We start from the raw sequence: 72,089 nt of genomic DNA on the forward strand, positions 1-72,089 counted from the left end.
AAGAGATTTTAAAATGTAAACAATGTGTAATTGTTCTTACATTACTTTGACATAAGTCATTTCTAATGGCGTTCATCTGGTTTCACTGGGCATTACAAACAAGCTTAGAGACACTGAGACAGGGTTCTGAGCATGTCCAAAAGAGCAGCTTCATTCAGACCTGACCCAGACCCAGAACCAACAACTAGACGGAAATATAGAAAACAATCAAATGTATTACAGATGAAGAGAGAGAAATAGTCAAAACAAAGCCCACAGACGAACACACAGAATCGCACCCCCTACACACACACACCCCCCAAACACACACACACACACACACACACCCTACACACACACACCCCCCCACACACACACACACACACACCCCCTACACACACACACACACCCCCCAAACACACACACACACACCCCCTACACACACACACCCCCCAAACACACACACACACACACACACACACGTCTTCATAACAAAAGGAAAACTTTCCAGGCCAAGTCTCAATCAATGTTGTAGCATAGAGAGAGAGACAGTAAGAAAGAGAGAGAGAGAGACAGAAAGAAAGAGAGAGAGACAGAAAGAAAGAGAGAGAGAGAGAGAAAAATAGATATATAGAGAGAGAAAGCCACATGTTTTTGATCAGCCTCTAGTTAACTGAGAGAAGAAGTGAGGTAACGGTGATGTCATGTTTGTCTTTTGGACAGGTTCAACTAAAAGGACTTGATGCTTCTAAATGGTTTAATGCTCCCTCTCTCTCTCCCAAACCAAATGCACACACATACAGGCAAGCATGAACGAACACACCAACAACACGTAAAAGTAACACGCCCACCCATCCACCACCAAACACACATACATTTACAGGCATAGTTCCACACACACGCACCAAGTTGATTGTGCATGTTACAACGAGCCCTAGCTGCTCTTTTATATAGAGCTGAGCCTATCGAGAAGCTATGTATTCACCAAAACAAACACCAACTCTTTCAAGCCTTCCTCAGTACACAGACGTATTTCAGGTTTGATTTCATACAACACAACGCTGCTAACAGTTGAACAAGGCTTAGTGTACTAGTGGGACAGACATCTGTCACTACAAATACAGTGTTCTGCACTGATTGTAGCTACTTAGCCGTCACTGAGGGTGTGTATTGTTGGAGCCGCCTGCAAAAGTCCAAATGGTTAATAGGCCTTATTCCTGTACGTGTACTCACTAGGTAAAATGGACCATGGTGGACACTGTACTTCCTGCCTACTTAGAGAGACCTTAGTATTGGCTGGCCAGCTAGCGCCTTGGGGTGATTGTGAAGCCATTCATTTGGAAAGGGAAAATAAACAGAGGCAAGGAGAGAGAGAGAGAAAGAGAGAAAGAGAGAGAAAGCGAGGAGGGAGAGAAAGAGAGCAAGAGAAAGAGCGGACAAACCATTAGGTTGGAGTGATAGAGGAAGTGAGGCTACTGTGCCAAAAGCAAGCAAGCACTAGCAGTATACTGTTCCTTGGGATAGGGTGAAGGCCTAGCCTGGATTTGGATTTCAGGTCCATCTGCTGAACAGAACACACACACCAAAACGACTGTGTTGAAAAACCAAGCATCTCAGATTCAGAGTTACACCCTTTCAGAACCGATCATCATATTTATCTTGGCTGGCCCTTTTCATTCCAGGAAGTCTGCTCTCTGGTCCTGGTGTTGAAATGGATATCCTTAGAGGGTGATTATAAGTTGAGAAATATCAGTGCTGAGGTGATCTGGGTAGGTCGGTGAGATGTGTGTGTGTATGTACCCGTCTCCCTTCTTTCTTTGATCTATCCAGACATAGTAGACTACAGGGGAGAGAGGTTGGAAACCACAAGGCCTTCAAGGGGTCTGGAAGATACGAGTGATTCAGCACTGAACACCATACTGTAGGTTAAAACCAACTCTGTAACAATCTATGATTGAACACACATTTATCTTGTCTAGTCATACCACTGGGGTGTGTGTGTGGTCTGCATATGGGTTCCTTTTTGATACTGTAGTAGCTCACTGTCTGGATTATGTTTCAAATTAGTTACCAGTGTAGTTTGAGTGTAATTACATACAATTACACCAAGACATTTACATTCCATATAGAGAGAGTGACAGTGATTGCACCAAGTTGATAAAGGACTGGAACTGTACAGTGTCAGCTGATATCAAAGGGTTTTATCTCCCAGCCAGACTCTCAGTTGGGGATACAGAGAGATATGAAGACAGAGGGGATACTGCAGACCATTCTTTTCTGTCTGGGAGATAATCAAGGGAGCTCAGACAACTGTGACATGGAAGAATGAACGCTATATGATATAATTAAATTGAGCCTTTTCAATACTACAAAATCAATGAAGGAGCAAAGCACTGATCATCACACTGTCTCGCACCACATGCCGCGTTGAAAACGGGGAACTCGGAAATCTCTGGACTTCCGACTTCAGTGCGTTCAAGACCACTGGGAACTCGGAAAACAAACGAGCCCCCGAAAAAAAAAAAAAACATTTTTAACAGTCGTCCAACTCGGAATTCCAAGTCGGAAACTCGGGCATGTTTCTAGAGCCTTTCCGACCTGAAGATCACTAACGTTATGATCTGACCTGGTTCTTTTCCGAGTTCCCAGTTGTCTTGAAAGCACCAATATTCTCCTCTTCACCACGAGTGTTTTTGCATGCTGCATGCATACCAGACAACGTTCACGCTTTCCGTAAACAAAAGGTAGTTTCATGCAATAACATGCCAACATATTTAGCATTTTTGAAGAGTAGCACTTATTTTACTTTCCCTAGTCAAACTACAGTAGGCTAACCTACCTTGATTGGCTGGTTGCCATGATTACATACTGTAGCCACCACCACGCGAAGACGTTTACAAAACACATTATATCATACACACTCATTAACGGAGGATACAATTCCCATTGTTGCACCACGTTGCATAGGCAACTTCAAATGCATGCCACCACGGTCTGCCAGATAATAGGCTGCTTCTGTCTGACGCGCGGTGAACGTTCATCAAAATCACACACACGTTAACATTCTTACTAGATGTAAACGAATATGCTACAACTATTAATATACATAACCGAGTTAACATTTTAAAGTGCATTTACCTGACAAACTCGTGGAAGCTGGATAAATTGACAATAAATTAATTTCATTCAGGACCACAGCACGCCGCTCCGCAAAGTGCTCTGATCTTTGATTCAAGCGTTTTGAATTAAAGCAATGGACCACACGAAGAGCACGCCTCCGTCACTGACGACAAACTAAAGTGATATGCCTAAACTGATCCCAACGCGTATTCAAAACCAAGCCAGATGGTGTAGAGATTTAAAATATATGAATGCGGAACCACAGAGTCACTATTTGGCAGGAAGTCGTTTCTGACTTTCCTCTGCTTTACGTGAATGTGCATACATTTGGCAAACCTCACCTCCAGTAGACCTATAACTAATGTTATTATAAGTTATAGGCCTACTGTAAATAATTAGGCGATACATTTACGCACGGCAAAACAAAATGGCAAACTGTCAAGTCTTTATCACAATCAGAATAGATGGACCATGAATCATACGACTAGGCCTATATCTAACTCACAAAAACAACATAGGCACTTTTTCGTTAATAAAACATGTATAAAAATGACTATGGCAGAATATTATGCCTATATAGGTCAGTTGTTCTGACTAGGGGACTAGGATTGATTGTGCTTCCCATTGACCTGACTGTAATCAGAGCCTGCTGTGGCGTTCAGTCAGTAGTCTAGTCAAGTGGACTAGAAGAAACAACGCCCACATGCGTTCTGCATCGGCCTATATAATTTCACCAGTTTATCCCATGCAAAACTCAACTCTATGTTCTATACCTACGACTAGACATGCATGCCATAGATATATGTAGGCTACTCACCACAGTCGCACTTTGAATTATCCTGCAGCAGAATTCCCTACAACCTATTGTGCTCTTACCGGCTCCGTGCAACCTTCATGGAATTTACCGGACAGCGCCTCTGTCTGCTACAGGGTAGCGCATTCCTGCAAACGAGACCATTCCGAAAATGTATCATTATAGAAGTAGGAGCTTGCATCCTACAGCCATATACAATTATGCATCTGTTTGATCATTTTTTTACACAAAATGCTAACATCAGTTACTTTAAAATATTATGGATTACAACTTTACACAAAATGTAGGGCGGGTCCACTCTGTCCGATTGGGGTCAGTTGACAAATTCTTATATTCCATCTTTAACAACACTCTCAACTGTATGTTCCTCAAAAACGTCAGAAAGATCACAATTTCCTTACACTAATTGTCCTGAACAGACGTATCACCTGCCCAGATGCTGCTGGTGATGGAGACTCTCCAGCTATTTCCATGTTACACCAAGGCCACCTAGTGGCCATTCTCACTGTGCCGTAGAAGTGCTGAGGCTACTGAGAAGTGAAGCAGACCGTCTGCATATAAATCAGATTTGTAGCAGGTAGTACATACAAACTAGATGTCTAAACATGACCAAGGTGAGTGTACTCGTGCTTATAGAATGAGGAGAAAAGAAAGCCCCGCACACGGCTCTTGCTCCTATGATATCACTTTAGTTTACGTTTTGACCCGCATGCCTAAAGGCTTCGTCAGTGCTTGACGACCTGTGCTCAGTGTGAGGGTCTTCATTTTTTTTCTAAGATGTTAGATATCAGAGAATTATTCCCACGCAGCTGCAACAAGAAAACTCTGATGTGCCAGTGCTTTTACTCTTTTATATAATTCATAAAAAAGGATGTCTGGTGGCATAACACAGCCTACATCAGTTCAGAAAGATGTGTTTATGATTGTAGGATTTCTATGGTAAACCACATACTGACCAGGTATGGTAGGCCCGCTTAACACTGGTGGTGTGGGCCAGGGTTTCCCAAACATCAGTCCCTAACGCTATACAGCGGATTCAAATCGTCAACGTTTTATGATGAGTTGGTGATTTGAATCAGCTGTGTAGTGCAGGGCAAAAACCAAAACATGCACCCAGGGAGGGCTCCAGGACCGAGTTTGGGAAACCCTGGTGTAGGCTATGTATAGCTTTGAGTTTAACTGTAGGCCTACTAGAATAAAATGGTAGCATAAAATGGTAGGCCTGATTTTGTATATGCCAGATTTCTTCACAAATTACAAAAACAAGAACTTTGGCCATTTGTCTTCAAACCAAGTTATGCAAGTTAGCCAGTCTTACTTTTCTCAAGAATAGAATTTCTATTTTTCATAGCCTGATTTTTGTACAACCGCCATGAGTGCTCCTGGAAACAATACATGTCACACTATAATAGAAGCCTTGACTAAATATGTTTTTGTTACGGGAAAACATCTTTAGAAGGTATGCTAATACTGTTAAACTCCGAGCTGAAGATACAATTGTAAGGAACAGAACTCGTCCCCCCCTTTGTACCCTTAGGGGCAATCTGTGATTGCTGCATACGCTTGTGGACTTTTAGACACTCAAAACACAGTTAAAATTGTAATTGTAAAATTGTACTTGCATCCAGAGCTCTGTCTTTGAATTTGAAAGTGGTTACATTTCTCCAGCCCCATCCCTCAGCTATTTACCAAATCAGTGGCGGGGTAACCGCTTTGTTATTGTTTGATTTGTAGATTGCCCCTTTAATCAAAGATGAAACAAATCTATTCACTTGCACAGCACGCTGTTAATAACCAGGAAGTGGAAAAACAAAGCTAGAGAAAATAAACATTTGTTTTTACATAAAGAAGCAAATGAATTTGTATAACTCATAAATTAAATAAACCAATTGCTCCAGGGGCGATGGACAATGGTGACCCTCGTCGTGACCCCACTCCTTGCAGCAGGTATCTCAGGTGGAGTTGGAATATGCAAGAAACACGTTTCCATTATATACTTGTTAAAGGACAAATATAAGCACCCCCCAAATTATTATAATAAAATCCAATAAAAGAAAAGGAGCACGAGAAGTGTGTTTACAAATGTTCTGGTGAGGCAGAACCTCATCATTAGTTTGATAGTGTTGGTTTGTTGCCGCAGATGGTTTGTTTACATAGCAGGTAAGGATAAATAATGTGTCAGGTTAGGTGAATTAACGTAGCAGGTTAGGTGAATTAACGTAGCAGGTTAGGTGAATTAACGTAGCAGGTTAGGTGAATTAACGTAGCAGGTTAGGTGAATTAACGTAGCAGGTTAGGTGAATTAACGTAGCAGGTTAGGTGAATTAACGTAGCAGGTTAGGTGAATTAACGTAGCAGGTTAGGTGAATTAACGTAGCAGGTTAGGTGAATTAACGTAGCAGGTTAGGTGAATTAACGCAGCAGGTTAGGTGAATTAACGTAGCAGGTTAGGTGAATTAACGCAGCAGGTTAGGTGAATTAACGTAGCAGGTTAGGTGAATTAACGTAGCAGGTTAGGTGAATTAACGTAGCAGGTTAGGTGAATTAACGCAGCAGGTTAGGTGAATTAACGTAGCAGGTTAGGTGAATTAACGTAGCAGGTTAGGTGAATTAACGTAGCAGGTTAGGTGAATTAACGTAGCAGGTTAGGTGAATTAACGTAGCAGGTTAGGTGAATTAACGTAGCAGGTTAGGTGAATTAACGTAGCAGGTTAGGTGAATTAACGTAGCAGGTTAGGTGAATTAACGCAGCAGGTTAGGTGAATTAACGTAGCAGGTTAGGTGAATTAACGCAGCAGGTTAGGTGAATTAACGCAGCAGGTTAGGTGAATTAACGTAGCAGGTTAGGTGAATTAACGTAGCAGGTTAGGTGAATTAACGCAGCAGGTTAGGTGAATTAACGTAGCAGGTTAGGTGAATTAACGTAGCAGGTTAGGTGAATTAACGTAGCAGGTTAGGTGAATTAACGCAGCAGGTTAGGTGAATTAACGTAGCAGGTTAGGAGAATGAGGATAAAGGTTAGGAAAAACATTAGGAAAAGGGTTAGGAAAGGGCTTTACGGTTGCAATGCTACAGTTGTCAACAACTGTTATCCCCAACACGACCATTAGATGGCGCTGTATGCCTACTCTCGTCACAACGGGAGAAACGTTATCAAACCATACATAGCGACAAATCATCAGCGTCATAACAGCGACAAACGTGTGGCGAGCAGGCATTTTCCACAGCACTTTTCAATTAGGTGGGGCAGCGCCCCAACACTTTTGATTTGGTTCAATAAAAATGTTGACGCAAAAAGCGTTGAAAACAGGAACAAAGTAGACCTACTGTAAATAAGTGGTGACGCTCACACATCAGGACTCACCCAGTGAGTGACTGACTATACGTTCCTCCCCTTACCATGGAACAGCGTACATCCCCATCACAAGTTTACCTCCCACTACAATCAAGGGCCAAAATAGGACCAGTGAAGTACCTTCTCCACCTTGAGGGCCCTCTGAAATGTGTAAATGACCTATAAATAACTCACACTGGAGTGTGTGTGTGTGTGTGTGTGTGTGTGTGTGTGTGTGTGTGTGGGTGTGTGTGTGTGTGTGTGTGTGTGTGTGCGACACCTACCAAAAACAACACTCTGATCTGATGGTCCTTTATGACAGCTATTTCTAGCTAGGAGTGAATAGCCTATTCTGCTCAACCCCTTCACGAGGGGAAATGACCATGATGGTCAACAGAGGAATGGGGAATGAGTGATATGGAAAAAGAGATGAGTCTAAATATGTCCATGTTCACTGTTTGTGTCAGTGAGCAATGAAAAATGTGTTGGTGTATCAGATCAAACGTGTTTAAATATCTTTCATTTGCGTCTTCATTTCTGGTGCTGCTCCTTTTTTCTTGTGAACTTGCACGCCTCAACCTTGACCTCATGGTTGTGTCTCAATTTGGGACACATCACATGATGTAGTGATACATCACCTTAATTAAAGTACAGTCAGATTACCCTGGTAGTCAGATTCATGTTCCTGAGAATCCAACCCAACCCAATGGATACACGGGTACTCCTTCCGTCCAATACCAATCCACACCCATAGACGTTCACTCATGAATAGAAAATAGTTTTCATCTAGGCTATCTATTTCTAATGCATCTATTCTTTATGCATCTATGATTTGCCTGTCAGATTAATGGTATGGCCACACAGAAACACATGGATTAAATGTGCATCATTGTGCGTCATTAAACGTAAAGTGTCATTATGCGCGTAACGCTGGTGACAGGTGTGTGCCCAAACGAGCAGCCTGGTATCAACACCAAATATCAATGCGCCTGGCCCACATAGCTTCCACCTAAGCCAGATGTTTCCACCTAAATCAACTTCTCCCAATGGCATCAGTGGAAGTTACGGTTCTCTCTGGATAGAAAAAGAGATGTAGATCCATGCTGTCATCTATTCTATGTACAGTATCTATATCTATGCAGCAATTAATCCACACTTTATGCTATCGTCACAACAGCCACATAGTGTCTGGGGCGTAGAACTATTAACATTGTCATCAATGCTCTTTGTATCTGCTGTGATCTATGCAGTATCTATATTTATGCATCTACAGTATACTCTGATTCTGCTATCACCACAACCACATAGTGTGTGGGGACATAGAACTATAGAACTACAGTAACATAGTAACATTCCAGAGTGTAGTGTGTGGGGACATAAAACTATAGTAACACAGTAACAGTCCAGAGTGTAGTGTGTGGGGACATAAAACTATAGTAACACAGTAACAGTCCAGAGTGTAGTGTGTGGGGACATAAAACTATAGTAACACAGTAGCATTCCAGAGTGTAGTGACTGTGATGATTGTTTAAACTACAATCCCACTCGGCCCTTAAACTAATACTCAATCAAATCTGCCTATCCCAAGAACAGTCGATGATTCCTTTTCTCAGTTCAAGTGGGACTGAAAAAGGCTGATGTACCTCATAAAGTAGGCTGGACACAGCTTGGGGATGTTATCTAAGCCCAAGTGATAAAGATGTACCGTTTAGCGGGCATCCTTAGAGCCTAGCACCTGACTCTTTTTCCAACTGTCTATGTTAGGCAAGAGCTTCCACAGTGAATGCTATAAAGATAATCTCTCTTGGCTGGCTAAACCTCAGATTAAATCATTTTTCGACTCCTACTAATGTTATATACTGAACAAAAATATATACGCAACATGTAAAGTGCTGGTCCCATGTTTCATGAGCTGAAAAAAAAAATCCCAGACATTTTCCATATGCACACAAAGCTTATTTCTCAAAAATGTTGTCCATACATTTGTTTACATTCCTGTTAGTCAGCATTTCATCTTTGCCAAGATAATCCATCCACCTGACAGGTGTGGTGTATCAAGAAGCTGATTAAACAGCATGATCATTACACAGGTGCACATTGTGCTGGGGACAATAAAAGGCCACTTTAAAATGTGCAGTTTTGTCACACAACACAATTCCACAGATGTTTGGCGTGCTGACTGCAGGAATGTCCACCAGAGCTGTTGCCAGATAATTTTATGTTAATTTCTCTACCATTTTAGAGAGTTTGGCAGTACATCCAACCTGCCTCACAACCGCAGACCACATTAACCACGCCAGCTCAGGACCTACACATCCGGCTTCTTCACCAGCGGAATCGTCTGAGACCAGCCACCCACACAGCTGATGAAACTGTAGGTTTGCACAACAGAAGAATTTCTGCACAAACTGTCAGAAACCATCTCAGGGAAGCTCATCTATGTGCTCGTTGTCCTCACCAGGGTCTTGACTTGACTGCAATTCGGCGTTGTAACCGACTTTAGTGGGCAAATGCTCATCTTCGATGGCCACTAGCACGCTGGAAAAGTGCTCTTTACGGATTAATCTCGGTTTCAATTGTACCGGGCAGATGGCAGACAACATGTATGGCATCGTGTGTGTGAACGGTTGGCTGATGCCAAAGTTGTGAACAGGGTGCCCCATGGGGGCAGTGGGGTCATGGTATAGGCAGGCATAAGCTACAGACAATGAGCACAATTGCATTTTATCAATTACAATTGCATTGTCGTGCCATTCATCCGCCGCCATCACCTCATGTTTCAGCATGATAATGCACGGCCCCATGTCGCAAGCATCTGTATACAATTCCTGGAAGCTGAAAATGTCCCAGTTCTTCCGTGTTCTGCATACTCACCAGACATGTCACCCATTAAGCATGTTTGGAATGCTCTGGATCAACGTGTACGACAGCGTGTTCCAGTTCCCGCCAATATCCAGCAACTTCGCACAGCCATTGAAGAGGAGTGGGACAACAATCCACAGGCCACAATCAACAGCCTGATCAACTCTATGCGAAGGAGATGTGTCGCGCTGCATGAGGCAAATGGTGGTCACACCAGATACTGACTGGTTTTCTGACAAGATGCTAAAATCCCCAATCAATTAAACCAATTAAGAACCTTAAGTAAAATAACATGCACTGATGACATAGCGTCCGGAACAACAAAACTGAGTTTCATTCAAGATTCCAGACCGGCATAAAATACTCAAGCATGATAAATGTAGATATGTAAGATATTTTTGCGCCCTTAACTCAGTATATAGGACTAGCAATACACAGTTTTTGCTTAGTACAATTATATGAGAAGCACAATGTTTTAATAACAAGAAAAAAGGTCTCGCCTTCTAAAACTACAGTACAGTATATTTCTTTCCCCCTCAAGGTGAAATGGTTCATAGAGTAAAAGGTAAACTTAAAAATGACTTTAAAATACTATCAATGAAGAGATCCTACACTCTTAGAAACAAGGTGCTTTCTAAAACCTTAGGAGAACCCTTTTAAATAACTATTTTTGGTTGCAGGTAGAACCCTTTTGGTTCCAGGTAGAACCCTTTTGGGTTCCATGTGGAGCCCTTTCTACAGAGGGTTCTACACGGAACCCAACACGGTTCTACTTAGAAGCAAAAGGGTTTCTCCTATGGGTTAAAAACTATAATCACACTTTTATCAGCCAGTCAGTCAGTCATTCAGCCAACCAGCCAGCCAGCCAGCCAGTCAGTAAGTCAGTCATTCAGCTAACCAGCCAGTCAGTCAGTCATTCAGCCAACCAGCCAAGTCAGTCAGTCATTCAGCTAACCAGCCAGTCAGTCATTCAGCCAACCAGCCAGCCAGCCAGCCAGCCAGCCAGCCAGCCAGCCAGCCAGCCAGCCAGCCAGTCAGTGATTCAGCCAACCAACCAGTCAGCCAACCAGTCATTCAACTAGACAGTCAGCCAGCCAATCAGTCATTCAGCCAACCAGTCAGCTAATCAGGCAGTCACTCAGTCAATCAGCCAACCAGCCAGCCAGCCAGCCAGCCAGCCAGCCAGCCAGCCAGCCAGCCAGCCAGCCAGCCAGCCAGCCCCTCCTTTCCTATGCTCCATAGAATAGATACAGTGGTTTTGGCTGGACCAATCGGCTGCTTAAACAGCAGGGGTTGATGCTGGGAGAGAGAGAGAGGCACAGAGAGGGAGGCTGCACACAAATCTCTCACACACACACACACGGTCGTTCCTTCTGAGACCAAACACACACACTCGCTCACACACAGACACACACTCTGGATCTCTTTCACTCATATAGTTTTATTATACACTTTTGATTTGGATTTTGCATGTACATTTTGAATTGGTTTTCTTTTTTGCATGTTTTCATACAATTAGTACAATACACACATTTGCCAATATGTGCCTTGTTCCAGTTGTCATGCTGTTGGCTTTTCTGGGTAAGTACGTCAATGGTTTTTTAAGTACTTTTGCAATACTTAAGCCTGGTTGGTTTGCAGTTCTTTTGTATACGAAGTGCTGTTTACTTGGTTACTGTAGAGGGTATGGGAAAATGTCACATAACATTTACACCTTGAACTCCACTTGCTTAGATAATAATTGATTGTTAACTATTACTATTAACTATCCCTAAAAAGAGGTTATGATCAATACAGTTTCTTTCTAAATACTTTGTTTTATTCAATCAATCAAACCAATCTATCAAACTAATCTATCAAACTAATCTATCAAGTATCAAACTAATATATCAAGTATCAAACTAATGTATCAAACTAATCAATCAAACTAATCTATCAAACTAATCTATCAAGTATCAAACTAATGTATCAAATTTGATGGCAAAAATAACAGTGATGTTCCAATGGAGTTGTCTTCTGCATGGTTGACTTCACAGGTTCAGAACACACCTGTGGTGTATATTCACATATTACTCTATGTTAGAACTTTTTCACCCGTAGATACATACACTCCTCCCATAGCAGCTATGAATGTCATTTGATACTGTAGCATTTCTCAGGGCTACCCAGGCTAATTGATAGAATTACATGCGCTGAGAGACAATGTCTGCTTCCCAAATAGCACCCTATTCCCTACATAGTGCACTACTTTTGATTAAAGCCCTATAGTTTCAGACAATGTTATTGGCCCACTGGGTAGCAAGGGTTATAGCCATTTCATTCATCCTTAATACATGGCTCACGCAGCAGTCTTTGGCTCCAGTAGCCTATTCTCTATGGCTGAGTTGAGCTCTTGTATGCAATCCATTCATGTGTTACATGAGACCAGTGTAATTTCAATGTGTGTCACTAGCTTAGATGAGGTGAGCAGTATACTCCTGGTAAGGGGGCATATCGGTTAAGTGAGAGGTGGAGAGAGGTGGAGTCCAATAGCCCACATTCATAGGTGCTTTGTTTACTTCCTCCAGATATCCTAATATTGATGTTTACTGCATACCTTACATTCATAACAGTCCTGAGTCATAGGCTATCATTCGGCTAGAATATGAAGGCATATTAACTGGTAGGCGTATCTGTTTTATAGGCTACTACATGCATGTTGATTACTTAATATTACTAATTCGCTGCAGCTATCTGTCATCATCTCATGTTAAATATACTTGCTATTGAAATGACAGTGATGATGAAATGTACTAGTTATTAACATTCAGTGGTGTAAAGTACTTAAGTAAAACTACTTTAAAGTACTACTTAAGTAGTTGTTTTGGGTATCTGTACTTTATTTTACAATTTATATTTTTGACAACTTTTACTTTTACTTCACTACATTCTTAAAGACAATGATGTACTTTTTACTCCATACATTTTCCCTGACACCCAAAAGTACTGTTGATTACATTTTGAATGCTTAGCAGGACAGGAAAATTGTCTAATTCACACACTCATCCCTACTGCCTCTGATCTGGTGGACTCACTAAACACACATGCTTTGTTTGTAAATGATTTCTGAGTGTTGAATTGTGGCTATCCGTAAAAAAACAAACAAGAAAATGGTGTCGCCTGGTTTGGTTAATATAAGGAATTTGAAATGATTTATACTTTTGATACTTAAGTATATTTTAGCAATTACATGTACTTTTGATACTTAAGTATATTTACAACCAAATACTTTTAGATGTTTACTCAAGTAGGATTTTACTGGGTGACTTTTACTTGAGTCATTTTCTATTAAGGTATCTTTCCTTTTACTCAAGTATGACATTTGGGTACTTGTTCCACCACTATTGACATTGCAGTGATGATGAAATATACTAGCTATTGACATTACAGTGATGATGAAATATACTAGCTATTGACATTACTGTGATGATTAAACATACTAGCTATTGACATTACAGTAATGATGAAAATATACTAGCTATTGACATTACAGTGATGATGAACTATACTAGCTATTGACATTACAGTGATGATGAACTATACTAGATATTGACATTACAGTGATGAGGAAGTTACTGTAATAATGGGGAAACTCTTTCTACATGCCTTGGAACATATGTTAGTTTAACCACTGCTACTGTATAGTCGTCAATACTTAAGCTTGAAGAAATATAATAAACCACTTTAAGATTATCCTAAAAGGCCTAGTGAAGTCAAAAACATGAATTCCTGCGTTTTATATATACTGCTCAAAAAAAGGGAACACTTAAACAACACATCCTAGATCTGAATGAAAGAAATAATCTTATTAAATACTTTTTTCTTTACATAGTTGAATGTGCTGACAACAAAATCACACAAAAATAATCAATGGAAATCCATTTTATCAACCCATGGAGGTCTGGATTTGGAGTCACACTCAAAATTAAAGTGGAAAACCACACTACAGGCTGATCCAACTTTGATGTAATGTCCTTAAAACAAGTCAGAATGAGGCTCAGTAGTGTGTGTGGCCTCCACGTGCCTGTATGACCTCCCTACAACGCTTGGGCATGCTCCTGATGAGGTGGCGGATGGTCTCCTGAGGGATCTCCTCCCGGACCTGGACTAAAGTATCCGCCAACTCCTGGACAGTCTGTGGTGCAACGTGGCGTTGGTGGATGGAGCGAGACATGATGTCCCAGATGTGCTCAATTGGATTCAGGTCTGGGGAACGGGCGAGGCAGTCCATAGCATCAATGCCTTCCTCTTGCAGGAACTGCTGACACACTCCAGCCACATGAGGTCTAGCATTGTCTCACATTAGGAGGAACCCAGGGCCAACCGCACCAGCATATGGTCTCACAAGGGGTCGGAGGATCTCATCTCGGTACCTAAGGGCAGTCAGGCTACCTCTGGCGAGCACATGGAGGGCTGTGCGGCCCCCCAAAGAAATGCCACCCCACACCATGACTGACCCACCGCCAAACCGGTCATGCTGGAGGATGTTGCAGGCAGCAGAACGTTCTCCACGGTGTCTCCAGACTCTGTCACGTCTGTCACGTGCTCAGTATGAACCTGCTTTCATCTGTGAAGAGCACAGGGCGCCAGTGGCGAATTTGTCAATCTTGGTGTTCTCTGGCAAATGCCAAACGTCCTGCACGGTGTTGGTCTGTAAGCACAACCCCCACCTGTGGACGTCGGGCCCTCATACCACCCTCATGGAGTCTGTTTCTGACCGTTTGAGCAGACACATGCACATTTGTGGCCTGCTGGAGGTCATTTTGCAGGGCTCTGGCAGTGCTTCTCCTGCTCCTCCTTGCACAAAGGCAGAGGTAGCGGTCCTGCTGCTGGGTTGTTGCCCTCCTACGGCCTCCTCCACGTCTCCTGATGTACTGGCCTGTCTCCTGGTAGCGCCTCCATGCTCTGGACACTACGCTGACAGACACAGCAAACCTTCTTGCCACAGCTTGCATTGATGTGCCATCCTGGATGAGCTGCAGTACCTGAGCCACTTGTGTGGGTTGTAGACTCCGTCTCATGCTACCACTAGAGTGAAAGCACCGCCAGCATTCAAAAGTGACCAAAACATCAGCCAGGAAGCATAGGAACTGAGAAGTGGTCTGTGGTCCCCACCTGCAGAACCACTCCTTTATTGGGGGTGTCTTGCTAATTGCCTATAATTTCCACCTGTTGTCTATTCCATTTGCACAACAGCATGTGACATTTATTGTCAATCAGTGTTGCTTCCTAAGTGGACAGTTTGATTTCACAGAAGTGTGATTGACTTGGAGTTACATTGTGTTGTTTAAGTGTTCCCTTTATTTTTTTGAGCAGTGTATATTTCCACACTATGGCCCCCATGTGGTTGAAATAATACTGTGAAATTGTGAAGATTATAACAATGACCTTTTAGTGTAAGAGCTGTTTGAAAAGACCGTCAGAAATTTCAGCCTGTTTTGGTGGGATGGAGCTTTGGCCTGCCTGGTAATTAGTTAATAGACCAATAAGAAAGAGAGTTCCAAACGTCTCTGCCAATAACAGCTAGTTTTCAGTTTTCTTCTCCCAACTCAGACCACTCCAAGACAGTCCTAGCAAAATTCTTGCTTGAGAAATTGCCCTTTACCAAGAAGCTATTTTGGTTTATTTTCGACCATTTTAATTGAGAACGATCACAGTAAGGTACTTATTTGTTACCCAGAAATGATATTTAGATAAAAACGGCTGCATTGGACCTTTAAGAACTTCCTTGAGAAATGAGAAAGATCAATATCAATTACTAAACCTGTCAGTTATTACGTCCATAATGGCAAAGCATGTGAACACTCCAAAACAATTCAGATGTAACACAATAAGGACGTACTTCCTTGTGCACTTATTTACTTCCACGTTTGTCTGTCTGTATGTCTCTCTGTCTGTTCGGCTGTGTTTTTCAGGTTCCAGTTCCTGCAACCAGTTTCAGGCCAACCTAAACATGGGGGGAGTCACGGGATGGGTGCGGTTTGACTCCACTAATCAGACGGCGACCGTAAACGTCACTGGTACCGGAACCTGTGATTCGTCGCTCAACTTCTCCCTGAGTGTGTTCCCTGTGATGTTCGGCCATTTTGCTCAGCCTTGCCTTGAAGCCAACGTAGGAGCGAGCATCTTCACGTTCACCATTGATCCATTCTCATCCAACACCACTGTTAATATGTCCAGTCTATTTAAGCAGAGGTCAAATCTGGATGACCTTTCGTTGACCTTGGAGACGTGCAACGGCACCAAGGCTTGTACAGTCATAAGCGGTCAAACCACAGTTCAGACGTGGCAGGCCAGGTTCTTCAGCTCGGTCGCCGGTGACATTTACATCAGGCAGAACGTCAGACAGACACACGCCAGGGTACTCACAAACTTGGCAACGATTGGTCAGGTCGGTGCTACGGCAACCAACATCACCATTTTGACATCGCAGAGTTCTGCTAGAGACTGTAAGGCTCTTCTGGATAGTCTGGAACCTTCATCTCTCACCCAGCTTGGGGAACTGAAAGTAGGCAGCCCTCTTACACCCGTCAAGTCTCGTTTGGACCTCGCTAGCTTCAGCTCCAACACCCGCTTCGCTCTCCTCAAACTGGGGTCTTCGAGTTATATGTGCACCGAGATCAGAACAATGGACAGGAAGGAGGTGAGCGCCCTGGTGAACATGAGAGAGGTCAAGGGTTACTTCCTCTTCAGGCAGGACTCGCCGTTCGAAGTCACAAAACTGAGAGTGAATCTGACCAATCTGGGGAGCCGGGTCGGACCCTATCACATCCACCACTTCCCCACACCTCCTATGAGGTCACCTCCGCAGACGACCTGCTCCAACGGCAACGTTGGAGGCCATTGGAACCCGTTCGGGATGGACACTAAAGATCCCACCTACCCCTCTGGACCTGGGTCGACCCATGACCGGTATGAAGTAGGGGACCTCAGCGCCAGGCATGGGTCACTAGAGGGTAAATCTGTGATGGATGCAGTTTTCACAGATTTCAACCTCCCTCTGTTCGGACAGAACAGCATCGTGGGTCGGTCTGTGGTAATCCACCGTCCGGATGGAACTAGGTTCCTGTGCGCCTACATAGGCTACCCAGGAGAGGTGCATGTAGCCAGGGCTACATTCCGTCACCCTGTGGTGGGTATGGTCCAGTTCGTCCAACTCAAGAGCAACCCGTTGTCTGATGTCACAGTCTTCATGGATCTGTCCTATGGGAGACCCTCCGAGACCGCTACGCGTAACCACCACTGGCACATCCACATGTATCCTATCAGCTCGGAGACAGACGCGGACAAGGGGAGGTGTGGGACCACGGGGGACCACTGGAACCCCTTCAACGTGGACACAAGGGATTTGAGCTACGCCCTCCACTGCGGTCCCTCCAGCCCCTTTTCCTGTGAGGTGGGGGACCTCTCCAGAAAGCACAGCACCCTCGACCTGGGGACCCGAGTGGGTCGGGCGTCGGCCAAACACTTCTTCACGGATACCACTTCCTGGTTGTCACTTCCCGCCAGGTCGGGCTCCATGATTGGTCGATCGGTGGTGATTCACAGTGCGGAGGGCGCCGCCCCCAGGATAGCCTGTGCTAACCTCACTGAGGTCCGGATGCCCGCGGCGGTCTTGGGGCCCTGGCATGGACCAGGGGCCTCCAGGGGCCAGATCCGGTTCTCCCAGGCTTTCCCTCAGGGCCCAACCATGATGGACGTCTCCCTGGCTGGACTCAGCTCCAGGGCTGGGGGCTACCACGTCCACATGCTGCCTATCAGTGCCACAGGTACTATTTCATGTTCTTTATAATGGGAGCCAGATGTCCTTGAGTGTTGTGATAGTCCTCTAGTGTTCTGAGTGTTTGTTCAGCCTTTGTGTGTATATCTGTTAATTCATTTCAAAGTTGTAACTGTTTTGTAATATGAACAGATTACTTGATCAAATCTTCATTTTTTAAAACACAAAGTATCAATCCTTTTCCCTCATTTTGTGAAAGGCGTTTATCAAATAGAACATATTATTATTAATATTACAGGAGAGCCCTGCTCGGACAACAACGTCATGGACCACTTCAACCCCTTCTCCTGGAACGTGTCTGCTTCTCCTGCTCCGGGGTCAGGGACTGTGGATGAATATGAGACTGGGGACATCAGCGGGAAGTTCGGGATGCTGACGGATCAGAACCAGACACAGACTCGGTATTTGGACGGGAATATACCGATGACAGGGCCGAACAGTATAGTGGGGAGGTCATTGGTGGTTCACTACACTAACGGATCCAGGTGAGTGTGGGGATTTTGTTTGTGTGTGTGTGAGTGAGAGAGAGAGGGAGAGGGAGGGAGAGAGAGAGAGAGAGAGAGAGAGGGAGAGAGAGAGAGAGGGAGAGAGTCCTTTGTCATGGGTCTGTATAGCCACAGTTCCCTCCAGGAGTGCTATAAACAGCCAAACCAAAAATACACAAGGGGAAAGATTGTAACAAGTGGTGTGTGATTAATTCAAGACTGCTGTAGACTTGGTTCCTCTTTGGGTCACATTTGTGATACCTTGACATTCATGAATGAAACTTCTGACAAACTTTGAATGTTTTACATTACCATTCCGTTCCTCTTTAGCTCTGTCAGTTCACGCAGAATAATTTCTGACTCAAATCAAACACTTTACTCATGTAAAATGGAGATAGCTATATTCACTTTTATTTTTTTTAAATGTAACCTTTATTTCACTAGGCAAGTCAGTTATGAACAAATTCTTATTTACAATGACAGCCTACCGGGGAACAGAGGGTTAACTGCCTTGTTCAGGGGAAGAACAACAGATTTTTACCTTGTCAGCTCAGGGATTCGATCCAGAAACCTTTTGGTTACTGGCCCAACACTCACACAGACATTTGAGTCATTTAGCAGATGCACTTATTCAGAGTGATTTACAGTAGTGTGTGCATATATTTTCATACAGTACTGATCCCCCGTGGGAATTGAACCCACAAACCTGGCATTGCAAGCACCATGCTCTACCAAATGAGCTACACTTGGCCATACAGGACACGGGACAGCTCACATTATTACCTTGAACAAAGCTTCTTTGGCACAACAAGAAGCCAAACACGTAAAGTAGGGCCTTTATAGGGTAGGATGTCTGGAATACTGTATCCTCATCTCTTGTTGTGGTGTTGACTTATAAAGTGGGTATGTCTTCTGAATCGGCATAACAGTTTATAACACATCTGAATCATGTTTGCATCCCCTAAATGTTTCATTTTTGAGTCGTTCACAATAATTGTTTTCTTTAATGGGTTCATATTTTGTCTTTTTGTGTTTGTGAATTCCAGGATGCGGTGTGCTGACGTCTTAGCTGAGAATGCAACAGATGGACACTGGGTGTTTGCCAAGGCTGTCTTCAAAAGCACGGTGACAGGGACAGTCACACTGGTAAGACCTGGATCTCACCTTTGCTCTCTACAGTATTCAGATGGCACAAAAGTACTTCAGTGGTTTGAATCCGGTCTAATGCTATTTCAGAAAATATCCAATGAAGCATTAATTGCCAAATATATACAACAACAAAAAAAGACTTCATTATTGCCTACAGGGGAAACCTATTTAGACTAATTCAGACCATGAGGAATACAACAACACGCATCTGCAGGGGTGAATGTTATCCCGTTTATGATACGTCCCAGGAGAGTAAGCTGGCGAATCCTTACAAAGCTGCCACAAAAACATGACACTGTATTTTCTGCTGCGCCAGACAGTGAATTCATTAGGGCTGTGGCAGAGTCCTGTGTGTGACGGTAGGGCGTGTGTCTGGATCTGTGTGTGTATATCTGTGAGTGTTTGTGTTTGTCTATGTGTGTCTATGGCTGTGTTTACACAGGCAGCCCATTTCTGATGTTTTTCTTTTCATTAATTGGTCTTTTGAACAATCAAATTGATCATAAGACCAATTTGTGGAAAAATATCAGAATTGGGCTCCCTGTGTAAACACAGCCATGTAGTATTGGCCTGTAGAGTCAGCCCCCAGCCCCCCCGGCAACCCCCAGGCAGACCCCGGCAACCCCCAGCAGCCCCCAGTCTAAAGCACTCAGGAGAACAGCTGTATTTGTCAGGCTCCTATACAGACCTGTGTCCTCCACAGTGTATCTCCATTAATGTTTAGGATGCTTAGAGAACCCGTCAAATATCCTTTCAAATATTATGGTCTATCAGATGCAGGATTTGCGTGCTCTTTACAGACAGTTTAGAACACCTGGTATGAGCGTCTCATAAAGCAAGTGCTAATATAGCTTTGCTGATAGGACAGCAGGTGTTCATGTTCCCAGTGACGTAAAATTTCATAACCTTAAAACACCTGGTTAAATTACATTGACTCAGTAACTAGTCTAACAGTATCCTCTACTGTCTTCAGTCCCATTGACTCAGTAACTAGTCTAACAGTATCCTCTACTGTCTTCAGTCCCATTGACTCAGTAACTAGTCTAACAGTATCCTCTACTGTCTTCAGTCCCATTGACTCAGTAACTAGTCTAACAGTATCCTCTACTGTCTTCAGTCCCATTGACTCAGTAAGTAGTCTAACAGTATCCTCTACTGTCTTCAGTCCCATTGACTCAGTAACTAGTCTAACAGTATCCTCTACTGTCTTCAGTCCCATTGACTCAGTAACTAGTCTAACAGTACCTCTATTGTCTTCAGTCCCAGCAGACTTTTCTGGATGGCAGCTACAGTGACATCACTCTGGAGGTGGACGTGCGGTCATCACAGGTGCTAGACGTAAGCATGCATGGACCTCTCGGATGTGTTCAATCTCTTTTAATAGAAACAAAAAAAACTGTCACATTCTCATGGTTATCTAATTTCTAACCTTATCACAGGTAGGTTCCATTGAAAAAGGGAGCCTGGAAAAATAGACTATTTTTGTGGAAACAAATAACTTATGTCACATAGTGGCTGTTATCAAGCCTACAGTGCAATCTCGGCATCCAGAAATCAAAGTCAATCAATCAAATGTATTTATAAAGCCGTTGTCACAAAGTGCTTTTACAGAAATCCAGCCTAAAACTCCAAAGAGCAAGCAATGAAGACGTAGAAACACAATGCAGATGTAGAAGCACAATGCAGACGTAGAAACACAATACACAAGTAGAAGCACAATGCAGACGTAGAAGCACAATGCAGATGTAGAAGCACAATGCAGATGTAGAAGCACAATGCAGATGTAGAAGCACAATGCAGATGTAGAAACACAATGCAGACGTAGAACCACAATGCAGACGTAGAACCACAATGCAGATGTAGAAACACAATGCAGATGTAGAACCACAATGCAGACGTAGAAGCACAATGCAGATGTAGAAGCACAATGCAGATGTAGAAGCACAATGCAGACGTAGAAACACAATGCAGACGTAGAAACAATGTAAGAAACAAATCAGCTGCTCTGTAACATTTTAATGTCTACCGTATAATCTTACCACAGGTTCTATTAGAAAAGGGAAGCTGTATAAAAAGAATGGTAAAACATCAGAGAAAAAAATTAGGTTTTCCCCACTGTAACCAGGTAACAGAGGTTTCCTGGATCATCACTGGTAAAGGCTCTGAGGTGAACGACAACCAGTGTACCAGTGTTGGGGACACGTTTAACCCCTTCAACATGGAAGCTGGGGTGAGTTTATTCTCTCATTTTCACTTACAATACATCATGGCCATTCTTCATGAAGTGTCTAGGATAGATCAGCATTCCTACTCTGAGACACTTTATGAATAAGGGCCCAGTACCTAGCCATCATAGGAGAATTTCCCCCACTGTGTAGTCCACTGTGTAGTCCACTGTGTAGCGCTGATCTCTGCTTTATTTCAACTTTAAAGTTCCACTTGATTCACAAGTCTTATGGAATCCAACGGAACTGTGTTTGATATTCCATCGAATCTTTGTCTTTGACAATGTCACAGTTGTTGGGTTTTGAGTTTGCAAGAAAGGCATTTCACTGTACTTATGCATGTGACATTAAAACTTGCAACTACACCACAACCATATACTTCACATTGTTCTCATAACCAGAAGTGGAAGTGTTTGTTGGAATTGGTTTCAATAGAATTAGAATGAGTAGAACAGTCATGGAACCTCTGACCCAGCCTTATTGACTTGAATGGGGACGTCCCTTCTAGTAATTCTATTTCTATGGTTGGTTCCGTCCTCTGCTCTGTTCTGTTCTCTCTCAGAACTCCACTTGTTCCCGTGACAACACTCTGAGTTGTGAGGTGGGAGACCTGACGAACAGACAGGGGACAGTCAGCCTGACACACAGGCAGCTGTACACCGACACCAGCATACAACTGGCTGGGGACTACACAGGTAACACACAAGCACGTACGCACACACACAGAGACACACAGAGACACACGCACACAGCACTGTAAGCTGGACCAGACAGAATACAGACAGCTGTACTCAGATACCAGCATACAAATGTCAGGGGAGTACACAGGTAACAGACACACATTGTCTGTTCAGAAATCTAGACTCCTTTAGGATGCACATGAAACATAATATTAATATATTATCATTGCACACTCACCGAACTGCAATCCAAAATTGTTGCATCACATTGTTTCCTAAGAGAATCAAGTTTCATGAGAAAAATGTCAACCACCTTCACCATTAGGGGATATGTCATGTGTGAAACAACAAAGTAATTTAGGTGATAATATAAAAAGTATATTTCTGACTTTGGTGCTGTTGTTGATGTTGTTGTTGTAGTGGTCCACAGGTCCCTGGTCCTGAGGAGTGGCAGCGATGTCTTCGCGTGTGCCGTCATTCTTCCAGAATCCCCCTGGGCAGAGCAGACCTTCCCCAACGTCATGTCTTTCAGCAGGTGGGTGTGATTGGGTATTAAACCGCCTGTGAACTCAAGACTGTGTTAGCCCATCAAGCTAAGACCTACAGGTGTTAGTGTTGGGAGCCAATATGTGAGACTGATCGGGTATTAAACCGTGGAACTGGAGAGGGAATGAGGAAGTGAGTGTTAAATGTAATTAGACTACTTGTTTTTAATACTTGAGTACCTGGCACTTAAATTTATGGGGAATATTTCAACCATCAAGGAAACACCAGTATTATCTCGCTCTGTGGAAAGGGTTCTACATAGAACCCAAAAGGGTTCTAACTGGAACCCAAAAGGGTTCTACAAAGGGTTCTCCTATGGGGACAGCCGAAGAACCCATTTAGGTTCTAGATAGCACCTTTTTTTCAAAGAGTGTATTCTCACCACCTCCTCAGCCAGCCACCACACGTGCCACACCTGTATAAGATGATGGAGGGTTCATTGACAACAATGTGACACATCTCATTGATCATACCTTCATAAAGGGTTTGGCCCAGTGCCAATAGTCGAACCACGAAAACAATCCAACCATATCTCAAATGCTTTACATGATAATACACCATCACTAATCCTGAATTATGGGATTACAGTACATCATCATGAATTCATATACGCTGAGAGTACAAAACATTAGGAACACCTTCTCTTTCCATGACAGACAGGTGAATCCAGATGAAATCTACAGTATGATCCCTTATTGATGTCACTTGTTAAATCCACTTCAATCAGTGTAGATGAAGGGGAGGAGACAGTTAAAGAAGGATTTTTATGCCTTGAGACATTTGAGACATGGATTGTGTGTTTCATTCAGAGGATGAATGGGCAAGACAACATATTTAAGTGCCTTTGAACAGGGTATGATAGTAGGTGCCAGGCATATCATTTTGAGTCAAGAACTGCAACGCTGCTGGGTTTTTCACACTCAACAGTTTCTCGTGTGTATCAAGTATGGTCCACCACCCAAAGGACATCCAGCCAACTTGACACAACTGTGGGAAACAATGGAATCAACATTGGCCAGCATACTGTTCTTAATGTTTTGTAAACTCAATATCACAGAGATGGGTTGTCATGTGCCTTTTACTGAGGAGTGGCTTCCATCTGGCAACTCTACCGTAAAGGCCTGATTGGTAGAGTGCTGCAGAGATGGTTGTCCTTCTGGAAGGTTCTCCCATCTCCACAGACGAACTCTGGAGCTCTGTCAGAGTGACCATCGGTTTCTTGGTTACCTCCCTGACCAATGCCCTTCTCCCCCAATTGCTCAGTTTGGTCAGGCGGCCAGCTCTAGGAAGAGTCTTGGTGGTTCCAAACTTCTTCCATTTAAGAATGATGGAGGCGACTGTGTTCTTGGGGACCTTCGATGCTGCAGAAAATGTTTGGTACCGTTCCTCAGATCTGTGCCTCAACACAATCCTGTCTCAGAGCTCTACGGACAATTCCTTCGAGCTCATGGCTTGGTTTTTGCTCTGACATACACTGTCAACTTTGGGACCTTATATAGATAGGACTGTGCCTTTACAAATCATGTCCAGTCAATTGGATTAACCACAGGTGGACTCCAATCAAGTTGTAGAAACATCTCAAGGATGATAAATGGAAACAGGATGCACCTGAGCTCAATTTTGAGTTTCATGGCAAAGGGTCTGAATACTTATGTAAATAAGGTATTTCAGTTTTCAATTTTTAATAAATTAGCAAACATTTCTAAAAACCTGTTTTCACTTTGTCATTATGGGGTATTGTGTGTAGATTGATGAGGAAATATATATTTTAATCAATTTTAGAATAAGACTGTAACATAACAAAATGTGAAAGAAGTCAAGGGGTCTGAATACTTTCTGAATACACTTTATATATCGCAGGATGTTGGTTGCACCTTAATTGGGGAGAACGGGATTGTGATAATGACTGGAGCGGAATCAGTGGAATGGTACCATATACATTAAACACATGGTTTCCAGGTGTTTGATGCCATTCCATTTGCTCTGTTCCGGCTATGCAGCCTCTGTGTATATATATATATATATATATATATATATATATATATATATACATATATATATATATATATCCTGAGGGATCTCCTCCTAGACCTGGACTAAAGCATCCGCCAACTCCTGGACAGTCTGTGGTGCAACGTGGCGTTGGTGGATGGAGCGAGACATGATGTCCCAGATGTGCTCAATTGGATTCAGGTCTGGGGAACGGGCGGGCCAGTCCATAGCATCACTGCCTTCCTCTTGCAGGAACTGCTGACACACTCCAGCCACATGAGGTCTAGCATTGTCTTGCATTAGGAGGAACCCAGGGCCAACCGCACCAGCATATGGTCTCACAAGGGGTCTGAGGATCTCATCTCGGTACCTAATGGCAGTCAGGCTACCTCTGGCGAGCACATGGAGGGCTGTGCGGCCCCCCAAAGAAATGCCACCCCACACCATGACTGACCCACCGCCAAACCGGTCATGCTGGAGGATGTTGCAGGCAGCAGAACGTTCTCCACGGCGTCTCCAGACTCTGTCACGTCTGTCACGTGCTCAGTGTGAACCTGCTTTCATCTGTGAAGAGCACAGGGCGCCAGTGGTGAATTTGTCAATCTTGGTGTTCTCTGGCAAATGCCAAACGTCCTGCACGGTGTTGGGCTCTAAGCACAACCCCCACCTGTGGACGTCGGGCCCTCATACCACCCTCATGGACAGGGGCGAAAATCTGATATCAACTTTGGAGGGGACAACTACATGAAATTTTCTCAAGAGCAATTCCTGAGGGGGACACCAAAAGTAGTGCTGTAACACATAGCCTACATTGTAATATGGTAAATGTATATTGAGGAACCAAAGAAATAAGGTGTTTGCCGTACTCCTAACTACCGGTACCCAAAACTACACAACTAATCACAACAGCAATACCATTGCCTTTAACAAATCTTAGTTCAGTCACCAGTTTAAGTTGAGAGTGGGGGTATCCATGGCATTTTACAATTATGTTCCTATTTTACAAGTAAAAAAAATGGAGAACCTTTCATGATGTTGCCAAACAAAGACTCAACAAACTTACCTGAGACTCCCTGTCTCTGCCAGTCTGTCCCTGCATATCTGTCCCCAACTCTGCTGTCTGTGTGCCATCTGTTGCCTGCTCTGCCTAATGACATCATTGTGAAACATTTCCATTAGAATTTCATTTCTTTCTTATGAACATTTTATCAACTAGTCTGAGATATTAGGCTACTAGGGTTCTTACTTTGCGTTTTGGTGTACTGAAAAATACTCTGATGTCCGTCTTTTATTTTTCTGCCATTTTTCTACCTGGCTGGCTGGCTGGCTACACACACACACAGTGTGTAGGTTATTTACAGTAGGAGATGGGCTTCTATCATCTTCTATCATTCTATTTGGGCTTCGATCTAAAAGGTAGCTAGCAAATGTGAAACGGATTAAAATGACAAGAGTTGACAGCTGTATGAGTTCACCATTTACACAACATATGCTGCAACCTTTTGTAATTTTAATAGTTTGTTTCATATTGTCTGGCTTCCAACAATAGCTGAATTTGCAAAGCTAGCGAGCACCAATTCAGTTTCAGTGGTGTTTGCTATAATCTTTGCTACCCGGGTTAAATAAAGGTGAAATAAAATAAATAAATAAAAGTTCCCTTGCGACAATTTAGCTTTTGCAACGAGACCATTAAATATACTTAAGACAATGGTAGAAGAGAGTGTAGTTCTGTTCAGTTTGGACTTGAGTTTATCGCTAACCTTATCACAGGGACTTTGAAGCACTAACTTACATCATCTGCATGCTGATCTTGGAATAAATTGACGATAGCAAAGATTCCATCTTTGACGACGCCACATAAATGGAATAGGTACTAGCTAGCTTAATAGTTCATGTTTGCGCGCTAGCTCTGCATATTCAGCTAGTGTGTGTGCGCGATTGACTGGATTAACCTTACGTCAGTTACGTTCATTGAGTGCCTTTCAGACAGTACATTTACATTTTAGTCATTTAGCAGACGCTCTTATCCAGAGTGACTTACAGTAGTGAATGCATACATTTCATACAATTTCATACATTTTTTTTTCTGTGCTGGCCCCCCGTGGGAATTGAACCCACAACCCTGGCGTTGCAAACACCATGCTCTACCAACTGAGCTACAGGGAAGGCCAGTAGACACGACCCCTCTGTTACCTTGCCAACTAAGGAACTGGCAGTGGATCAAACCATTGTGAGGCAAAGGGTGGGGGGGTCGCAATCTTTTGAAACTTAAAAACGTGCTATTAAGTGTCTATAATCAGCACAATTGCTTTCATTGCGTATTATTAATATTATTTAAATTACTTAGTTATGTTTCAGTGATATATTGGGGGGGACAAATCATATTTTTCCCAGGATGGGGGGGTCGTGTCCCCCCCGTCCCCCCGGGATTTCCGCCCCTGCTCATGGAGTCTGTTTCTGACCGTTTGAGCAGACACATGCACATTTGTGGCCTGCTGGAGGTCATTTTCCAGGGCTCTGGCAGTGCTTCTCCTGCTCCTCCTTGCACAAAGGCGGAGGTAGCGGTCCTGCTGCTGGGATGTTGCCCTCCTATTTTCTCCTCCACGTCTCCTGATGTACTGGCCTGTCTCCTGGTAGCGCCTCCATGCTCTGGACACTACGCTGACAGACACAGCAAACCTTCTTGCCACAGCTCGCATTGATGTGCCATCCTGGATGAGCTGCACTACCTGAGCCACTTGTGTGGGTTGTAGACTCCGTCTAATGCTACCACTAGAGTGAAAGCACCGCCAGCATTCAAAAGTGACCAAAACATCAGCCAGGAAGCATAGGAACTGAGAAGTGGTCTGTGGTCCCCACCTGCAGAACCACTCCTTTATTGGGGGGTGTCTTGCTAATTGCCTATAATTTCCACCTGTTGTCTATTCCATTTGCACAACAGCATGTGAAATGTATTGTCAATCAGTGTTGCTTCCTAAGTGGACAGTTTGATTTCACAGAAGTGTGATTGACTTGGAGTTACATTGTGTTGTTTAAGTGTTCCCTTTATTTTTTTGAGCAGTATATATATATGTATGTTGTCAAATTGTATATTTTCCAAACAAATTATAAAAACAATAATACAAATTGTCTATTGTTCATTTTTCTCTCCAGATATGACTTCCGCAATAGGGTGGCAGAGGTCCTAGAGGTGAACATGTCCAGGGTCACCATCCTTCCAGGGTCTCCTCTGGCCACAGTGGACGGACCATGCCAGAAAGTCAGCTTCCTTGTCTCAGGTACAGCCAATAATAGAGTGCTGTGTGTGTATGGGTACAGCACAGTGATTCACAATATTCTTTGATCAAAGAAGAAAAAATAAGAAACATTGTATGTCTCGGAATTACAGAGGCAGTGGGACTTAAGACACATTTAAAACAGTACATTGGTAATTCTTGTCTCTGCCCATGCTATTATCAGCTTCCTTATCTCAGGTACAGCTGATGACAAACAGTAGGTAGTATAATGTTTGTCTATGGTTCAGCGCAATAATGCCCAATATTCCTTTATCAAAATCTGCCTTTAAACATGTTCTCTTTGAAGTTCTATATTGTTCAAAAGTTATATTATTTCCAAATAAGACAGACAAATGTTCCAGCACAAACACTGATAATTGTGGCAAAGTCAAAACGTTACAGAATGAATTATTATCTGTGCCCATGATAATATACCAAGTCCCCTCTCCTGACCTAAAACTGAACAGGGAGTGACTTGTAAGGTGTAACAAGGAAGTGTGTGGGTTGTGCTGATGAATCAGATCAGCCTAAAACATCTGACAGTGCATGTGGGGGAATTGTTTTAACAATAATAATAAAGTGTATTGTCCTAGTGCAGTCAAAAAGTGATATTCCTGTGTTTTACAATATATATTTTTCCTCACCATGAGGTTCAAATAAAATTATGATAATGCTCTTTTAATGTAAGAGCTGTTTGAAAAGACAGCCTGAAATGTTTGCCTGTTTTAGTGGGATGGCGCTTTAGCCTGCCTGGTGACATCACCAGGTGGTAAATTAGTTAATAGACCAATAATAAAGAGAGTTCCAAATCTCTCTGCCAATAACAGCTAATTTTCAGTTTTCCCCACCCCACTCAAACCACTCCCGTACAGTCCTAACAAAATTCTAGCTTGAGAAATTGCTCTTTCCTAAGAAGCTATTTTTGTTTATTTTTGACCATTTTAAATCACAGCAAGGTGCTTAATTGTTACCCCGAAATGATTTAATATTGAGATAAAACGGCTGCATTGGAGCTTTAAGCACTTGTGAGGGAAATCCCATAGAGTTTATAGTCTATGAGCTTACAGCGACTTCAGAAAAACAATCAAGTATCTTCCTCAGTGAGTCATTGAAAGTAGTGAGAAGTTAGTCACCCATAATCAGAAGTGGTTTCAGGACAGGTTCACTGCAGAGGTGTTGAAGAGATGACAGTAATTCAAGTAAGAATGACAGCTACTGCACATTGTTGTCACTCATTTTAAGGTAAACATCAGTTCAAGTCAAATACTAACAGTGACAATACAGCGTAGGTCTATCAACAGTCTAACGTTATATTGGAAAGGTCAAATCAAATCAAATGTTATTGGTCACATACATATGGTTAGCAGATGTTATTGCGAGTGTAGCGAAATGCTTGTGCTTCTAGTTCCGACAGTGCAGCAATATCTAACAAGTAATCTTAACATTCCACAACAACTACCTAAGTAAAGGAATGGAATATATAAATATAAATATATGGATGAGCAATGACCGAGCGGCATAGGCAAGATGCAATAGATGGTATAAAATACAGTATATACACATATGAGATGAGTAATGCAAGATATGTAAACATTATTAAAGTGGCATTATTAAAGTGACTAGTGATCCATTTATTAAAGTGGCCAATGATTTCAAGTCTGTACGTAGGCAGCAGCCTTTCTGAGTTTGTGATGGCTGTTTAACAGTCTGATGGTCTTGAGATAGAAGCTATTTTTCAGTCTCTCGGTCCCAACTTTGATGCACCTGTACTGACCTCGCCTTCTGGATGGTAGCGGGGTGAACAGGCAGTGGCTCAGGTGGTTGTTGTCCTTGATGATCTATTTGGCCTTCCTGTGACATTGGCTGCTGTAGGTGTCCTGGAGGGCATGTAGTTTGCCCCTGGAGATGCGTTGTGCAGACCGCACCACCCTCTGGAGAGCCCTGCGGTGGTTGTGGGCGTTGCAGTTGCCGTACCAGGCAGTGATACAGCCCGACACGATGCTCTCAATTGTGCATCTGTAAAAGTTTGTGAGGGATTTAGGTGACAAGCCAAATTTCTTCAGCCTCCTGAAGTCCAAGATCATCTCGTTTGTTTTGTTGACGTTGGGTGAGAGGTTGTTTTCCTGACACCACACTCCGAGCGCCGGCACCTCCTCCCTATAGGCTGTCTCGTCGTTGTTGGTAATCAAGCCTACTACTGTTGTGCCGTCTGCAAACTTGATGATTGAGTTGGAGGCGTGCATGGCCACGCAGTCACGGGTGAACAGGGAGTACAGGAGGGGGCTGAGCATGCACCCTTGTGGGGCCCCAATGTTGAGGATTAGCGAAGTGGAGATGTTTGCGTCCTTCACCACCTGGGAGTGGCCCGTCAGGAAGTCCAGCAGCCAATTGCACAGGGCGGGGTTGAGACCCAGGGCCTCAAGCTTAATGATGAGCTTGGAGGGTACTATGATGTTGAATGCTGAGCTGTAGTCAATGAACAGCATTCTTACAGAGGTATTCCTCTTGTCCAGATGGGATAGGGCAGTGTGCAGTGGGATGTCGATTACATCGTCTGTGGACCTATTGGGGCGATACGCAAATTGAAGTGGGTCTAGGGTGACAGGTAAGGTGGAGGTGATATGATCCTTGACTAGTCTCTCAAAGCACTTCTTGACAGAAGTGAGTACTACGGAGCGATAGTCATTTAGTTCAGTTACCTTGCCTTCTTGGGTACAGGTACAATGGTGGCCATCTTGAAGCATGTGGGGATTGCAGACTGGGATAGGGAGAGATTGAATATGTCCGTAAACACATCAGCCAGCTGGTCTGCGCATGCTCTGAGGACGTGGCTAGGGATGCCGGCTGGGCCGGCAGCCTTGTGAGGGTTAACACAAAGGAGAGCCCACAGTCCTTGGTAGCGGGCCGCGTCTGTGGCACCGTATTATCCTCAAAGCGGGCAAAGAAGGTGTTTAGGTATGTTTGTGTGTGTGTGTTACGAATCCCTTTGGCCCTGCAGTCCCAGGGGTGATGGAAACGAGACCCGTAACATAACTCATGCAAATTATAATAGTGATAAAGAAACAGTGAGAACAAAAACCACAGACAACTGAAATGTACCGTCAAACACAACAGGTTTATTTTTAAACACACGGTAATGGGGGTGTGAGAAAAGGGGCTGAGCTGGACCCAAGCAAAGAAACAATAATCCAAAACACCCCTAAACTAGACTAGCCTACTTCAAGAACAGCTAGCTAACTGACCAAAAATACAGTGGGTGGTCCGCCCAGTTCTAACTAGGATATTTAGACAAGGGTTATCTACGGGTAGTGTATGCCCATGGGCGACTTGTCTTGGTACCCCCTTTTCCCACCAACAAACAAACAGTCAACACTTTAACAAAAAAAAGTGACATGTAGTTGCAAAAACAAAAGAGATCAATGAGAGAGAGAGAGAGAGAGAGAGAGAGAGAGAGAGAGAGAGAGGTTGAGCACAAAGATTGATCTGGGGAGAAAACAACTAAACCAAGGGAAAGGGGCTGTGATTGGGTGAGGGAAGAGGAGCAGGTGTCTTCTGTTTGGGCACTGATTGATGACTGATTGGGGGAATGATGATTGCCACCTGTGAGGGGAGAAGGAGAGAGAAAAGAAACATACACAGGATACTTGTATCCGTAACAGTGTGTGTGTGTGTGTGTGCATTTATATTTGCCAATCTATGTTGGAATCTAGTTTCTTGGAGGCCATGACACACTACATTAGTCAAAAGCATTCACCTGGAGTGTAAACCTATTATTTACATCGGAAACGTTATAATTATGTTGTCTGAGTAATTGAACATTACACCTCTTATATAGTTGTCTTTGTCATTAAAATGTCACAACTAACAGTCAGGTAGAGAGGGAACGGAGGTGCTGAAACACGAGCTGTGGGTGCTGGTGGGTGGAGGAATACCTTTTTGAAGAATGAGGAGGTAGGCTGCTCACAGACAGTTTGCAGGACACAGATTAAGCCTTGTATGATGGAGAAAAACAACACCTCATGCTACAGAGCAATTACCAGGGTTTTTGTGTGTCGTTTTCAATGAACTACCAAATCGTGGGACTCTGTGTAGATGCTATGCTAGATGTTGATTCTTCCCTCCATAAAGCTTTGTTGTTTTCTTAGCCCTTGTACCCCACTCTGAGAGATACTCAGAGATAGTTGCATTCCAAAGGCACCCTATTCCCTACATAGTCCACTACTTTTAACAAAACCCTAATGGCCCTGGTCAAAAGTAGTGCACTAAATAGCTAGCTGCTTAGGCCTCTGTGTCTGTCCAGACAATGAATAATTCTGCCCATTCAAAAGCCTTACAAAACCTAGAAAAACTGCTGGGTAACCTGATGCTGGAGTTAAGTGTCTGGCTGTTCTCTATAGTGCACTACTTTTGACCAAAGCCCTATGTACCCTGGTCAAAAGTAGTGCACTAAGTTGGGAATAGGGTGCCCTTTGGGATGCACCCGGTGTCCCCCTCCAAGTTGTCTGTCCCAGTCGGACAGAGGGGAGCAGTGTATGGAGAAGTGGTACCACAGTATAGCACAGACAGGATGGCCTTTATGACATCAGAAGAACACATCAGTGGGATGTTCTCAGTCTAGGACTGCCTCATGAAGACATTCAGAGTTGTGAATGCTAAACTTTTTTTCCTCATTTAAACACATCGTTTTATCCTTGATCTGGGTACTCAGACTAGGCTGTAGATTTATTTATTGAACCTTTCTTTTATCAGGGAGTCATACTGAGACAATAAATTACAGAAAATACACACAGGAAAATATAAATACAAAATGCAAGCATAAAGAAAAACACGGTAATAAAAAACAAAGACATTCATCAGTAATAAGGTCCTCAATCCGCTTTCTGAACGGCCCTAGAGGCACCAGAACATCACATTTAACAACATTTTGAAGATTGTTCCACAAATAAGGTGCAAGAAAACTAAAGCTGATTTACCTAACTCTGTAGAGCAAAGGAATTTACAGAGTTAGTCATCCCTGAAACCGGGTGTGGTAACTAGTATGACTGAAGTTTAGTAATGATGTTAGGAACAGTGGAACTTTTTGTAAAAGGGCTTCATAAATGAAAACATAGCAATGTATCAACCTACGTGACATCAAAGAGGGCCAACCAACTTTCTGGTAGGGAATGCGTGATATAGCATCCAAGATTTCACAGACTCCAAAACAATCTTTACACAATATTCTGAGTTTAGGGAAGCCTGATGAAGACATTACAGGGGAGAATAAAGTGGCAATAACATTGTAATAATACTATGGCAACTCACAATGCTACATACTACTGTGACGTTTAATAACCAATACCCTGTTGACTTACAGGGGAGGTGAGTACGGACAAGATTAACTCTATCAAAGACAGTGAGAAGATGGGCATCTTCAAGCAGACAGAAGGTTGCTCAAGTAAGTACACCACTGACCCACACACACACACACACCCATCCACCCACACACACACCCAATACAGTAGGTGTGATAGTGTATAACTGAACAGAAACATACAAATAAACCTTACTGTGTAGACGTATTCATGTAATACAATCTTTCATCTCAATTTTCATTTAAACAGGAAGTTCTGGACAACTGCTGGAGCCTGGGAGATATCTGGTGATGTTGACGATAGCTGCAGCCTACTTCCTACACTCTCTGATCCAGCAGTAGTTTATACTGTAGATCTAGGTTTCCATCCCAAATGGCACCCTATTCCCCATATAGTGCACTACTTCTGACCAGAGACTTTTTTACATTTTTTATTTCACCTTTTTTTAACCAGGTAGGCCAATTGAGAACAAGTTCTCATTTACAACTGCGACCTGGCCAAGATAAAGCAAAGCAGTGCGACACAAACAACAACACAGAGTTACACATGGAATAAACAAACATACACTCAATAACACAATAGAAAGAATCTATATACAGTGTGTGCAAATTAGGTAAGATTAGGGAGGTAAGGCAATAAATAGGCCGTAGTGGCGAAGTAATTACAATTTAGCAATTAAACACTGGAGTGATAGATGTGCAGAAAATTCATGTGCAAGTAGAGATACTAGGGTGCAAAGGAGCAAAAAAACAAAAAAACAATATGGGGATGAGGTAGTTGGATGGGCTATGTACAGGTGCAATGATCTGTGAGCTGCTCTGACAGCTGATGCTTAAAGTTAGTGAGGGAGATATGAGTCTCCAGCTTCAGTGATTTTTGTAATTCGTTCCAGTCATTGGCAGCAGAGAACTGGAAGGAAAGGCAGCCAAAGGAGGAATTGACTTTGGGGGTGACCAGTGAAATATACCTGCTGGAGCACGTGCTATGGGTGGGTGCTGCTATGGTGACCAGTGAGCTGAGATAAGGCGGGGCTTTACCTAGCAAAGACTTGGGTTTTGGTCAAAAGTAGTGCACTATATAGGGAATAGGGTGCCATTTTGACATAGCCATAACCCTCACTTTGAATCAACACTGGAACTGTCAAATATTCCTATTTTCTAAACTGCAATGAAGTCTATATTTTGATGATCTTTTTGTCATTGATCTGAATGGTGTGGGTTTGAATTTGCTCTTGAAGCAAGCATTTTTTTGTTTATTCGTTTTTTATCCTAGATATAAAAAAATATATACTTTAGATGCCAACTAAATGCCAACTTCCTGTATTATATTGTAAATATTCCACGTTTGGGTAAATATGACTGAGTATACTGTTTCAGCCCAATATCCAGAACATCAAAACAAACTTAATAGCGCAAAAATTTTTCATTGTCCTTCCCTGTCCAATTACTGTATCAAAAATGCAATATGAAGGAAAGAGATGCTGTAAATGTTTGCAAATGTCTCCCATTGTATGTACTGTTTTCTCATGCATTAATGTATTACACTGCCACTTTCCCATTTAAGGTGAATTTCCAAGTCTTGCATATATGTTTTTATTGAGTAACCATAAAAATAACGTGATGATGAAAAAATATATTTGGATAAATACGGATTATTGAAAACGTTAAATTCATGAAATCTCTATCGGCTTTTTACTCCAATGCAGGGGCGTAGGCTACATACTGTTTCAGACATGTTGCAGTTTACTTGAGCCGCTGTATTTTGAATTAAAGGAAGGCGAGTCTCATCTCCGTGTGGTTATTGGAAGAAGCTCGTGTCACGTGACCAGAAACGTCAACGATTCAATGGCTGCCTACTGTTTCGTAAATTAACACAAGGGACAGCTGCATAAAATAGTGTTTTAAACAACAGAATCGCATTTCTAAGGTAAATGTACAATTTAACGTTATCTTATTAAACTGACATGGTGTTAACAAACTTTCTAGCTGGGGTTCAGTTGCCCGATGCAAGAAAGCAATGAATGGAGATTATCGTGTGGTTGTAATGTGGAAGACGCTCGCGTGCTACATGCTACTCACGTAGCCCAGCTAGCAAGATGGGCAAAGCCCACGAATGTTTTTGGTAGAAAATATATGTCTAATGTTCTAACTACTACAGCTATGAACAACGTGTGACTCATACTCTAATGAAATATATACAATATTGGCTGAGAAATTCGTATTATTTTTCTCAAAGTAACTTTTCCATTGAATATCTCCCACAGCAGACTGATGAAATGCCACACCTACCCCAACTGCGACAAAATAACTGTATTGAATTGATTAACACAATTATGACATTTGGAATCATTCAATTAGTAATTTAATTAGCTAACCAGTTTCCCACCACTTGTTGCCAGCGAACTTCCTAAATAATTGTTCTGAAATGGTAAACAACATCGCATGTAGGTTTCAGCCAATCCGTGAGTTCGGCGGTGCCTTTGTTGAGGCGATTGGATAACGCCCATACTGGCATCGATGAATAAAACGTCTACATCAATAATATGGGATGATTTTATTCCTTTAACGGCCTGAAATGAAACCAGTTATATTATCCATTATACACCTTACAGTATGTCAAATATTTCAAAATCATGATCTCACAAAATGCCTTTTTGTAGATGGGTTTCTTAGACCTTGAGTGATCAAAGTATACTGTATAAAGGCAGCAATCAGGCCTGCTGGTAAATTAATAGTTTGCAATTGCAGCAAAGATAATAATCATAATCTGTTCATATTTAACCCTGGGTTTGTCTGAGTCAGCAAGGTTAAAGATCCATGTGCAGGCTAAGACTTTGAGCGCCACGTTAACAGGCTATTTGTCAGATATCTCATAGACGTCTGAAGACAGAGTCCCATTCTTGGGCTGCCTGTTCAGTTCGTCTGTTATGGCTTTACCGCCTGTATATCTCTCCTAGACGCTGCCATGTCTCCCAAGATCACGGTGGAGCTGCTGCGGCAGCTACGGCAAGCCATGAGGAACACCAAGTATATTGCTGAGCCCATCCAGGCCTACATTGTCCCCTCTGGAGACGCACACCAGGTACTGAACACACACACACAAGGTCACACACACACACACGGTTGCACGCACGCAAGAACACACATATGCACACACACACACAGAATTACTAATTAGAAATAATGAACAATAGTGTGTATAAGTCTGCCTGACCTCTAGACATGGACAATGTGACTATAGCAGGGTCCTCTCCATCTCCACATCGTTCACTCTACTCTTTCTTTCTCTCTCTTTACTCCTCTCTCTCTCTCTGGTCTTGAGTTGTGATGTCAAGAGGGGAATAATTAAGATAAAGATAATAACTGCTAGGGGACCACTTATATCTGATTACTGCTGGATCTGATCTCTCTCTCGTTACAGAGTGAAAACCTCGCACCATGTGACTGCAGACGTGAATTCATCTGTGGCTTCAATGGCTCCGCAGGTAGGGGTGTGTGTGTGTGTGTGTGTGTGTGTGTGTGTGTGTGTGTGTGTGTGTGTGTGTGTGTGTGTGTGTGTGTGTGTGTGTGTGTGTGTGTGTGTGTGTGTGTGTGTGTGTGTGTGTGTGTGTGTGTGTGTGTGTGTGTGTGTGTGTGTACTTGTGTCAGGATCTAGTTCCCTTGTTATAAAGGAGGTTGATATGGCGAGAACACCAGTGAATACACAAAGACAAACTTATCACAGCCTTTGGTCATGTCAGACCAGATGAAATCAACACTTCATACAATACCAGGAAAGTTGTATTGTCATTTCCCATAACTGCACACCTTGCAGTGAACTTGTACGCCCTAAGAAAGAACAGGACATCTATAAACAATATAGACAGACATTTGCTTGTATTGAATTGGGGTCAGAGTTTGGACACGTTGATAATAAAATGAAATCAGGCCATAGAAACAGGACAGTTCTGTAGCCCTGCTTGACAAGCTTCAAACAGTAGCATAGTGACAACTAAAGACATGGCTAAGAATCAGATATTAAGACGACGTGTCTCCAGGCACGGCCATAGTGACAGAGAACAGATATGTAGCCTTGATTGATTGATGACATGTCTCCAGGCACGGCCATAGTGACAGAGAACAGATATGTAGCCTTGATTGATTGATGACATGTCTCCAGGCACGGCCATAGTGACTGAGAACAGATATGTAGCCTTGATTGATTGATGACATGTCTCCAGGCACGGCCATAGTGACTGAGAACAGATATGTAGCCTTGATTGATTGATGACATGTCTCCAGGCACGGCCATAGTGACAGAGAACAGATATGTAGCCTTGATTGATTGATGACATGTCTCCAGGTACGGCCATAGTGACAGAGAAGCATGCGGCCATGTGGACAGACGGACGGTACTTCCTCCAGGCCAGCCAGCAGATGGACAACAACTGGACCCTCATGAAGATGGGTAAACAACAACACTCTTAGTTCTTGAATGGATATGGCATCTGAAGACACTTAGTTGAAGCTAGTATAAGTGGAAGTTGGTTTCTTCTGCATCTAAAGTTAAAACTTTAAAGCAAATGCACTTAACCACTTTAGTATAGATTGGCCGATGCTTCTCTTGATAAGACATACCACACATGGGACAGTCTACTGTGTTGTGAGATGTCAGTATTTTCTGGCTCATTGCGGGTGTTTCCTGTCACCAGGTCTGAAGGAGACACTTAGCCAGGAGGACTGGCTGATCAGTGTGCTGCCTGAGAACTCGAAAGTAGGAGTGGACCCCTGGATCATTGCTGCTGGTCCGTAGAGTTCTACATCTCTTACGTCATACACAGTAATAATGGTGTAGTACATGTTGTGTACTATACTTCCAGTGCTAAGTATCTACCATTTTGGTGCTCACTATGGTTACATGACCTGTCTGTTGTTCCATCCAGACCAGTGGAAGAACATGTCTAAGGCCCTGGCCAGTGCAGGCCACTCCCTGGTGGCTGTTCAGGACAACCTGATAGATGCCATCTGGATGGACCGTCCAACCAGACCCTCCACTCAGCTCCTCACCCTGGGCCTGGGGTTCACGGGTCGGTAGTACCGCTTGGAGCCATTATTGACCTATTCAACATTCTAGAGGTGTTATGTGTCCTATCTGGTTGAAAGGTTGTAGCTGTACATGTGTGTACAATGTTTTTGATACAGAAAGGATTTTGTTCAACAGTGACGATGGCATGATGACATCTTCCTCATCAGTGGTTCACAGTTAATCCAGGTCCTCCTCTGTTCCAGGTCTGACCTGGCAGGACAAGATGACCGCTCTGAGATCCAAGATGGCCGAGAGGAAGATCTCTTGGTTCGTTGCCACGGCGCTGGATGAGATTGCATGTATGATTCCCTTTATACTGATATAGTTACTATAACACAGCACAGAGAATTACCATATAAAATATCACCAACTCACTAACCCTGGTCATGTCGAGTTACAGGGTGCACAGGCTTTCGTTCCAACCCAGCACTAGCACACCTGATTCAACGCATTTGAATTTTTTTTATTTAACTAGGCAAGTCAGTTAAGAGCAAATTATTATTTACAATGAAACCTAATCAAATGTCTTGATTGAAGAGTAGTTGATGGATTGAATCAGGTGTGTTAGTGCTGGGCTGGAACAAAAGTCTGCCCAACCAGTAGACCTACAGGACCAGGGTTAATGCACTTTATTGAATGACCTCACCAAACAGTTACGTTGCATAACCCTGTGAGGTAGACACGACACCCCCTGATCACCATCCAAGAACCCTGAGGCTGTACGGGTGTCCCTGTAGATGCCTGTCTGAGCACCTCGTTAGCTAGCCCTAACGAGCCTATAGAGCTCTCAGAGCTGATTGGCTGGCCAGAGTGTTTGTGTTAATTAGGGAGGACAATGTTGATGTTGATTGCAGTCGTCCAGTCACTTTTAGACTAGTGTGTCTAAATGAGGGGGTTTGTCTGGGCTTCTTCCCTAGAGGGTGAGGAGGGTAACCTCATCATAATAATAATACAATTATTAATAATGATTAGGATCATATTTATAATAATGATTATGAGGCATAATAATAACACAGTGTTAGCTAATTTATTTTTAGTAGAAGACACCATTTTAAATAGCTGTTTATAAGATTCAAACTACTGTACATAAAAATCTAAATCAAATTTGATTTGTCACGTGTCGAATACAACAGGTGTAGACCTTACAATGAAATACATTACTGAAATTGTTGAAGGAGAACAGGAAAAATCGTATCCACCAAACAGGTGTAAAGTGGTAGTGTGTTTTAACTGTGTTACTCTTCCCAGGGCTGTTCAACCTCCGTGGCTCTGACATCGAGTACGACCCTGTTTTCTTTGCGTACGCCATCGTTGGAATGAACACAATCAGGTAAAAGATCCTAAAAGCACCTAAATTAATCAAAAATAAAATAAAAATAAAATAAAAAACTTTACTTTCTTTCCCGACTGTCTTTTCTCTGACACAGTATAGAATGCACTGCATACTTTGATCTCCTATGAGAAGTAGGACATGAATCTGACCTCTGACCCCACCTAGGCTCTTCGTGGACATCAAGCGTCTGGCCGTGCCGACGGTGAGGGAGCACCTTCAGCTGGACACGCCCTCCAAGGCGGAGCTTAGCGTCCAGACTGCCCCCTATGAGTCTGTGTTCACGGAGCTGCAGGCTGTGTGTGCCTCCCTGGGGCCCAAGGAGAAGGTGTGGATCAGTGACAAAGCCAGCTGCGCCCTCACGCAGGTCATCCCCAAGGTGAGAGAGTGCGACTGTGTAGTCAGGCACAAAATGACCACTGTGCATAGCTGTATCACATTGGTGGAATGAGTGGGATGGGGATGAGTTACCCCCAAACAATGTAAAGTACCTTTGTTAATAAACTCAGCAAAAATAGAAACATCCTCTCACTGTCAACTGCGTTTATTTTCAGCAAACTTAACGTGTAAATATTTGTGTGAACATAAGATTCAACAACTGAGACATAAACTGAACAAGTTCCACAGACATGTGACTAACAGAAATTGAATAATGTGTCCCTGAACAAAGGGGGGGTCAAAATCAAAAGTAACAGTCAGTATCTGGTGTGGCCACCAGCTGCATTAAGTACTGCAGTGCATCTCCTCCTCATGGACTGCACCAGATTTGCCAGTTCTTGCTGTGAGATGTTACCCCACTCTTCCACCAAGGCACCTGCAAGTTCCCAGACATTTATACGGGGAATGGCCCTAGCCTTCACCCTCCAATCCAACAGGTCCCAGATGTGCTCAATGGGATTGAGATCCAGGCTCTTCGCTGGCCATGGCAGAACACTGGCATTCCTGTCTTGCAGGAAATCACGCACAGAACGAGCAGTATGGCTGGTGGCATTGTCATGCTGGAGGGTCATGTCAGGATGAGCTTGCAGGAAGGTACCACATGAGGGAGGAGGATGTCTTCCCTGTAACGCACAGCGTTGAGATTGCCTGCAATGACAACAAGCTCAGTCCAATGATGCAGTGACACACCGCCCCAGACCATGACGGACCCTCCGCCTACAAATCGATCCCGCTCCAGAGTACAGGCCTTGGTGTAACGCTCATTCCTTCGATGATAAACGCAAATCCGACCATCACCCCTGGTGAGACAAAACCGCGACTCGTCAGTGAAGAGCACTTTTTGCCAGTCCTGTCTGGTCCAGCGATGGTAGGTTTGTGCCCATAGGTGACGTTGTTGCCGGTGGTGTCTGGTGAGGACCTGCCTTACAACAGGCCTAGAAGCCCTCAGTCCAGTCTCTCTCAGCCTATTGCGGACAGTCTGAGCACTGATGGAGGGATTGTGTGTTCCTGGTGTAACTCGGGCAGTTGTTGTTGCCATCCTGTACCTGTCCCGCAGGTGTGATGTTCGGATGTACCGATCCTGTGCAGCTGTTACATGATCAGCTGTCCGTCCTTTCTCCCTGTAGTGCTATCTTAGGCGTCTCACAGTACGGACATTTATTGCCCTGGCCACATCTGCAGTCCTCATGCCTCCTTGCAGCATGCCTAAGGCACGTTCATGCAGATGAGCAGGGACCCTGGGCATCTCTCTTTTGGTGTTTTTCAGAGTCAGTAGAAAGGCCTCTTTAGTGTCCTAGGTTTTCATAACTGTGACCTTAATTGCCTACTGTCTGTAAGCTTTAAGTGTCTTAACGACCGTTCCACAGGTACATGTTCATTAATTGTTTATGGTTCATTGAACAAGCATGGGAAACAGTGTTTAAACCCTTTACAATTAAGATCTGTGAAGTTATTTGGATTTTTACGAATTATCTTTGAAAGACCGGGTCCTGAAAAAGGGACGTTTCTTTTTTTGCTGAGTTTACATGTAGGCCTATTTAGTAAAATGATATGTGTAGCATCAGGTACCAACTAATTCATTGCTTTGTTTTTCTGTTTTATCCACAGGCCCACCGGTCTCTTATCCCCTACACTCCTCTCTGCCTCGCCAAAGCTGTCAAGAACGCCACCGAGATTCAAGGGATGAAAATGGCCCATGTAAGTTACCTTTGACATTTTGACTCTTACAATTATATAATTGGATTTCAGACATCATAAAATCACCATAATTGTATCATCAACCAGCCATTGATCATGTTTGACTTTTTCTCCTCAACCACAGATCAAGGATGCTGTCGCCCTTTGTGAGCTCTTCGCTTGGTTGGAAAAAGAGGTACTTTATATGTACTTTTAAAATGTAATTTCCAGTAGTTTTGTAGCTGAAAGTAGTATTACGGTTTTATGATTGCAGACTTTTTGGCTGTGAGTGTTACAATGACTACGTGTCATGTACTGTGTGGTTGTTGTTTTATAGATTCCAAAAGGCACAGTGACTGAGATATCCGCAGCAGATAAGGCCGAGGAGTTACGCAGGTGGGGTTCTACTTTTCACTTCAACCATAAAATAACAAAGCTATGTAATAACAACATCTGTGACGTTTTCTCTCCAACTTCACTTATTATCCTGGATCTTTAGATTGAGATTTTATAGGTTCCGTGCAGTCACTACACTGAAAAATCATTTCTGAAGCACAAGGCAATAGGACAATTGCATACTCCTCTCTCATCTCTTTCTCAAAACCCATTGGAGGAGAAGGTCAGAGGGGAGGGACCTCTGGCTTTCTCATCCAATGGGTTTTGAGAAGGAGACGAGTAGAGAGGACTCGAGGAGTATGTAATTGAGATATTCCCAGTGAGTCAGATGTTTTTGAATGAGAGGGATATTTAGCATTTTAACTCCCTCTATTGAAACAATTAGGAACTGTACGCTGAGGGGAAAAAAGTATTTGATCCCCTGCTGATTTTGTACGTTTGCCCACTGAAAAAGAAATGATTAGTCTATAATTTTAATGGTAGGTTTATTTGAACAGTGAGAGACAGAATAACAACAACAAAAATCCAGAAAAACGCATGTCAAAAATGTTATAAATTGATTTGCATTTTAATGAGGGAAATAAGTATTTGACCCCTCTGCAAAACATGACTTAGTACTTGGTGGCCAAACCCTTGTTGGCAATCAGAGGTCAGATGTTTCTTGTAGTTGGCCACCAGGTTTGCACACATCTCAGGAGGGATTTTGTCCCACTCCTCTTTGCAGATCTTCTCCAAGTCATTAAGGTTTCGAGGCTGACGTTTGGCAACTCGAACCTTTAGCTCCCTCCACAGATTTTCTATGGGATTAAGGTCTGGAGACTGGCTAGGCCACTCCAGGACCTTAATGTGCTTCTTCTTGAGCCACTCCTTTGTTGCCTTGGCCGTGTGTTTTGGGTCATTGTCATGCTGGAATACCCATCCACGACCCATTATTCCTCCCCGTTCTCATGATGAGATTTGACAGTACATGGCCCCGTCCATCGTCCCTTTGATGCGGTGAAGTTGTCCTGTCCCCTTAGCAGGAAAACACCCCCAAAGCATAATGTTTCCACCTCCATGTTTGTGGTGTTCTTGGGGTCATAGGCAGCATTCCTCCTCCTCCAAACACGGCGAGTTGAGTTGATGCCAAAGAGCTCCATTTTGGTCTCATCTGACCACAACACTTTCACCCAGTTGTCCTCTGAATCATTTAGATGTTCATTAGCAAACTTCAGACGGGCATGTATATGTGTTTTGTTGAGCAGCGGGACCTTGCGGGCGCTGCAGGATTTCAGTCCTTCACGGCATAGTGCGTTACCAATTGTTTTCTTGGCGACTATGGTCCCAGCTGCCTTGAGATCATTGACAAGATCCTCCCGTGTAGTTCTGGGCTGATTCCTCCCCGTTCTCATGATCATTGCAACTCCACGAGGTGAGATCTTGCATGGAGCCCCAGGCCGAGGGAGATTGACAGTTCTTTTGTGTTTCTTCCATTTGCGAATAATCGCACCAACTGTTGTCACCTTCTCACCAAGCTGCTTGGTGATGGTCTTGTAGCCCATTCCAGCCTTGTGTAGGTCTACAATCTTGTCCCTGACATCCTTGGAGAGCTCTTTGGTCTTGGCCATGGTGGAGAGTTTGGAATCTGATTGATTGCTTCTGTGGACAGGTGTCTTTTATACAGGTAACAAACTGAGATTAGGAGCACTCCCTTTAAGAGTGTGCTCCTAATCTCAGCTCGTTACCTGTATAAAAGACACCTGGGAGGCAGAAATCTTTCTGATTGAAAGGGGGTCAAATACTTATTTCCCTCATTAAAATGCAAATCAATTTATAACGTTTTTGACATGCGTTTTCCTGGATTTTTTGTTGTTGTTATTCTGTCTCTCACTGTTGAAATAAACCTACCATTAAAATTATAGACTGATCATTTCTTTGTCAGTGGGCAAACGTACAAAATCCGCAGGGGATCGAATACTTTTTTCCCTCACTGTATGTACCTACTTCAACTCTGCGACGCGTTGTGCCTAAGAACAGCCCACAGCCGTGGTATATTGGCCATATACCACACCCCCTCAGTCCTTATTGCTTAAATACACATAAATAAATATTCATGTATTTTATGTGTTTTCAGCCAACAGAAAGACTTTGTCGGACTCAGCTTCCCATCCATTTCCAGTGTTGGACCAAACGGAGCAATCATTCATTACAAGTACCTTTGTTTTTTGTATAACTTTATTACACTGAAATTAATGTAGAGTGGTCTATAATCATGTTTTTGATCATTTATTTTGTATTTATGTACTTATTTTTGTTGCCCTATAGACCCCTCCCTGAAACCAACAGAACTCTCTCTCTAAACGAAATCTACCTCCTTGACTCTGGAGCCCAGTATATGTAAGTAATAATGCTACACATAATCCTACATGTAATAATGCTACACATAATCCTACATGTAATAATGCTACACATAATCCTACATGTAATAATGCTACGCATAATCCCGCATGTGAAAATGCCGCGCATAGTCCCGCGTGTGATAATGCCGCGCATAGTCCCGCATGTGACAATCCCGCGCGCGCGGCAAACCCGCACATAATTCCACACGTGATAATGCTACACATTCACCAAATCACGTAATAATGTGACACATTACAAATAAAACATGTTGTTATAATAAATTCTGGTTCTGGTGTTTTCTAGTGATGGAACAACAGACGTCACCCGCACCATGCACTTTGGATCCCCCTCTGCTTATGAGAAGGTAACAGTTATCCATATGGCCTCTCCTCTCATGACCTGCTACAGCATATGACAGAGAGAAAGTCCCAGTGGTATGTTCAGTGACCTATAGATTTTCTCTCTATATCTCAGGAAACCTTCACCTATGTTCTGAAGGGACATATAGCCGTCAGCGCCGCCATTTTCCCCAACGGAACCAAAGGTGAGACCTTGTTGTTTGTGGAGTACTCAATGTTGCCAGTGTTTGTTTTTAAATGACTAATATGTGAAATGTAAACCTCCGCCCTTAGGCCACCTGCTGGACTCGTTTGCCCGCCAGGCGCTGTGGGAGTCTGGGCTGGACTACCTCCATGGTACGGGCCACGGGGTGGGATGTTTCCTCAATGTCCACGAGGGACCCTGTGGGATCTCCTACAAGACCTTCGCCGACGAGCCCCTGGAGGCAGGCATGATTGTCAGCGATGGTGGGTACGCTCACACACACATGGACGTACACACACTCACGTACATGCATGCACATACACACAGACATGCAGGCACGCATACACACACACTTACTAACTAACTATCATGCATGCATGCATACACAAACACACAGACAATTTAACTATTTCTCTCTCTCTGTCTCTGTCTCTGTCTGTTTCTCTCTCACACACACCTGAACTTGTCTCCTTCCTTTCCTCAGAACCTGGGTACTATGAGGACGGCTTGTTTGGCATTAGAATTGAAAACGTTGTTCTGGTGGTGCCAGCAAAACCCAAGGTAAGAAATTGACTGAATAAGTATCAAGTGAAGTGTGTGTATAGAGTGAAGAATGAGTATTTATGTTTATGGAGACAGATTGACTGACTACGTGTAAAATGAAGTGTGAAGACCATGTGACCTTTGTCTGTGTCCTCAGTACAACTACAGAAACAAGGGCAGTTTGACGTTTGAGCCTCTCACTCTGGTCCCCATCCAAGCCAAGATGGTAAACACAGATCTTCTCACCCAGAAAGAGGTCAGTCTTGTTCCCCATTCTTTGAAATTCATATTTTACCAAACACACTGTTTCTTTAGGAGCTATCATTCATGTATTTCTACTAAAACAGAGCACCCATTTAGTTCTACTAAAACACAGCACCCATTTAGTTCTACTAAAACAGAGCACCCATTTAGTTCTACTAAAACAGAGCACCCATTTAGTTCTACTAAAATAGAGCACCCATTTAGTTCTACTAAAACAGAGCACCCATTTAGTTCTACTAAAACAGAGCACCCATTTAGTTCTACTAAAATAGAGCACCCATTTAGTTCTACTAAAATAGAGCACCCATTTAGTTCTACTAAAATAGAGCACCCATTTAGTTCTACTAAAATAGAGCACCCATTTAGTTGTAATTTAAAAAAGTAATTATACAGATCTATAATGTCAACATGGCACTTGAAACTTGGGTAGAAAAACTGTATTGTTTGGTTGAATGAAGTGACACGTAGTAGAGCAGAAATAAAACAATCTTTCAGTTTCAAATCAGCTTTGCCATAGGAGAGAAAGATAATGTATAAGGAGGTCTTCAGGAAATATCCACAGGTGCTCTTTGAAACCGGGGAAATCGATTAGTAATAGTTCTGCCATTTTGTATGTTATCACTCTGTGTGTGACACTCTCTTATCTTCCTGCAGCGTGATTGGGTGAACGAGTACCACAGGCAGTGCCGGGAGACGATTGGAGCAGAGCTGGAGAGGCAGGGCCGCAAGGAGGCCCTGGATTGGCTGATCAGGGAAACCCAGCCAATTGCCTGAAGGCTATTCTGTGACTGACTCTTATTTAATCCAATTGTATTGCCCAGGAGTACAATTGATCAATCAATTGATTGCTCATCTCAGCAGTGATGATAACCTTTTCTTTTGATATTTTCTCTGAGAAGCTACCATCTATCGTTCTGGTCTCTGTGTATTTCACGCTATGCTTCTTTTCTAAAGCACACCATCCATGTCTGAACTGTTTTATGGCGGTTAAATAAATATCCAAGTTTGGAAAAAATAATCTTTCACAACTTCCAAATAACTTCATCAAAGTTGTCATCCACTTTAGACAATGATTTTCCCAAAATACAAACTTGAATAGGACAAAAAAATCAAACACCCCTCCCATGAAGTGGAACATGCCACCTTGCTCTAGAGCTGCATGTAAAAGTTGGGTGGGTCCAGGATGATACCACTATTGGGATCATTGGCGTAGTCCTGAAAAGTTAGCTCTTCTTGCTCCTTCGATCCACCAGGGGCGATATTCTGGATATTGTCCTCTTCCTCCAGCCCTATGGGTAGAGGGTTACTGTAGATGTAGTAGATTCTGGAGTTGTCCTTAGATGCTTCCTGTTTTATGAAGAATGAGAGAGGGTTTCTGAAACTGGTGGATCTCTTGACAGCTCTGATGTCCACCGGGTTGACTGGTACGTCACGAAGCACAGCACTCTCATACATATGGGCCCTCTTCGACAGCCTGGAGGCGGGAAAAGATATAATGCGCTTTCAGGGAACTGTGGGACTTTCTATGTCTTCTTTCTTGTCATTTTAAACCAATGCATTAAAATGTCCATTATTTTGTGTGCACATCAACATGGTAAACCAACATGGTAAAAACTTGCTGTAAAAGACCATTCAGTTTCATCATATGTCCATGGAGTGTCACTGTTCTACTGTGTTAAATGTGGAGTCGTACAGTGAGAAAAAGGCTACGCCAGAGGAAGCCGGGCTCATTGTAATGGCTGGAATGGAATAAATGGAAAGGTATTAAACGCATCAAACATGGAAACGGCATGTTTGACTCCGTTCCATTAATTCCATTCCAGCCGTTGCATTGAGCCGTCCTCCTAAAGCTCATCCCACCAGCCTCCTCTGGGCTACACGTCTAGGTTTGTCACCAAAACAACCTTCAAAGCTTCAATGTAATTTAAGCGTCATGTTCAATTACCAAATATTTTGTTTGCTCCAATGTAGCCTAATGAGTGAGAGTCATTACTAAGATGACTTTAGCTGAGGATGCCAACATGACTCGGAGAGGTAATTGTTAGCCAGAGATATAAACATGACCCAGAGACAGATGACCTCCTGCGACCGTGACAGGAGATGCTGTAGAGCCTCTTTACTAAAATATATATATATATATATATATATATATATATATGGAATTATGGGTACTGTAGTACAACAAGCCTTACCTCCTGCGACTGTGACAGGAGATGCAAAGCGAGAGGTTTTACCCCACCCAAAATCTGTCCACGAAAATAATTTATTTACAAAGTAAATGTTTGTATGGAGGTCAACAAGAGAGTGTTGAATTTGTCAATAAAAAATGTAATTGCTAATTTGCTACGTGAGGCTTATTTGATCGAATAGACATTTCGTAATGGTTGTTACGAATGCACTGATATAAGTGGACACGTGGAATTTCTGCAACTTACCCAAAAAATGACTTTATATCGCAGATGTGCCTTTTCTCATAGAGATAGAGGACTCATCATGGATATAACTTGTTTTAGAATGGACCTTGCCATTGAGGGCCTCCACCATTTTAAAGTAGTCAACTGAGTGGGGATTCCTATGAGTTAGGAACAATCAATCAATGATGAAGACTTTTAAATAGAGATAGCCTCAATGGTGCTGCCAATTCTCTCTAACAGATGCTATAATGGCATAGATACAAAGATGAGTGCTCTAACTCTATGGTCTGTTTACACGATTATCTGCCCTCTCATTGGCTAGAATGGTCCCACCTGATCTCGCCTCCTCCGGCCTGCCTTCCATATTTGAGGACATATCCAATATCTTGTCAATATATTATACAATCTTTGCTAAGATTCATATGTAGTACAAAGGCTTATGGCTATTGTAGTACATCAAGCCTTACCGTCTGCGGTTGTGACAGGATATGCTGCAGAACAGGCCAGTGATGGTGAGAACACACAAGGCTAGAGACATTAGGATGATGTTGAACACCTTGAGCTCTGGAAGAAGAAGGAAAGGAACAAGTGACTGGTGACCAAATTCTAAGAAGAGGGGAAACAAGTGAAGACTAAGGTTCACCTTCATTTCAAGTCAAACACTGAAACTTATTCAAGACACAAAGTCCCACTCAACCAACAACACTCCCAATTCAACTTACAAATGAAGAGGCTAGATTCTTACAATATGTTTCTAGATACCAAAAAGCAGCCCTATAGTTGACCTTACCTACCATGTACTGCTGCGTTCATATCCTGGTCGACCGCGGTGAGAGCCGCGGTCCTGTTCATATCAAACGCCATCACCGTCACACTACTGTGGTTGTGGGTCCCAATCCCACTCATATTGTTGCCATTGGCATCCACCACATGGACTGATCCCAGGCTTCAAGCTCCGCTCACTGATTTAAAAGCCCTCAACACCATGTGACTCCCCCCAACTATTCTTGTCTCTGATCTGTTTTCGTGGAAACTTGGCGCCCCTCTTTTGGCGTCCCCCAGCCTTTGTTCTGCACCCTTTTTAGTTCTTGTACCCCTCTTCCCCCCTCCCATCTCTCCATACACCCCTCGTTTACATATTATTAGTATTCTCTCCATCTCTGAGGGACAGTGAGAGAGAGGGAGAGGGAGTATTCTCTCCATCTCCGAGCGATAGTGGTGGAGGGTGGATGGGTAACAGTCTGAATACTCATGGCAGGTTCTGAGTGTTGCCCCACTACATTAACAGGGAGCTACAGTACTTTAGGCCTCTTAGGTTGAACACCACCAACTTTTCCCTCAACACTGCCACCCACTTCAATACAAACAAGATATGTTGTGTTCATGTTCTGACACTATAATTGGTTTCACAGCTAGTTGAGCTTCGGCTAACGAACCCAATCATAGCAATATGTTGCAATATGGCCTCTATAAGAAAAAGGTCCATCATGTTCAATACATCACGCATCAGCTTCTCTTCATCACATCCTGTCAAACAAGGAACACACTGTCTGTGTCCCAAATGGCCCCTATCGCTAACTAGTGCACTACTTTTGACCAGAGCCCTTGTCAAAAGTAGTGCACTTTATAGAGAATAGGGTCCCATTTGGGGAGCACACACTGTATTGTATTGGAACACATTGCGTAATAGCCTGGCTATCTCCAGTAGCGTTCCAGTGTGAAATGAAGCATGAAGAGTTGGTAGAGGAATACAATGCTCTCTTTGTCTCTGTCTGCTCTCTGTGCATAGCCCATATTGTGAAGCCATGGATACAACCTGGATATAGAGGTCATTATTATGATTCTCGGTATTCATTAAAAAAACAAGTCTTTCAACCATGCCATCTCCCATCGATCTATGACCATTTTATTTGGGGTTTGTCACTTTCCAGTATATGTGTGTCTATAGTGCATATGTCATCATTGGGCCCTTGTGGATGTAAGAAATCTACATAAGGCCTACTGTCCAATGTCCATATCTGTGAATAGGAAAACATCTCAATCTCCCCTGATACTTATATCCTTCATAGTTGTTGATATCGAATATTTTCCATGCTCATCTTCAGTACTGTTTTGGACATTTTGGACAATATTACAGTCCCCGGCCGCTCTATGCAGTGCCAGACATGTATTAATAGATTGTCCCAGTAGAAGTTCAGTAAACATCTTTCCCCTTTTTCCTCTTGTTCTCCTGAGGCTGTCTTCATGGTCATATCATCCCACCAACAAGTTTATTGTGATGAATCTGGCTACGATCCTAGTTAAAGCTGTCACGTTCATTTGAATGGACGGACCAAGGCGCAGCGTGTGTTGAGTTCCACATCTTTTATTTAAGTGAAACTTTCAAACAAAAACAATAAACAAGCAACGCAACGAAACGTAAAGTAACGTAGTACTACCTGCACATACACAAGCAATATCCCACAAAGCAGGTGGGAACAATGAACAACTTAAGAATGACCCCCAATTAGAGACAACGATAAACAGCTGCCTCTAATTGGGAACCATACTAATATACCAACATAGAAAATACAGACTAGAACACCCCCCTAGTCACGCTCTGACCTCAACACCATAGAGAACCAAGGGCTCTCTATGGTCAGGGTGACAAAAGCCACGGAGGGATGGAAGCAATGGTAGAAAAAGTACTACATTGTCATAGTTGAGTAAAAGTAAACATACTGTACCTTAATAGAAAATGATTCAAGTAAAAGTGAAAGTCACCAGTAAAATACTACTTGAGTAAAAGTCTAGAAGTATTTGGTTTTACATATACTCAGGTGAATGGAATTGCTAAAACGTACTTAAGTACCAAGAGTAAAAGTGTAAACCATTTCAAATTCCTTATATTAAGCAAACCAGACGGCACAATTTATTTTGTAATTTTTTTATTGACGGTTGGGGCACACTCCAACACTCAGACATAATTTACAAACAAAGCATTTGTGTTGAGTGAGTCTGCCAGATAAGAGACAGTAGGGATGACCAGGGATGTTCTCTTGATAAGTTCTCTTGATAAGTGTGTGAATTGGATCATTTTCCTGGGTGTCAGGGAAAATGTATAGAGTAAAAAGTATATTATTTTCTTTAGGAATGTAGTGAAATAAAAGTAAAAGCTGGCAAAAATATAAATAGTAAAGTAAAGTACAGATACCCAAAAAAACTACTTAAGTAGTACTTTAAATTAGTTTTACTTAAGGACTTTACACCACTGGATGGAAGAAAGGGGAGAGAGGGAGAAAGGTTGAGAGAAAGAGTTATACAGACAGAAATAGGAGGGAGAAGAGAGGAGAAGGGTAGAGACACAGAGAGAGAGAGAGAGAATAGGAGAGAGAGAAAGAACCCACTGGACTTGGGGGTGTAGAGGGACAGTTCTCTAGACATAGGGGGGTCTGTTCACCTCATGGGAAATCCGTGCCTTGCTCCTCTCTCCGCAATGAGCCAATGGAACGTGGGAGAAATAGTTTCCTTGTGAACTCTCACTGCTGCTTATTTGACTGTCCTGACCGAGACCAGTTGGACAGCAACCAAACTGGCTACTGTAAACCATAGCCCACTAGATAAGTGCAGACTGTGATTGGTGAATTTGCCTGAAACACAAACAGAATAATGACATGCTAAATATTAAATAACGGAAATTAAATCATGTGGATGTCAAAACAATAATAATAATTTCCTATACCCTCCTTGGCTGTGATATCTTATTGTAGGACCATTTGGAATTTGAAAGAGGGATAGATTTGACGTTATAATCCACTAGAGGTGAGTGTTGACTTGTGTTTCTGTCCTGAAACTACTGTAGGAGTTAGAAGTTGTTAGAAGTTGTACCCTAAATGCTAGTCCAGGATTAGATGTTTCTTTTCCACCTTATAGTTATGGATAGGGTTGAGGAACAGGTCATCTTATCCTAGATCTGCTGTTAGGGGGATGTTCTTCCTCAAGCCAGTTGTAAAGCACATTATGTCTACATGGAGGACATGCTGCTGAGTTGAGTGACAGTTATAACCTGTATGTGTTACAGTAATAACATGACACACTATACTGTATATGTTACAATAATAACACGACACACTATACTGTATATGTTACAGTAATAACATAACACACTATACTGTATATGTTACAGTAATAACATAACACACTATACTGTATATGTTACAGTAATAACATTACACACTATACTGTATATGTTACAGTAATAACACAACACACTATACTGTATACGTTACAGTAATAACATGACACACTATACTGTCTATGTTACAGTAATAACATGACACACTATACTGTATATGTTACAGTAATAACACAACACACTATACTGTATATGTTACAGTAATAACACGACACACTATACTGTATATGTTACAGTAATAACATAACACACTATACTGTATATGTTACAGTAATAACACAACACACTATACTGTATATGTTACAGTAATAACACAACACACTATACTGTATATGTTACAGTAATAACACGACACACTATACTGTATATGTTACAGTAATAACACGACACACTATACTGTCTATGTTACAGTAATAACACAACACTATACTGTATATGTTACAGTAATAACAACACACTATACTGTATATGTTACAGTAATAACACGACACACTCTACTGTATATGTTACAGTAATAACATAACACACTATACTGTCTATGTTACAGTAATAACACAACACACTATACTGTATATGTTACAGTAATAACATAACACACTATACTGTATATGTTACAGTAATAACACAACACACTATACTGTATATGTTACAGTAATAACACAACACACTATACTGTATATGTTACAGTAATAACATAACACACTATACTGTATATGTTACAGTAATAACACAACACACTATACTGTATATGTTACAGTAATAACACAACACACTATACTGTATATGTTACAGTAATAACATAACACACTATACTGTATATGTTACAGTAATAACACAACACACTATACTGTATATGTTACAGTAATAACACGACACACTATACTGTATATGTTACAGTAATAACACGACACACTATACTGTCTATGTTACAGTAATAACACAACACACTATACTGTATATGTTACAGTAATAACACAACACACTATACTGTATATGTTACAGTAATAACACGACACACTATACTGTATATGTTACAGTAATAACACAGCACACTATACTGTATATGTTACAGTAATAACATAACACACTATACTGTATATGTTACAGTAATAACACAACACACTATACTGTATATGTTACAGTAATAACATGACACACTATACTGTATATGTTACAGTAATAACACAACACACTATACTGTATATGTTACAGTAATAACATGACACACTATACTGTATATGTTACAGTAATAACATGACACACTATACTGTATATGTTACAGTAATAACACGACACACTATACTGTCTATGTTACAGTAATAACATGACACACTATACTGTATATGTTACAGTAATAACATTACACACTATACTGTATATGTTACAGTAATAACACAACACACTATACTGTATATGTTACAGTAATAACACGACACACTATACTGTATATGTTACAGTAATAACATAACACACTATACTGTATATGTTACAGTAATAACACAACACACTATACTGTATATGTTACAGTAATAACATGACACACTATACTGTATATGTTACAGTAATAACACAACACACTATACTGTATATGTTACAGTAATAACATGACACACTATACTGTATATGTTACAGTAATAACATGACACACTATACTGTATATGTTACAGCTGTTATGTGTCGTGACTGGTCCCAAGGGGGGACCAGTACGGGGAGATTTTTTTTTTAATGCATTCTAGATAAGAGCGTCTGCTAAATGACTAAAATGTAAATGTAAAATGTATATTATAAGCAAAAACAGCAATATGGAGACAGATTGACTGATAAGGAAATCAAGCATAACACTGGCCTCTTAAATGTGTTTATTTACCTACTTCCACTGTTTGATATTTTATTCTACCGTAGCCTACACTGGAGTCTAGCTGTTTTGATCTGAGGGTATGTGTGTGGCGCTGGATGGAAAAGTTTATTTGAGCAGCAGTTGGTATTCAGGAACTATGCTCCTTACAAGAACCACTGTGGGAAGGAGAGTCTATACTAACTCCATTTAAAAATTGGGTTCAAATATTAACATCTTTTAGTGTGCTAATATGTCTTACAAGCACGCACGCCACTTAATGCACCATCTCTCAGTCATATGGCCATGAGCTGCCGTTTTGTGACCTGGTCTATGCCAAGCTTTCCCCTCACCCCGTAGTGAAGTGGCTACATGTGTTTGCTCTTAATGCAGTTTATTTGGGCAAGTGGTGCAGGAATGATATTTTATGAGGAGCAAAATTTGTGTCAGAGAGAGTTCCAGATAGTTCCAGCGTTGGCATGGTAGACTGTAGTGTTTAATGTCGTCATTAATGAATTAATTCCCCTCCCTTACCCCTCACCCGTCTGCCACCCTCCTCACCCTCCCCTCCCCATTGCGCGCACCCTTCCTCCTACCCCCTCCGCACCCCATGCCCGTCGCCCCTTCTCCCCCTCTCACCCTGAAGTCCATGTTTATGGAAAAGCTGGTAGGGAATTAGTGTTCTGATGCGGTTCAACGACAAGGCCCGACTATTGATTTATTGCACGTGCCAGTTCTAATACCAGGATACTTCTTAACCATAGTGCCAGTTCTAATACCAGGATACTTCTTAACCATAGTGCCAGTTCTAATACCAGGATACTTCTTAACCATAGTGCCAGTTCTAATACCAGGATACTTCTTAACCATAGTGCCAGTTCTAATACCAGGATACTTCTTAACCATAGTGCCAGTTGTAATACCAGGATACTTCTTAACCATAGTGCCAGTTCTAATACCAGGATACTTCTTAACCATAGTGCCAGTTATAATACCAGGATACTTCTTAACCATAGTGCCAGTTATAATACCAGGATACTTCTTAACCATAGGGCACTGCCTGAGTACTCACTACTCTGTTTCGTGTCGGTACAGAACTGATAAATGTTGTTTATCCAGTCATCTGTTGGTTCTGGAATCCCTCTTTATCCTGGTATACATCATCACACAATTCATGCAGCATCTGCCTACTTTGGATGAATAGGTGCCAATATATTATATTATATATACATGATATATTATGATGTGGCACGCTGACTGTCTGGTGAACATAGCCTTAGTGGACCTACAGCAGAACAGTTTAAAGATCAAATCTTGTAAACATACTGTACTGTTTCTGTTTGTTGCCAACACATTTCCTTTTATTCCTATGACCATTTACAAATAGAAGCCAATGAGACCAGCTGTACATGACCAGTTAAACCCCTCCCAACCCACTAATCTCACCCATAGCAGAATGGGAGCCACCAAGGACCACTGAAAACCCAGGCAGTCACGACACATTTTATGTGTATGATTTAATGATTCCTGCTGTCATCGCCGTTCCATCCTATTGAATCCATACACATGGCACATGGTCATATGTCATGTATAACCAGTGTAACACACACACACACACCACACACACACACACACACACACACACACACACACACACACACACACACACACACACACACACACACACACACACACACACACACAGGTCCCAGTGTGACTGTATCATATATCAGAGAGGAATTGTACATGGTGCATGACCCATAAACTCTGTTAATACACTGCCTCCACGATCCTGTCTGACCTATACATACCGTTCGGATGCCAACAAGAGCTTTGTAGCCATGCACCGAAATACATATCCAGCTAAGCTTTAACGTTATATTAAACATAATTACTCTTTACGAAAATCCCTGTTTTCATAAACAATATAGCCCTCTGTGATCCCATAATATAGAAACACATCATTTAATGGATTCCTAGAATGTCTGTTGCAATCCATGGCTTTACTATATCCCTGACCTCATCCTCCACACAGCTAAAGCAGACGGCGATGGACAAGTGAAGATCCTCGTAACCCCACAGAGAGGTTGTAACTTGTGCCAGATGTGTAGGAGAAATCAGTGTGAGCAGAGATCGTAAATGAATCAGAAAGATATGCTTCTTATTTACTGGTGAATCGTTCTACCAAACAATTATCAAGTTTGCGTGTGCGTCGGCTTTGCAAAAACAATCATTGCTTTTCTGCCAAAGCAATTCTGTCTGGAGAGAAGCATTCATTTTGACCAATATTTGTCCTATAGATAACACTTTAGGATACTCAACAAAGATGAAATTATCCTATCAATCTCTACCTTTCAATCAATCTCTACCTATCTCTACCTATCTATCAATCTCTACCTTTCTATCAATCTCTACCTATCTATCAATCTCTACCTTTCTATCAATCTCTACCCTTCTATCAATCTCTACCTTTCTATCAATCTTTACCTATCTATCAATCTATCAATCTCTACCTTTCTATCAATCTCTTCCCATCAATCAATCTCTACATTTCTATCAATCTCTACCTTTCTATCAATCTCTACCTATCTATCAATATCTATCAATATCTACCTATCTATCAATCTCTACCTATCTATCAATCTCTACCCATCTACCCATCTATCAATCTCTACCTATCTATCAATCTCTACCTTTCTATCAATCTCTACTCATCTATCAATCTCTACCCATCTATCAATCTCTACCTATCTATCAATTTCTACCCTTCTATCAATCTCTACCCTTCTATCAATCTCTACCTATCTATCAATCTCTACCTATCTATCAATCTCTACCTTTCTATCAATCTCTACCCTTCTATCAATCTCTACCTATCTATCAATCTCTACTCATCTATCAATCTCTACCTATCTATCAATCTCTACCTATCTATCCCACCAGAAAGCTATACACTAAAATGCCATAACTTGTCTGTCTGTCTGCCTGTCTGTCTGCCATAACTCAATACAACCAGGGGGGTATGGATCATAGATCATCCAAGCACCCCCAATGCTCCTTCCTTCCCGGCCCAGCTCAGTGCACTGTTGGCTGGGTACCAAGCCCTCCTTGACCCCCTGAGGATAGCCAGGCCTGCTATTCTGGCTGGTGGTAGCAAATACAGTTTGGCTGGAAGTGGACTGTGGAGACACGGTGGGAACTAAAAGAAGAAAACACTTGTTGCTGCGTTTTGGACTGTTCCTAGTGTGACTAGGTCCTTTTGCTGTTAGGGCTTGTTGCTTGTTGCTAGGCTTGTTGCTAGGCTTGCTTGGGATTGAGATGGATGCAAGCTGGCTATCTGGCAGAGGATTGTATGGATCTTGATTCATGACAAAAAATACATTTCTATAATTCTTGAATCAACTCATTTAGATAGGCTAGATACATTAAAGCATAAGTCAACAGTCTTGGCATCTGTTGTGATGCAAAGTTGTCCTCTTAGTGGACATTGTAATGACAGCGAACACTTCCTAGCCTATGTGCCATGACATAGCCCAAATGTTATCCAAGTGGAGGGCCTGACATTTAGTGTTAGGACGTCGATTTGTCTGAGACGCAGCGTAGCAGTTTGCCCCTCGTCACAGTGTGTGTGTGTGTGTGTGTGTGTGTGTATGAGGGGTTTGCCCCTCGTCACAGTGTGTGTGTGTGTGAGCAGTTTGCCCCTCGTCACAGTGTGTGTGTGTGTGAGCAGTTTGCCCCTCGTCACAGTGTGTGCGTGTGTGTGAGCAGTTTGCCCCTCGTCACAGTGTGTGTGTGTGTGTGGTGTGTGTGTGTGTGTGTGTGTGTGTGTGTGTGTGTGTGTGTGTGTGTGTGTGTGTGTGTGTGTGTGATCGGTTTGCCCCTCATCACAGTGTGTGTGTGTGTGAGCAGTTTGCCCCTCGTCACAGTGTGTGTGTGTGTGTGTGAGGGTTTGCCCCTCGTCACAGTGTGTGTGTGTGTGTGTGTGTGTGTGTGTGTGTGTGTGTGTGTGTGTGTGTGTGTGTGTGTGTGTGTGTGATCGGTTTGACCCTCATCACAGTGTGTGTGTGTGTGTGTGTGTGTGTGAGCAGTTTGCCCCTCGTCACAGTGTGTGTGTGTGTGTGTGTGTGTGTGTGTGTGTGTGTGTGAGCAGTTTGCCCCTCGTCACAGTGTGTGTGTGTGTGTGTGTGTGTGTGTGTGTGTGTGTGTGTGTGTGTGTGTGTGTGTGTGTGTGAGCAGTTTGCCCCTCGTCACAGTGTGTGTGTGTGTGTGTGTGTGTGTGTGTGTGGTGTGTGTGTGTGTGTGTGTGTGTGTGTGTGTGTGTGTGTGTGTGTGTGTGTGTGAGCAGTTTGCCCCTCGTCACAGTGTGCTACTTAACAATAATTGGGTCACATTTCAGATGAGCCATTGCACAAAAAGCTTCCCTCCCTACCACAAGAGAACATAGACCACCCAGTACTCTCTAAGGGGGTTGTCACAAGGGAACAATCACTTTATCATCTACTGGGAAAATGTGGTCATTTTAGTTCAGCCTACTGAGGTTGAAGAGGGACTGCTGCGCCTTCTTCACCACGCTGTCTGTGTGGGTGGACCATTTCAGTTTGTCTTTGATGTGTATGCCGAGGAACTTAAAACTTTCCACCTTCTCCACTACTGTCCCTCTGCTGTTTCCTGAAGTCCACGATCATCTCCTTTGTTTTGTTGACGTTGAGTATGAGGTTGTTTTCCTGACACCACACTCCGAGGGCCCTCACCTCCTGTAGGCTGTTTCGTCATTGTTGGTAGTCAAGCCTACCACTTTACTACATAAAGATGTATTGTAAGTTGCTCTGGTAAAAGTGTCTGTTAAATGACAATACAATCTAAATATAATTCAAACTGAATTTAAGTCAATATAATATATCTCAACAAAATGTACATTTTTATTAAAAAAACACCTGTTCATTCTCACACAGCTCTCTCTCTCCGCCTCCGCCTCCTGTTTTCAAGGTGAACCTTTCAGGACAAACTCAGTCAAGTCAGTTTATCTCTCCCTGTGATTTCACTCCTCCGAGGTGATCCCCTCTTCCAGACAAGAGAGTGTGTGTGCAAGAGACAGGTTGCATCCCAAAAGTCCACCTATTCCCTACATAGTGCACTACTTTTGACCAGAGACATACAGTACGGACCCTGGTCAAAAGTAGTGGGATTTGGGATACAGCCAGAAAGTGTAGAGCTGGCATGTGGGAGCCTTGACAGCCCACACAAATACCCTGATCTATGTCCGTGTGTGCGGTCATCAGACAGAGCACCACAGTCTGTGCTTTGTACCAAACACACACTCTGTCATGAAGATGAAGATGAAACACACACTATGTCATGAAGATGAACTCTACACACACACACTACCACCCCCTAGTCAACCCCGATACTTGAACAAAACCCATCAGATGTGCATTAATAGTCATATCTCTGACAGACTGATGAGGGAGGCTTGCTAATACACAGTCCCTACAAGATCCAATACTGATTATGATTTGGAAAACTCTACAGCAGGGGTGTTCAACTCTTAACCTACGAGGTCCGGAGCCTGCTACTTTTCTGTTCTACCTGATAATGACTGGCACCCACCTGGTGTCCCAGGTCTAAATCAGTCCCTGATCAGACAGGAAGAATGAGAAAACTCAGAGGAACTGGCTTCCAGGTCCAGAGTTGAGTTTGAGGGTGCTAGAGGATAACTTTTTTGTTTAATGAAACGTGTTTTTACTTCCATGCTATTACAATGAATTGACATTATGATAAAATAACTAGACACATTGGACCTGAAACTAAAACCTTCTCGTTTCAAATAAAGACCACCTTTAAATCCAACGTCCTTTCACTCATGTCTCCCGTTCCTTTAACACTTGTACAGATTTGGGGTCTTCATTTGATCATCTGTGTCTAGGAGAACTAAGGCGAGAGAACTAAAGTAGCTCATCTTTCTTGGCAGTGGAGAAGAGAGTCTTTGGATGTCCTCTTCTTCTGCTGCAGTTGTGGAGACTCCCTAGACTGGAAGACTTCTTGGCTGTGTCTGGATGCATAGAGACTCCCTAGACTGGAAGACTTCTTGGCTGTGTCTGGATGCATAGAGACTCCCTAGACTGGAAGACTTCTTGGCTGTGTCTGGATGCATAGAGACTCCCTAGACTGGAAGACTTCTTGGCTGTGTCTGGATGCATAGAGACTCCCTAGACTGGAAGACTTCTTGGCTGTGTCTGGATGCATAGAGACTCCCTAGACTGGAAGACTTCTTGGCTGTGTCTGGATGCATAGAGACTCCCTAGACTGGAAGACTTCTTGGCTGTGTCTGGATGCATAGAGACTCCCTAGACTGGAAGACTTCTTGGCTGTGTCTGGATGCATAGAGACTCCCTAGACTGGAAGACTTCTTGGCTGTGTCTGGATGCATAGAGACTCCCTAGACTGGAAGACTTCTTGGCTGTGTCTGGATGCATAGAGACTCCCTAGACTGGAAGACTTCTTGGCTGTGTCTGGATGCATAGAGACTCCCTAGACTGGAAGACTTCTTGGCTGTGTCTGGATGCATAGAGACTCCCTAGACTGGAAGACTTCTTGGCTGGAAACCATGTATTTTATACAGAACCTTCATAGGTGTGTCTGGATTAGGATTATGGGTTGGTGTCCATCTTACCTGTCCTGTACAAACACCCAATGGGAGTTTCTCCCAGTCTAACCCCACAGTTCCAACTAGGTGATGATCCCTTAATAATCCATGTTGGTCAGAGTACACAACACCATGCCTACTGAAAACTTGCACGTTCAGTTTACATCCAGGTGTAATTAGCAGGTCTAAATAGACTTCTTCTGTCCATGTTGTACTATACAAGGGTTAGTGCTTAATTACTGGTTATGGTATCATGCAAGTATTTTATTCAACATCTGACAGAAGTGCAGTACAATAAAGCTGCCACTAAACGCTGATCTTAGGTCAGTTTTCACCCCAATGAGAGATAGTTGGTTAATATGCCCCTTTCCTCCTCTCCCCCTCTCCCCCTCTCCTCTCCTCCTCTCCTATCCTCCTCTCCTCTCCCCCTCTCCTCCTCTCTCACCTCCTCATTCCATTTGTGTGTTCTCAGCATTGTACTGTAGTGTAAAACTCATCCATCACATTACAGTGGCATCTCTAATTTCATCTACACACCTTGGAGAGGAACATACTGTGCATCCCAAATGGCAACCTATTCCTTACAAAGTGTATTACTTTTGACAAAAGTAGTGCACTACATAGGGGGGGGGCTAGTCAAAAGTATCGCTCTACAGATGCTGTATCTTAATTCGATCCTCCTGTTGTTGCAGGAATTTTCCTGCACAGCAGGAAATGCAAACTTGCAGTGTATTCAAGGATGGTAATTTCCGCTTTAAAATTTCAGACTTGATTTTCCCTCATGAAAAATGTATCAACCCCTACAGAAATGTCCATTAATTATAATCCACATAATAATTCGCTTTTCCTGTTGCGCAGGATTCTTTTCCTGATGTAACAAACGGGCTCACATTAAGATCCTACATCTGTATCTAGGGAATATGGTGGCATTAGAGACCATAGTCTGACTTGATCATCTAACTCCCATGAATGTTATACACTGCTCAAAAAAATAAAGGGAACACTTAAACAACACAATGTAACTCCAAGTCAATCACACTTCTGTGAAATCAAACTGTCCACTTAGGAAGCAACACTGATTGACAATACATTTCACATACTGTTGTGCAAATGGAATAGACAACAGGAATAGACAACAGACCACTTCTCAGTTCCTATGCTTCCTGGCTGATGTTTTGGTCACTTTTGAATGCTGGCGGTGCTTTTACTCTAGTGGTAGCATGAGACGGAGTCTACAACCCACACAAGTGGCTCAGGTAGTGCAGCTCATCCAGGATGGCACATCAATGCGAGCTGTGGCAAGAAGGTTTGCTGTGTCTGTCAGCGTAGTGTCCAGAGCATGGAGGCGCTACCAGGAGACAGGCCAGTACATCAGGAGACGTGGAGGAGGCCGTAGGAGGGCAACAACCCAGCAGCAGGACCGCTACCTCCGCCTTTGTGCAAGGAGGAGCAGGAGGAGCACTGCCAGAGCCCTGCAAAATGACCTCCAGCAGGCCACAAATGTGCATGTGTCTGCTCAAACGGTCAGAAACAGACTCCATGAGGGTGGTATGAGGGCCCGACATCCACAGGTGGGGGTTGTGCTTACAGCCCAACACCGTGCAAGACGTTTGGCATTTGCCAGAGAACACCAAGATTGGCAAATTCGCCACTGGCGCCCTGTGCTCTTCACAGACGAAGCAGGTTCACACTGAGCACATGTGACAGACGTGACAGAGTCTGGAGACGCCGTGGAGAACGTTCTGCTGCCTGCAACATCCTCCAGCATGACTGGTTTGGCGGTGGGTCAGTCATGGTGTGGGGTGGCATTTCTCCATGTGCTCGCCAGAGGTAGCCTGACTGCCATTAGGTACCGAGATGAGATCCTCAGACCCCTTATGAGACCATATGCTGGTGCGGTTGGCCCTGGGTTCCTCCTAATGCAAGACAATGCTAGACCTCATGTGGCTGGAGTGTGTCAGCAGTTCCTGCAAGAGGAAGGCATTGATGCTATGGACTGGCCCGCCCGTTCCCCAGACCTGAATCCAATTGAGCACATCTGGGACATCATGTCTCGCTCCATCCACCAACGCCACGTTGCACCACAGACTGTCCAGGAGTTGGCGGATGCTTTAGTCCAGGTCTGGGAGGAGATCCCTCAGGAGACCATCCGCCACCTCATCAGGAGCATGCCCAGGCGTTGTAGGGAGGTCATACAGGCACGTGGAGGCCACACACACTACTGAGCCTCATTTTGACTTGTTTTAAGGACATTACATCAAAGTTGGATCAGCCTGTAGTGTGGTTTTTCACTTTAATTTTGAGTGTGACTCCAAATCCAGACCTCCATGGGTTGATAAATTGGATTTCCATTGATTATTTTTGTGTGATTTTGTTGTCAGCACATTCAACTATGTAAAGAAAAAAGTATTTAATAAGATTATTTCATTCATTCAGATCTAGGATGTGTTATTTTAGTGTTCCCTTTATTTTTTTGAGCAGTATATGAATCTCTGTATGTGATAAGAGGGTTGCTATCTGCCGTACCACAAGAGTAGAGTCAACTCACAGTCGATTAACTAAGCTTGAACATGACAGCGGTGCAATAAAGACATATTAATCGGGTTGCTAAGGAGTACAAAAATCAAAGGAAAAATAAATAGAAGCTTTGCACTTGTTGATAAGGTAGAATAATTTAAACAAACTTAACACGGGTAGCTTTTAATCCTTAGACTACTAGTCATTTCTATATGTGAATGTACCATTAGGGAGGGTGACTAGAGTAGAGTGATGGTTCACCATAGAGGAGTGTGTAGCTTTCAGCCCTATACAGATCTTTATCCTTGAAGTGCAGTTGATCCAAGGTCGTCCCTCACACTGTGTAGCTTAATCAGTGTGAAGCAGAACGTATAGAGACAGCGTCTGTATGTCAGGCCCACGGCCATACATCAGACCCAGTTCTCCTTGCCCTCTCACCTCAGGCGTGATGAATGAAGACAAGGAACTGTGGTTATGTCTGATGATGTGGTGTAGGAAGGAGGAGGGAGTGTACCAGTGTGTGGCACACACATGTAGATAAATACTGGAGGATGAATTACAATATGTGAGAAAGAGAGAGAGAGAGAGAGGAGAGAGAGAGAGAGAGAGAGAGAGAGAGAGGATATGGGGGAGGCGGAGGGGGAGAGAGAGAGAGGGAGATGGAGAGGGGGAGGGAGAGAGGGAGAGAGAGAGAGAAAGGGCGAGGGTGAGAGGGCGAGAGAGAGAGAGAGAGAGAGAGAGAGAGAGATAGAGAGAGAGAGAGAGAGAGAGAGGGATAGAGGGAGAGAGAGAGGGAGAGGGAGAGAGAGAGGGAGAGGGAGGGAGAGGGAGAGAGAGAGCGAGGGAGCAAGGGAGAGGGAACGAGGGAGATATACACAGAGAGAGATACTCAGCCTGTTCTCTATCTGTGGTGCACTCACCCACTCCGTCACCACCCACTTACACCATTCACAATCCTCAACCATTTTAGGATCTCTGCAGTGCTTCTATGGAGTCTAACAGAATCAAAAACAGCATTCCTGTCCCTCCACTCTTCCATAACCATACAAACACCAGCCCCAGACACACAGTCTATGTGTATCCAATACAATGTCTTCAGCATAGCTAGGATTGGATTGATTTGGTATAAGGCCTTTAAAACGCTGTATTAATGTAAACCGGAATATTGAATCAAATGAAATTATTACCACTTGTTGACTATACAGTATTGTCTGTCCTTTACCATGTTTCTAGTCACTAAGACTTTAATGCCTCAACCAGGCTACAATGGCCTCAGAGTAGGGCAATTACAATCAGACTTTCTGGTTTAGGAATGTGTGGGGAGAGTGTGTCTGGTCTGGTGGAGGAGCATCATGACTGTACTAGCATTACTGGACAACTCCTACAGCTCTGATATAGAAACATTACATTACCTGAACTGACCTGAGCGACTTGAAAAAGACACGGCTAACTATTCTGTCTGAAGATTACATAGTCATTCTGAATTACGCATACATGCATCAGTACAGATGTTGGTTGATATGAAATTGATACAACTTTCAAGTGAACAATGGGAACAGTAAAACATTTGCTACTTTGGGTAGAGAGAGTGATGACCAGCAGGTTCAGCCAGTTCAAGGCTGGATTGGTCACGAGTTGAGGCTTCTGAGAATGTTGTGTCCTGTGTAATCTGGGTCGTCGTCAGGCATCCGGCTGGCCGGGCTGGCCACCACAGGCACAGCAAAAGAGGACACCCAAACAGTCTCTCCGACTGCTAAGAAAAATGGTCTACCTTCTTTCTCTCTCCTTCTTCATCCTCTTCCTAGGACCCACACAGGCCCACCCTCTCCAGCTGGGCGAGAAGGATGAGATGGTCTGCACAGAAGACCCAGATGATCTGGTGGACATCACCACCAGGATCCTGGAGACCAACAATGCCAACACAGAGATGCTGATGGAAGGAGACATCATGGTCCCCAGAACCAGGACCGCCATCAGGTGCTTGTGGTCCAACGAATGCCTCTGGGAGAGGAAGAAGTCAGAGGTTCCTTACACACTCAGCTCAGATTTGGACTATTATTCCCAGGGGAAGATCAAGTACGCCATGAACACCTTCCACACCAAGACCTGCGTGCGCTTCGTCCAACGTAGCAACCAGAGGGACTACCTTAGCATCGAAAGCAGATCCGGCTGTTCTTCATGGGTTGGCAAAACCGGAGGTAAGCAGCTCGTATCCCTCGAAAAAAGAGGGTGTGTTAACCACGGTACCATCCAGCATGAGCTGCTCCACGATCTGGGTTTCTACCACGAACAGAACAGGAGTGACCGCGACAAGAACATCAGGATCAACTGGGAGTATGTTGAACGCGGGGAGGAGCCCAACTTCGACAAAGCGGACACCAACAACCTGGACATTCCTTATGACAACTCCTCCGTCATGCATTATAATAGATGGTTGTTCAGCACTCCTATTCCTGACGCCACTGTGCCCATCGGACAGAGCTTGGAGATGTCTGCGATTGACGTTCAGAGGGTTAACAAGCTCTACAGGTGTTAAAGGGAGGGAAAAGTTGGAGCTGAATCTGATGTCTGAATCTGATGTCTGAATTTAATGTCTGAATCTGATGTCTGAATTTAATGTCTGAATCTGATGTCTGAATTTAATGTCTGAATCTGATGTCTGAATTTGATGTCGGACTGTCAATGTTAAAATTATCTGGCATTGTGTTGTTTGAAGGCAACTTGGGGTTAACTTATTTTCTCATGTTCATTACTTGATAGTAATGGAAATAAAAATACATCTCATGAGGAAGCACATAAGTCCTCAATCTTTCTTTTGTCAAGTCATTTCAGTCAATTGTCCACACTATATCATTTAGGGTTAGAGCTAGGGTTAGGGGTAGAGCTAGGGGTAGGGTTAGAGATAGGGTTAGGGTTAGAGCTAGGGTTAGGGTTAGAGCTAAGGTTATGGTTAGAGCTAGGGGTAGGGTTAGAGCTAGGTGTAGGGTTAAAGCGAGGGTTAGGGTTAAAGCTAGGTGTAGGGTTAGAGCTAGGGTTAGGGTTAGAGCTAAGGTTATGGTTAGAGCTAGGGTTATGGTTAGAGCTAGGGTTAGGGTTAAAGCTAGGTGTAGGGTTAGAGCTAGGGTTAGGGTTAAAGCTAGGTGTAGGGTTAGAGCTAGGATTAGAGTTAGAGCTAGGTTTAGGGTTAGAGCTAGGGTTAGGGTTAGAGCTAGGGTTAGGGTTAAAGCTAGGTGTAGGGTTAGAGCTAGGGTTAGGGTTAGAGCTAGGTGTAGGGTTAGAGCTAGGATTAGAGTTAGAGCTAGGGTTAGACCTAGGGTTAGGGTTAGAGCTAGGGTTAGAGTTAGAGCTAGGGTTAGGGTTAGAGCTAGGGTTAGGGTTAGAGCTAGGTGTAGGGTTAGACTTAGTGCTAGGGTTAGGTTGGGGTTAGAGCTAAGGTTAGGGTTAGGGTTAGGGTTATGGTTAGGGTTGAGCCATGGGATGAACATGAACCTAGAGTTAGGGTTAGGGTTATGGTTATGGTTAGGGTTGAGCCAGGGGATGAACATGAACCTAGAGTTAGGGTTAGGGTTATGGTTATGGTTAGGGTTGAGCCAGGGGATGAACATGAACCTAGAGTTAGGGTTAGGGTTATGGTTATGGTTAGGGTTGAGCCAGGGGATGAACATGAACCTAGAGTTAGGGTTAGGGTTATGGTTATGGTTAGGGTTGAGCCAGGGGATGAACATGAACCTAGAGTTAGGGTTAGGGTTAGGGTTATAGTTAGGGTTGAGCCAGGGGATGAACATGAACCTAGAGTTAGGGTTAGGGTTATGGTTATGGTTAGGGTTGAGCCAGGGGATGAACATGAACCTAGAGTTAGGGTTAGGGTTATGGTTATGGTTAGGGTTGAGCCAGAGGATGAACATGAACCTAGAGTTAGGGTTAGTTGAACAGTTGTTGATAGTTAGTTTGAACATCTATAAATCATCTGACGGGGACTATCCAGATAAAGCGGGATTCTACTGGTTCACTCCCACTGACCATGCACTTGCGGAGTCTCCCTCCATCCTTCTTGTTCTAGACACACTTATCTTCCAGCCCCTGGTCCCACAGACAGACACACACATTCTCTCTCTGAATGCTGTATGAAACCCTATCTTTTGCCATAGTGGAAGCATGGTCTGCGTCTCAAATCGCTCCCTATTCCCATACATAGTGCCCTACTATTGACCAAGACCCATGCCCTGTGGTCCCTGGTCAAAAGTAGTGCACTAAATAGGGAATAGGGTGCCATTCGGGACGCTGGCCATGGACAACATCCTATCTGTTCATTGTCATATGTTAATGCAGATGAGGATGAGCCACATTTTGAATTACATGTAGAAAGAGCTAGCTATCTTTGGATCTCTGGTACTAGGAGGAATGCATGTTCATGTGAAAGTGCTCTTAAAATGGAACTGGGCATCTTCTTGAGTCTAGTGGAATGAGTGCATTTGGCAAGAGTACAAAGGCAGATGAATACAGTAGATGACCTATTGTGGAAGATTTCTTAAAAAACATATGGATTCTTTCCATTTGCCATTAGGTCTATCTCTTCCATCTAATAGCACTGGTTCTGTTATGAAGACTCACCTCATGCGTTTTAAAGTATAGAAGTGACTCAAACCTCAAAGAAAATGTTAAACAGAAGCAAGGAGGTTGATTCGTTCCTATCTTCCTTTACATCTGCAGACTATATGACTATAATGGAGTTATGGAACACTCCTAAATCAATATGACTATAATGGAAATCTCCTAAATCAATATGACTATAATGGAGTTATGGAACACTCCTAAATCAATATGACTATAATGGAACTATAGAACACTCCTAAATCAATATGACTATAATGGAACACTCCTAAATCCATATGGAGTTCTGGAATACTCCTAAATCAATATGACTATAATGGAACTATGGAACACTCCTAAATCAATATGACTATAATGGAACTATGGAACACTCCTAAATCAATATGACTATAATGGAACACTCTTAAATCCATATGACTATAATGGAGTTCTGGAATACTCCTAAATCAATATGACTATAATGGAACTATGGAACACTCTTAAATCAATATGACTATAATGGAACTATGGAACACTCCTAAATCAATATGACTATAATGGAACTATAGAACACTCCTAAATCAATATGACTATAATGGAACTATAGAACACTCCTAAATCAATATGACTATAATGGAACTATGGAACACTCCTAAATCAATATGACTATAATGGAACTATGGAACACTCCTAAATCAATATGACTATAATGGAACTATAGAACACTCCTAAATCAATATGACTATAATGGAGTTCTGGAACACTCCTAAATCAATATGACTATAATGGAACTATAGAACACTCCTAAATCAATATGACTATAATGGAGTTCTGGAACACTCCTATATCAATATGACTATAATGGAACTATGGAACACTCCTAAATCAATATGACTATATAATGGAGCTATGGAACACTCCTAAATCAATATGACTATAATGGAACTATAGAACACTCCTAAATCAATATGACTATAATGGAGTTCTGGAACACTCCTAAATCAATATGACTATAATGGAACTATAGAACACTCCTAAATCAATATGACTATAATGGAGTTCTGGAACACTCCTATATCAATATGACTATAATGGAACTATGGAACACTCCTAAATCAATATGACTATATAATGGAGCTATGGAACACTCCTAAATCAATATGACTATAATGGAGTTCTGGAACACTCCTAAATCAATATGACTATAATGGAGTTCTGGAACACTCCTAAATCAATATGACTATAATGGAGCTATGGAACACTCCTAAATCAATATGACTATATAATGGAACTATGGAACACTCCTAAATCAATATGACTATAATGGAGTTCTGGAACACTCCTAAATCAATATGACTATAATGGAGTTCTGGAACACTCCTAAATCAATATGACTATAATGGAGTTCTGGAACACTCCTAAATCAATATGACTATATAATGGAGCTATGGAACACTCCTAAATCAATATGACTATAATGGAACTATAGAACACTCCTAAATCAATATGACCATAATGGAGTTCTGGAACACTCCTAAATCAATATGACTATAATGGAGCTATGGAACACTCCTAAATCAATATGACTATATAATGGAACTATGGAACACTCCTAAATCAATATGACTATAATGGAGTTCTGGAACACTCCTAAATCAATATGACTATAATGGAGTTCTGGAACACTCCTAAATCAATATGACTATAATGGAGTTCTGGAACACTCCTAAATCAATATGACTATATAATGGAGCTATGGAACACTCCTAAATCAATATGACTATAATGGAGCTAGAGAACACTCCTAAATCAATATGACTATAATGGAACACTCCTAAATCCATATGACTATAATGGAGTTCTGGAATACTCCTAAATCAATATGACTATAATGGAGCTATGGAACACTCCTAAATCAATATGACTATAATGGAACTATAGAACACTCCTAAATCAATATGACCATAATGGAGTTCTGGAACATTCCTAAATCAATATGACTATAATGGAGTTCTGGAACACTCCTAAATCAATATGACTGTAATGGAGTTCTGGAACAAACCTAAATCAATATGACTATAATGGAGCTATGGAACACTCCTAAATCAATATGACTATAATGGAGCTATGGAACACTCCTAAATCAATATGACTATAATGGAGCTATGGAACACTCCTAAATCAATATGACTATAATGGAGCTATGGAACACTCCTAAATCAATATGACTATAATGGAACTATAGAACACTCCTAAATCAATATGACTATAATGGAACTATGGAACACTCCTACATCAATATGACTATAATGGAGCTATGGAACACTCCTAAATCAATATGACTATAATGGAACTATAGAACACTCCTAAATCCATATGACTATAATGGAACTATAGAACACTCCTAAATCAATATGACTATATAATGGAGCTCTGGAACAACTTTGACAAAGTGGCTGGCATTTTGTTTTGGTTGCACACGAGAAGGCAGATAGATATCTGACAGAAACATATTTTGAAAACAAAATGAAGAAGCCAACTATGTCCCAGTATCCACACTAGCACACTACTTAGTATGCATTGTCAATACATCTCTTCATTTTATGAAGTGCACAAGTTTGGCTATTGGGATACAAACAAGATGTCCGACAGCTGTAACGTTGGAGAAGCTCCAGAACGGTTGTGGTCTGGGAGAATTAGTTTTTCCAAAGACATTTCTCTTTGTGACCAAAGTGTCAAATCAACCTGATTAAATGTGACATGTTGATGTAGCATTTCTGGAGAGGAAACTGAAAGCAAGACAACACTATAATACTGTATATAGTCCATCTATGACACATCTTTACAAACTCCTTATATTTTGCAGAAGAGCTGAATCGTGGTATCACCCTCCATATCAAACTACAGTTCTATACTGAACTACAGTCTCATCAATAACTTCTGGACATATCTTGAATCGTTGCTGTAAAATGTGACTGCATAAATCCTCTCAAAGACCCAAAGACAGCTCCAATGACTTTAAACCCCAACAGCACAGTTATGTAGAGACTTGGCTTGCTTTTTCTCCCTCTGTTGCTCAGTTAGATGGATAGTAGTCTCTCGTGACATATTCGGTTCTGGGTTGGGAAATTAGATGGATAGATATGCTTGTCTCTGGGAACACATATATGTTTGATGTGGGAGTTGCCCATGAAAAATAAAAAGCAAACCGGTCGGGGAGTCGAGACGAGCGTCCGGGGCTGCATCACAAATACACCCTATTCCCTTTTTAGTGCACTACATTTGACCGGGGATCATTGGGCTCTGGTTTAAAGTAGTGCCCTATAGGGAAAAGGGTGCCATTTGGGATGCAACACGGGACGCTGGGAAACAATGTCTCAGACACTCAGGGGGAATCATGTATGTGGGGGATGGACACAGGAGCACACAGCCGCCCCAAAGATAGAACCGACTGACATCTCCAACTCTCTCAGCAGCCTTGCATGGCGACTGTTGGAAAAATGTGCCCCCCTGTTGACTTGTGTGTTCACACAGGGTGCATGGACAAGGACACTGGAAACAGGCAGGGTCTGGGGCTCGTAATGAGCCAGATACCTTCATGTCTCGTACATCATGGCAGTGGTTCTCACAGATCCAGTTTAGTAGTCCT

The 72,089-nt window shown here is 42.7% G+C and overlaps 4 protein-coding genes and 1 pseudogene across 5 annotated transcripts in view; 3 read left to right on the forward strand and 2 right to left on the reverse strand.

Annotated features, from left to right (window-relative positions):
- LOC106589748 (gamma-adducin) overlaps positions 1-3,262 on the reverse strand; it is a 150,646-nt gene extending 147,384 nt beyond the window's left edge. Inside the window, exon 1 of the mRNA XM_045707977.2 lies at positions 3,118-3,262. The gene's annotated coding sequence lies outside the window, so the exon portion shown is untranslated. The remainder of the gene's footprint in view (positions 1-3,117) is intronic.
- An 8,166-nt stretch (positions 3,263-11,428) lies between these two features.
- LOC106590356 (uncharacterized) lies at positions 11,429-35,420 on the forward strand. The gene is made up of 11 exons (XM_082966111.1): positions 11,429-11,690; positions 16,064-17,917; positions 18,167-18,413; positions 19,460-19,559; positions 20,823-20,900; positions 21,688-21,792; positions 22,350-22,482; positions 22,888-23,002; positions 28,159-28,283; positions 33,637-33,717; positions 33,884-35,420. The coding sequence occupies exons 1-11, from the start codon at positions 11,651-11,653 to the stop codon at positions 33,973-33,975; spliced, it is 2,970 nt and encodes a 989-aa protein (XP_082822237.1). The 5' UTR covers positions 11,429-11,650; the 3' UTR covers positions 33,976-35,420.
- LOC106590365 (xaa-Pro aminopeptidase 1) lies at positions 35,417-47,286 on the forward strand. Of its 2 annotated transcripts, XM_014181312.3 has the most exons (20): positions 35,417-35,560; positions 36,591-36,715; positions 37,055-37,118; positions 37,976-38,080; positions 38,325-38,417; positions 38,556-38,699; positions 38,902-38,997; positions 39,947-40,028; positions 40,197-40,407; positions 42,075-42,164; positions 42,289-42,339; positions 42,481-42,539; positions 44,653-44,730; positions 44,844-44,915; positions 45,222-45,282; positions 45,393-45,462; positions 45,551-45,724; positions 45,946-46,022; positions 46,162-46,260; positions 46,923-47,286. In XM_014181312.3, exons 2-20 carry the CDS (start codon positions 36,599-36,601, stop codon positions 47,040-47,042), a joined length of 1,863 nt encoding a protein of 620 aa, XP_014036787.2. In that variant the 5' UTR covers positions 35,417-35,560; positions 36,591-36,598; the 3' UTR covers positions 47,043-47,286. The 2 variants fall into 2 exon arrangements, with proteins under 2 accessions (XP_014036787.2, XP_045563959.1); XM_045708003.2 differs by lacking the exon at positions 35,417-35,560 and having other exon boundaries at positions 36,464-36,715.
- LOC145862383 (uncharacterized) lies at positions 47,136-49,630 on the reverse strand. Its single transcript, XM_082966120.1, has 3 exons — positions 49,477-49,630; positions 49,150-49,246; positions 47,136-47,742 (listed from the first exon to the last, which is right to left on the reverse strand). Exons 1-3 carry the CDS (start codon positions 49,586-49,588, stop codon positions 47,418-47,420), a joined length of 534 nt encoding a protein of 177 aa, XP_082822246.1. The 5' UTR covers positions 49,589-49,630; the 3' UTR covers positions 47,136-47,417.
- A 15,850-nt stretch (positions 49,631-65,480) lies between these two features.
- LOC106589398 (hatching enzyme 1.2 pseudogene) lies at positions 65,481-66,571 on the forward strand (annotated as a pseudogene).
- Positions 66,572-72,089: the final 5,518 nt, after the last annotated feature.

This window comes from Salmo salar, chromosome 02, assembly GCF_965601325.2.
Source record: "Salmo salar chromosome 02, fSalSal1, whole genome shotgun sequence".
Taxonomy (NCBI): Eukaryota; Metazoa; Chordata; class Actinopteri; order Salmoniformes; family Salmonidae; genus Salmo; species Salmo salar.

What these genes read in the sequence shown, in the direction of transcription:
- LOC106590356 (XM_082966111.1), top strand. Translation starts at nt 11,651, where the DNA reads ATGTGCCTTGTTCCAGTTGTCATGCTGTTGGCTTTTCTGG. An exon ending in CACTACACTAACGGATCCAG is followed by an intron (nt 18,414 to 19,459) that starts GTGAGTGTGGGG and finishes TGTGAATTCCAG; the next exon opens with GATGCGGTGTGCTGACGTCT. An exon ending in ACTGGCTGGGGACTACACAG is followed by an intron (nt 22,483 to 22,887) that starts GTAACACACAAG and finishes TTGTTGTTGTAG; the next exon opens with TGGTCCACAGGTCCCTGGTC.
- LOC106590365 (XM_014181312.3), top strand. Translation starts at nt 36,599, where the DNA reads ATGTCTCCCAAGATCACGGTGGAGCTGCTGCGGCAGCTACGGCAAGCC. An exon ending in GACTCTGGAGCCCAGTATAT is followed by an intron (nt 44,916 to 45,221) that starts GTAAGTAATAAT and finishes GGTGTTTTCTAG; the next exon opens with TGATGGAACAACAGACGTCA. An exon ending in AGGCATGATTGTCAGCGATG is followed by an intron (nt 45,725 to 45,945) that starts GTGGGTACGCTC and finishes TCCTTTCCTCAG; the next exon opens with AACCTGGGTACTATGAGGAC.
- LOC145862383 (XM_082966120.1), bottom strand. Translation starts at nt 49,588, where the DNA reads ATGAGTGGGATTGGGACCCACAACCACAGTAGTGTGACGGTGATGGCG. An exon ending in TATGAACGCAGCAGTACATG is followed by an intron (nt 49,247 to 49,476) that starts GTAGGTAAGGTC and finishes TTCTTCTTCCAG; the next exon opens with AGCTCAAGGTGTTCAACATC. An exon ending in TCCTGTCACAACCGCAGACG is followed by an intron (nt 47,743 to 49,149) that starts GTAAGGCTTGAT and finishes TCCCGCCTCCAG; the next exon opens with GCTGTCGAAGAGGGCCCATA.